Source organism: Arachis ipaensis, chromosome B10 (assembly GCF_059453495.1).
Source record: "Arachis ipaensis isolate K30076 ecotype BB chromosome B10, ASM5945349v1, whole genome shotgun sequence".
In the NCBI taxonomy this organism is placed as follows: Eukaryota; Viridiplantae; Streptophyta; class Magnoliopsida; order Fabales; family Fabaceae; genus Arachis; species Arachis ipaensis.
This window is the reverse complement of record NC_142435.1, coordinates 35,838,354-35,900,192: the sequence shown is the minus strand read 5'-3', so window position 1 is coordinate 35,900,192 and position 61,839 is coordinate 35,838,354. Positions and strand designations below refer to the sequence as shown.

At 37.5% G+C, this 61,839-nt stretch overlaps 1 protein-coding gene and 2 non-coding genes across 3 annotated transcripts; 1 reads left to right on the top strand and 2 right to left on the bottom strand.

Annotated features, from left to right (window-relative positions):
* Window positions 1–1,491: 1,491 nt before the first annotated feature.
* LOC107623932 (protein yippee-like) lies at window positions 1,492–4,564 on the bottom strand. Its single transcript, XM_016326338.3, has 6 exons — window positions 4,452–4,564; window positions 4,270–4,380; window positions 2,634–2,677; window positions 2,359–2,467; window positions 2,209–2,264; window positions 1,492–1,876 (listed from the first exon to the last, which is right to left on the bottom strand). Exons 1-6 carry the CDS (start codon window positions 4,533–4,535, stop codon window positions 1,792–1,794), a joined length of 489 nt encoding a protein of 162 aa, XP_016181824.1. The 5' UTR covers window positions 4,536–4,564; the 3' UTR covers window positions 1,492–1,791.
* A 15,924-nt stretch (window positions 4,565–20,488) lies between these two features.
* Window positions 20,489–20,596, bottom strand: LOC148579682 (small nucleolar RNA R71). Its single transcript, XR_015899628.1, has one exon. It is a non-coding gene; the product is annotated as a small nucleolar RNA R71 (small nucleolar RNA).
* Window positions 20,597–36,115: 15,519 nt separating this feature from the next.
* LOC148579681 (small nucleolar RNA R71) lies at window positions 36,116–36,223 on the top strand. Its single transcript, XR_015896304.1, has one exon. It is a non-coding gene; the product is annotated as a small nucleolar RNA R71 (small nucleolar RNA).
* Window positions 36,224–61,839: the final 25,616 nt, after the last annotated feature.

Below are 61,839 nucleotides of genomic sequence, written 5' to 3'. Positions count from 1 at the left end.
CTTTAGAGGAACAGGTATGTTATAAGATTTACCTATGGTCATTAATTATGATGATTAATTAATTCAATTCGACTACTGGAGCCTAGTATTCACGGATATTTGACAGATTCTTTGCTAAAAGCCTAAAAGGAATAATAATCTATTTTCTTTCTTGCACATAAAGAAATAAGAATCCATATTTGGTCTAAATCCTACGTATCCACCATCGAGCAATTTGAACTCAAATGAAGAAAATTAATAGCTCTACAATGAATGGAGAAAGTTACTTTCCAACCAATTGCAACCTACCTACTCATTCCTTGGTTAATATGAGAATTGTGTCAATGTATCCAAATTAAATAAGAGTAGTAAATTCCTTCATTTAAATTTTAAGTGATTTTGTCATGTGTGATCCTTCATCCATTCATTTAAGAGAAAATATCTTAAACGACTCTGATAATTATCATAAAAACCAATGAAGTTTTCAAAAAAAAAAAAAATAAAAATAAAAAACTCTTTTTGTTTCTTGATCTTTACTTCTGTGAGATATTGAGACTAGTTAGTCCCTCCGTCAATATTTTTCTCTGGGTAAACAGAACATTCTTACATGGCATATTAAATTACTGATTTGTCCATTAAATGCCAACTAGGATTGATATCTTTTTTGTTGGTAGTTTTGTTGTCTTTTGGAATAATTGTTAGGAGCATTTTAGAATTTTTATCTATTTTTTCATACCTTTTTCATATATAATTGGCTAAATTTACCGTGTAAAGATGGAGAAATACTAATAATTTTTAAAAATTTTTTATTTCTAGAAATTGAATGAAGGATATATTTTTTAATCTTTTCACTGATGTTTAAAAAAGTTATTAAGATATTATATTATTAAGATTATGTTAAATCTTAAGTATACTCAATTTAAATTAATCATCGTAATTCACATAAACTCATTATTAAAAGAAATGCATATTCTATTTTATAATAAATAATAAAAAAAGTGACACTATTTTATCTAAAATAAACATAACCACTCAGTGTATTTATGTCAACTAAGTAGATATAACATGACCGATTCAAAATTCAACATTTTAAAATAACTAGTAATAAATAGATAAGACTAGTAACAATAATCACAATGTCATTTTTATTAATACATGTATTCTTTATTCAATTTCTATAAATAAAAAAAATAAAATTACTAATATTTAGTAATTCTTAAATATTAAATTTAGTAAGTGTATATAAAAAAATAACAAAAAAAAAAAATCCTAAACAGCCCTAATAATTACCCCAAAAGATACCGAGAGCCTACCCAAAAAATCTGTCAATCTTAGCTGAAACTTAACGGACAGATCAAATTTAAAGAATTGATTTGGACAATTACTCGTGAGAACTCAAATGACAAAGTGTGAAAATCGCACAAGAGGAGTTACCCCATTAGACAAGACATTTTGAAGACTTTCATAGTTCATCCAACTATGGTATTAACTACTAAAACTGAAGAGCAGGAATTAGAAATTTCATCTTCCTTTTTTTCCTTTTTAAGATTAGAGTCAATAATAAGATAGATATACTTAAATTGCCAGTGTAAATCCACATTCGTTGAACACATGGTTAAGAGAAAATGAACCATATCATGCGAAAACTTCATATAACTTTATGATATGTGATCTTTCACTATCAGTTTAGAAAGTGAGACTCAGAAAACACGTTAAAAGATCTCATATAACCAAGTCATATGAAAATTTCAAATGAGATGATACGTGCCCAAGTTAAGTAATATACAAATGGAAATGGCAGGGTCAGGGTGATTAAGCATCATCAGCGTCACTTCCACCAGCATGAGCTTCATGAGTAATCCAATAATTACTTCCATCAGGACCTGATATCTTGTACCTGCCCAACAGGAAACAACTCGCGAGTATTGCTATGTCGAGTCGACAACCTAAAAGTTGTCGGACAACTTACATTGAGAGTAAAAAAAAAAGTACAAATACCAACTTTTGTTTCTCTTCTCTTTTTCAAAGAGTTTAATTTTGATGTACTAACAAAGTAAAATGTTTTACACAATTGTCCAATTATATCCGTTCTTTTGGATAACCATTTCCACGGTCAATGTAAAAAGTAATAATTTTTATAAACTATTTGCAAAAGTTGCCAATTTAAAGTTGTATGATGTAGAAACCCTGCCAGAGTTAACAATGCTTTCTAACAAAATTTCTACTCACCGCTCGAGCACCGATTTTCCTTCCTTGTACTTCTGGTTTTTCTCATGAGCAATCTCCTGTAAATAGTAACAATAATAAAAGAAAATGAATTAGAAGCAGCATAAGAACATGAAGAACCAATATGTTTGAAGCACTGCCTCGTAAGCTTACATATTTCCAACCAAGGATTGATCCGCAACCAACACAGAATATGTCAGCCACAGTATGCAATCCAGTTATCATCGTCCTCTCCTCTTTTTCTCCAACAGAAACATTCACACTGTCAAAGAATCAGAAAGTTTCAGCCTCATCCGCAAACAGACCTAATATGTGGCAACTTCAAGGATCCAAGAGGCAAGAAAGCAATGAATCACAAACTTCAAACTGTTTTGGGTTAAAAATTTGGTTACACAAGCTATACAGTGCCCAAATTAAGGATAACTTACACCTTGTTGAAAAGATAAGCTTTCCCATGTCTGGAATGGAAGGCCTGAATAATGACACAAGAAAAAAGAGAAGGCGAAAAAATATAGTAAGATTGTTTTAATGGAAAAAATCAATTTTAGAGATTGCAGCAATAGAAATTTCCATAAACATTGTAATTAAATGACTAAATTCAAGAAAATATTAACAGTATATTTCCTTTGAAAGATGAGAGTCCCCTCGCATGACGAGTGAAAACAGAACTCAAAGATAAGTCTATGGAGCTAAGGTGGATGCAACTTGAAGTTGACATGTAATGTAACTGATAGTTGATCAATTAAAATGCCCCTAAACACAATTGAAATTCACCAAATGTGATCATGAATATGCTAAAAATTCAAACTGAGAAACTGTGCCACTTTATCACAATTTATTTCCAGATCCTATATTCACAGAAAGTATCTAGATATCAGATTCAGAATAGCATGGATTTCCGCAGTTCGTCTGCATTTCAGTCCAATCCATTCTATTCACAACAAATGGTAAACATGATTCAAGGAATACAAACATACTCATTAAAAAATTAACTAAAAAACATCTTCATGATTTCTACATAAGAAGTTATACACAACATCTGAAACTCCAAAAAATACATCATACAGGAAAATAAAAATCAATCTCGAAATAAACATCCAAATGCATAGTTTTATATCTAATAGACTTTCCCGTGTGATAGTCTCTTTCGAACCAAAAGTATGGACTATGCAAAGATCCATCTTATCTGCTGCTTGAAAGTCAATGTTCTTTTATCCCCATAGAACCATTGCATCCAAATCCTATTATTAGGAACCGACTATCCTGACCCAATCCAACAAAAGTCTCATAAAGAGGGTAGAGGTCTCCAATTGAAGGGTTTTTTCCATGACTCAAATCCGACTAGTACATTGGATTTGTGTATATTTTGCATAGACCTTCTTTCTTTTTTTATTTGCATTATGTCAAAATTTTTTGGTTTTGGAACTAACAAAAATCGAATTCTAGACCTTTAGATCATAGAAATTCAACTATCATGTCATGAAACTACTTACCCCAAAAGCTTAAGCTTGCAGTAATAGGTACATAAATGGTTATCCTCTACGAATACCATGTTAAGAATAATCACTCCCAATTGAGGGTTCTTTTCAGGACTCAAATCTGACTACCACATTGGATTTATTTAAATTTTGCATAGATTTTCTTTTCTTTTCTTTTCTTTTTTATTTTCCTTATGCTAAAACTTCTTTTATTTTAGAGTCAACAAAGATCAAAGTCTAGATTTTTAACTCATAAAAATTCTGATATCATACCATAAAATTATTTCTCACAAAAGCTTAAACTTAAACTTAAACTGATAGAAAGAGAGAGATAAATTGTTATATCTCTAACAATACCATGTTAAAAAGCAACGCGTACATAGAACAAAACCAACATTGATCAAGTCAAGCCCCTCAAGTGATGACACTATAGCTACTCATTCACATTACATGGAACATAACAAAGCAATCAACATTCAACAACAGAAGAGCGAAACAACAAATGGGACTAAGAATCTGTTAAAAATGCCATCTACCCAGAAGAGTTTTTCACTGAAAAAAAGTGGGTAATCGATCAAAATGGAACCTTGGAGATGATGTCTTCAGATATGGCAAGGTGGGTGCGGCAGTGTTTGCAGCTATAGATCTTCCCTTCAAGATTGATCACAAACAACCTTCCCATGACTTTGCTCAATAACTGAAGATCATAGAAACGATGATTAAGAAGAAAATAATGGTTGAAACTTGAAGTTGAAGATGATGATTTACCTGTGCCTCTTGATATTGGTACAGTACACACAGTTGACAGTACACACAACAAGTTGCAACAGATGTGGACACAGAACAGAACATAAGCTGCTACCTGTGTTTGTCGGTTTCCTGGTTTTTCTTATTTTTTTTTGTCTAAATGTGTAATGATATATTTTAAAATTTGTTTGGTTGAATAAATTAGTACATGAAAAAAATTGGTAGAAGAGATTAAAATAAAAAAATGTAAGGGTGAAGTTGATGCACAATAAATAAAACATAAAATAAGAGATAACTGTTTGTTAATTGTTAGAAGAGGTAGATAGGAGTAGTGGAGAGAAAATTAAAACGGTTATCTCTCACGTTATCTCTTACTATCTACGTAGGAGATAACTGTTTCGATTCTCTTTCCACTATCCCTATCAACGTCTCCTAACAATTGACTTTTCAGTTATCACATCTTTTTGTATTTTATTTATTATATATCAACTTTACACTTTCCATCTTTTAATTTTTAGAAGTTTCTTCTCATCATGGAACTTTCCTTGAATATCGTACGAATTTTTTATTTTTCAAATTTAAATCAATTCAATTGGATCATAATTTAATCTAAAATTTTTTATATACTCTTTTTTAGTATTAATTGATTAAATATATCCATTTTAATCTCTTCTACTAATTTTTGTATACACTAATTACATGTTAAAAGTTTGAATTATTGATTTTATTATTATTTTTAAAATTTTCTTTTTAAAATACATGTATCTCGTTTTCACGAGATATGTATATATCTCGTTTACACTTTAAACGAGATATACACGATCGGGTCTACCTATCGTTTATAGTGTAAACGAGATAAAAAAAATATTTATTTTGATAAATATTTTTTAAATTATTTATTTCAATAATTATTATATTTATTTAATTTATAAAAATAAAAAATCCAAAAATATTTTGTACGTTGTTTGAAATTATCAGAAATGTCAAAAAAAAAAGAACAATATATCAATATAGGTGATTCTAGAAATATAAGGGTAAACAAAAAATTGAAATTATTTTTTATTTTAAAAAGATGAATTTGTTGAGACAAATTATACTTCTTTTTTACTTTTTTTATGTTTTAAAAATTAAATTAAGAATGAAAATCACCATGAAGCACCATAAGTAATTAAGTACTCAAAATCTCAGATCATGCATTGGTGGATTATATAAAAATAAAAAGATTTTTAAAGAAACCTTTATTTATTTATTTATTTTGTCTCTCAATTGGATATAATTTTCATTTTTTATATTTTAATCATATTTATAGTGCGTAGGTGTATCTTTTGCTTTATGTAAAGGGACACGTAAATAAACTAATAAAGTAAGCTTCCTCTAATTATAAATAAACTAGAGTGACTTGCGAAATATTAAATTAATAATAATATATAATAAATTTTAATAAGTATTATATTATTTAAAAATTAATTTAAATTTTTGTAAATTAATATTAAATTTGAAGGGTATTTTATTTAGAATATTTTGTAGAATACAAATTTTTTATATTAAAATTATACAAAAATTACATCTTTATTTAAAATAAGTATAATTATAAGATATTAAAATATAATTATATATAAAGTATTCGGTTGTTCGGAAAAATGGCGGATCGGGTGAGGCGGGGATAGGTGCAACCGGGTGAGGTAGGATCTAGATCTGGGCAGGAACTTTTAGGGTGAGTGGCTGTCCGAGTCGTTAGCAGGTTGGCGGGTGGGGCCACCTGCAAGGACATTTCGATGCTAAAGTTAGTGTCCGTATAAAGAGGCGGCTAATTAGGACAAGTAGCGTGACGTACTTCTGGGGAGGGGTAGGTCTCTCCCCATTTATACTCTGTACTCGGGTGAGTCCTCTACGGTTATGCTCACTCGTCTGGAAGCTTCTGCTAGCTGCTTAGATTTCTTCTGCGGTACGAGAGGTGACATGCAACTTTGAGTTTGGGTCGATTGACCCAGTGGGTCGGTGACTTGTAGTTGGACCCAGGGTCCGTAATGAGCTGGGCAGAATAGTGCCCCCAACGTGCCAACTGTGAAGCCAGAAGCTCGTGGTTGGCGCGTTCGAGCTACTTGTGCCCATTTTGGCCAAGCCTTCTTGAGCTTGGGAGTCAGTCAGTGGAGTCTGCACATCCAATGCGTGTGAGTTGCCCCCCAATATGGCCGGGGGTGTCGCTTTGGTTTTCGTGCTGAGCATTAAATGCTCTTTACGTTTGATTTGAAAGCAATGAAAAAGTCAAATTCACCCTTGTCTTTTCGTGTAAGAAACGGCTTAACCGCTTTAGTAAAATAATAAATTTTAAGTGTCCGGAGTAGATTCAAAATTTAGAAGTTTTAATTTGAAAATATAAAGGTGAAATTTGATTTCAATGAATTTTTCTGAGTTATAAAATGTATCTTGTCGAAAAGTTTTTGTAAAAATGCATACTGGCGCTTAAGCCGATAGTACTGGCTTTAGACTATCCAGTAGCGTGTTTTGAGAAAAATAAGATTTTGAAATTGATTTGTTGTTTTGAAAGGACAAAAATAATTTAGAATTGAAAACCGAACACTAATCTTAAAGGTTTTAGCCCAAAGTGGGCCAAATGAACCAAAAACACTTAGCGGATTGGATCGGGCCCAAGTGGACCCAAGTCCAACATATATATGCCCTGACTAATGAGCTTTGAGCTCATTTTCCATCACAAAGAGAGAGAGAGAGAGAGAGAGAGAGAGAGAGAGAGAGAGAGAGAGAGAGAGAGAGAGAGAGAGAGAGAGAGAGAGAGAGAGAGAGAGAGAGAGAGGTGATGTTACTATTCATCATCACCTTCCGGGAGCCATAACTTGAGCTACGGAGCTCCGATTGACGAGCTGTTTGTGGCTACACGAAACTCTTACTGAGATCTTCGATTCTAGCTAGGCATTGTTGGTAAGATTTCTCAACTCGTACTCCAGTTTCCAGCCCTATATTTCTGCATTTTTGGATTTGGTTTTGAGTAGATTTTGTGATTTTGCTTGTTTAGGTGTTCTCTAGTAGCGGGTAATTATTGGGCTTTGCCCCAATCACCGTTAGACAAGATAAGAAACCTCTATATCCTTGTAGTTTGGTGTAGTGTGAGCTTTAGTTGTTAATGCATGGTTATGTTGTATGTATGAAGCTTGTTTTTGGAGTTGGTTGTGGCTTTTGGTTTGGCTTTGGTGATTTGGAGCTTGAGGGAAGCTTGTTGGAGCCAAGATTTTGGTATTTGCATATATTGAGAATTGGCCAAGGTATGGTTTCGGTTTCTTTTATGTAATATGTAATGTTTCTGGACACTTAGGCTAGTTGACCTTAAGATAGGATTGAATGTTTGGGTGTATGTTTAATTGTATGTAAATTTGATGTTTGATGATAAGTTGTATGGAGGTGGATGATGAATGTTATGATTTATTATTGTTGATGAGGGTTTGATGATATTGATGATGAGTGGGAGGTTGATAAGGGGTATGAGGGTTATTGGTGTTAATGATATATTATGATGTTAGTTGATGTTGATAAGTATATATGTTGATTGTGGTAATATGAATGTTGATAATGATTGCTAATGTTGAGGTTAACTGATGAGGAGTATGAATATTGATTTTGATGACAATTGGTGAAGGATGTGAGTTTTATGAGGATAATGTGAGGAATAAACATTTAGATGGATTTGGTTAATGTTAGATATTATTTGGTGATGGTTATTGAAATTGATGAGGATTTGTAGTGGTTGTTGATGTTGTTGTTGGTTGATGATGATTATGAGTGTTTATGATGGTTTTGGATGTTGATGATTAAGGATTTTGACGGTGTTGAATGGTGTAATTGGGATATTATGGATGGTTGAGTTGGGAGAGGAAGGGTATGGCCTTTTATGTTGTTTTTGTATTGTTTGGGTTGTGATTATTTTGGTTTTGAATTAGAAGTTTTGGTAAAATTAAGGTTTAGAGATTTTTGGTGAACTTTGACAGATCATATCTTGAGCTACGGTTTTTGAAATTGAATGAATTTTATATCAAACTAAAGATAATTCAAAGAGCTTTAAAATGATATAGATTTTGTAGAAATTGAAATTTTTTAGAGAAAGATATGAACGTCGGAAGTTGGTGCCAGAAATCTGAAATTTTGTGATATTGCAGAATTGTGATTTCTGGTTTGTGTGCGCACGCACACACTGGTGCGCACGCGCACACTGGTGCGCACGCACACATTGGAAGGTGCATTTTGTTGAGGGTATTTGCACGCCTTGTGCGAGTGAATAGAATTGGAAAATTTTACTCCTGTGCGTACGCACACCTCTATGCGTACGCACACATCTTGAAAATCCTCCTGGGCGTGCGCACGCACACCCCTGTGCGTACGCACACTGCTCTGTTTTTCAATAACAACCTTGTTTTTAACTGTTTCACCTTTCTGACAAGCTTGTAAAATTTCATAACACTTACTTAAAACCTTTTTACCAGTTTTAGGGTCTTGAATCAAGGGAAAAATAATAAAGGAATAAATAGGGGTAGGGGTGTTCGCAGTGCGGTTTGGATCGGTTTTGAGTCAAAAATTCATCCGATCCGAACACTAATTTTACTTGCGGTGCGGTTTGGATTTGATGCATTTTTTAAAAAAATCCGATCCGATCCGATCCAATATGAAGCGGTTTGGATTGGATTGAATTTGCGGTTTTATAAATTAAAAAAATTATATACATATACCAAGCCTCAACATCAAATTTTAAATAATCAACAATGACATAATAAATCTCAACAATATCTTAAAAAATCAATAATAACATAACAATAGAAATAAAATTATAGGTTAGTTAAAATAAATAAATAAAAAATATTTTGAACATAAAATATTTATTAAATAATAATAATATATGAATAATATAAAAATATATAAAAAATTAAACATATTATAAGTATAATTGTAAATATAATAAAATAATAATATTATAGCACATTGTGCGGTTTGGATTGGATTGGATCGGTTATGAAAATTAGATCCGAAATCCGATCCGATCCAGCGGTTTGCAAAAAAGATCATCCAATCAAATCCGAATTAGTGCGGTTTTAATCGATTTTCGGTTTGAATTGGATTGGATGAGCGGTTTAATTTGGATCGGTTTGGATTTGAACACCCCTAAATAGGGGTATTGTTAGTTATGAGTTTAGAGCTGGTGACACGGGTTTGGAATGTTTGTGTAATTTCTAGCTTGAATTGGTGAATGTTGAGTTGTGAAGAGTATGGTTGAAGAGATTTATGAGGAATGGGAATGCTTATGATGAATTTGAAAAGTTGGAAACTGGTGATGTGATGGTTATGATGAGTTGAGAACTTGGAAAGGAATAATGAGGAAATTATTGGATTATATGGGAGTGTGCGGAGCCTATATCTCTAGCGTGGCAGATTTTTCTGCTGCATGAATAGTTGTTGTTGAGAGTGTGCGGAGCCTATATCTCCAGCGTGGCAGATTTTTCTGCTGCATGAGTAGTTGTTGTTGTTTCCTTCTCTGCTGCATGAAGTGTGCGGGGCCTATATCCCTGACGTAGTAGACTCTATACTGCATGAGTGTACAGGGCACTATATCTCTGGCGTGGTAGAAAAGGCTACATCCGGGAAGATGTGTCGGGTTGGCATTTACGGACCGACAAGTGATATCACGAGCCAATAGGACAGGCATTCATCATATGCATCTTTTAGGTGCTTGTTTGCTTTGATTACTTGAGTTTGCCTAATTGTATAATATGCCTACTTGCTTCTTGAATTAATTGTGATATATGAATACTACTTGTGTTTTACTTGCGTGCATTATTTGTGATTGTCTGGTGCTGAGGAGGTTAGGTAGGCGGTGGTGACGGGATCACACGAAGGTTAGGTTGGTGAAGGTTGTGGGATACAGCGGTGTGACTTGTTCTAGTTAGAGACCCCCTAAGTTTAGATAACCCTGCTTATGGTTTATGGTTTATTTTATTTATTTACGTTAAGCTTGAATATCTGTTGGTGTGAAGTTCTAGGATTGCCTTCGGTGTCCCGGAACCTTACATCTTACATTATTGGGCACTGTTACCATACTGAGAACCTCCGGTTGAGACAGGCGAAGCAAAGGAAAGAGAAAGACTAGCCTGCGTAGTATTACCAGGCACACCTCTGGCGATAAAGAAGAGAGGCCAGGCCACATTCTCGTCGGCGATACAAACATCGTCCTTGGGTGACCGAGGGGCTCTCGATAAGAGCACTACGCTAGCTACTCTAGTACATTCGCTGTCCTCTGGCAGCACAATGCCAATTCAGCCTTAAAGCCAGAATCTAGTGGTGGTTCCTTACCCTTACAGAAGAAAAGAGATCTGTTATTGTCAGCCCTCTATCCTCTATATTAGGCTAAGGCGCTCATTCCATACTTTGTTGTTATTTTTTTCAAATGCAGGTCGTAATTCACCTCGGTAAAATTGCAGAGATGGTGACAGAGCGGAGTATGATTCTTTCCTTGTTTATTTCTGTTTTACAGTTGTCATAGTATTCTCTCACCTTTTGTATATTTAACTTTGTTGCATTAGAGGCTTTATTTTCTAAAAACTTTGAGGGATAGGTTGTTGCTGTTTTAAACTTCAAACTCTGTTGTATTCAGTTTGACTAGCCGGCCTGAACTCCGCAGGTTGTGACTAGTGATCTTTTTGGTATTTTATATATATATATATATATATATATATATCTTGTTAACTTGATTATTTCCTTATGTATCCTGGAGCTATCTACAAGATTGATATGTATTATGTATTATGTTTTGTCCTGTTCGTGCTTACACGTTTAGTTATCGTGTGCGAACGCTTCGCGTTTTGTATTTCCGCTTTACGCGACTTTGAGCTTTACTCCTTCATCGATATATATTTGTGGACATATATTATATATTATAAGCTTTAGAATTGCCGTAACCTTTGATTAACTTTTGCTTTACGGCTAGAGGTAAGGCTTAAGGTAATTAGGGTGTTACATTTCGCGCTCCCCTAGACGGTTATCATTCCATACTCTTTGGCCCTCTCTTCCGTAACTTCTTCACTTTCCTCACACATTCTCTCCATCTCTCTTTGCTTTCTAAACATTGCTCCTTCGAAGTTCAACATCCCTCTGCGAATCCCACCATATTCTTTCTTCGTTCATACCTTCCATTCTGCACTCACTGGTGCGCAATCTTTTCTCTTCTTCTTGGGTACTGGTTATTATACTTGCTTTTGCCATTGTCTTGCCACATGTATCTTTTATTGCTTTTGGTGTATTTGGCTTCTTTCTAGCTTTCTGTGATTGTTGCTTGCCTAGGCTAGATTCACTTTCGTTAGCTAGTTTTTTTAGGGGGGGTACCATAGACGTCTTTTTCCAGGATTTAGACCTTGAACTAGTGCAAATAGTATAGAGTATTAACATAGCAGAGTATAGTTCCATCCTTTCGCTTTATTTCGAATTTTTGACCTCCCAAGTTGACTTAAGTGGTGCCCCCACTGTAGGTATGGTGCAGCAACTTGCAACATGCAATATTGTGGATCGCTACATTTGGATAACCTCTGATGTGAAGGACACGGCTTCCCGGGTAACTTGAGAGGAGCTACAGGAGCTTCGTGATTCTGGGGCCTCGTGTGGATGGGGCCCGGAGGAGGCGAACTATCAAGTCTTCGTTTTGGGTGATCGAGAGCGCATTTGTCACTTGAACATGTCGACTCCCCGGGTAGTTGATTGGATGTGAGTGTACAAACCAATGTTCACTACATTAGGTCTCCGTCTTCCCTTCTCTCCTTTCATCATCTCTCTGTTAAACCGTTATGATGTCGCCCCATCACAACTTTACCCAAACAGCTGGGCAGCCATCCGTACCTTTGAGATGGTTTGTGAATATCTAGAAATTTTGACCTCTGTGAATGTATTTTTATACCTTTTCTTACTCACTAACCACCCCCGAGAAGGAAAGCATAAGAAAGCTACCTTTCCTTCCAGGCTGTACAAAATAGGCATATCTTTGGCCTTTTTGAAGACTCTTTTCATGGTTTCAAGACCAAATACTTTAAATTCAGACCAACTTCGGGTTGCCACCTATTTGGTTGCTCGGGTGTTTAGTAGATCTGTAAGGTAGATAACGGAGCAAGAAAATGAGAGGATCTGGACCCGAAAGTGAGTTGCTGGAGTGGCGCGTTCGGCCTATTTGTCGGCGTGTCGATGGGTGGAGCCACCTGCAAGGACACTCCAATGCTAAAGTCAGAGTCCGTACGAATAGGCGGCTAATTAGGGTTAGAAGGGTGACATACCTTTGGGAGGGGTAGGTCCCTCCCCATTTATATCCTGTACTCGGGTGAGCCCCTTGTAATAAGGCCCACCTACCTAGAAGCTTCTGCTAGCTGTCCAGGTTTCTCGTGGAATGGGAGGTGACGTATGGGTCGCCTCTTAATCTGGGCCGGTGGACCTGTTAGGTCGGTGAATTGCGACCGGACCTGGGTCGTGATTGGGCTGGGTCGGAATAGTGCCCCAACGTGTCAACTCTGAAGCCAGGAGTTCGTGGTTGGCACGTTCGAGATACTCGCGCCTTCTTTGACCAAGTCCTCCTGGGTCCGGGAGTACGTCACGGGGGTCCGTGGTTCCAACGCGCGAGGTGCCCACATCCGCTGCTTGGGCGTTGCTTTGGTTTCTGATGAGCGGATAATTTATACCCTTTTTGGTATTTTCTTACATAGTTTTTAGTATGTTTTAGTTAATTTTTATTATATTTTTATTAGTTTTTATTCAAAAATCACATTTTTGGACTTTACTATGAGTTTGTGTACTTTTCTGTGATTTTAGGTATTTTCTGGTTGAAATTGAGAGACCTAAGCAAAAATCTAATTCAGAGGCTGAAAAAGGAGTGCAGATGCTGTTGCATTTTGACTCTCCTGCACTCGAAATAGATTTTCGGGAGCTACAGAAACCCAATTGGTGCGCTCTTAATTGCATTGGAAAGTAGACATCTTGGGCTTTCCAGCAACATATAATAGTCCATACTTTGTCCGAGATTTGATGGCCCAAACTGGCGTTCAAAGTCTGCCTAAAAATTTTGGCGTAAAACGCCCAAACTGGCACTAGAATTGGAGTTAAACGCCCAAACTGGCACCAAAACTGGCGTTTAACTCCAGAAAAAGCCTAAGCACGAAAAAGCTTCAATGCTCAGCCCAAGCACACACCAAGTGGGCCCCGGAAGTGGATTTCTGCACTATCTGCACTTAGTTACTCATTTTTCTGTAACCCTAGGTTACTAGTCTAGTATAAAAACTACTTTTAGAGATTCATTTAGTACCTCATGACATTTTTCACACTTCATATTGTATTTCTGACGGCATGAGTCTCTAAACCCCATGGTTGAGAGTTAGGAGCTCTGATGTGTTTCAATGGATTAATGCAATTACTACTGTTTTCCATTCAATCACGCTTGATTCTATTCCAAGATACTCATTCGTACTTCAATCCAGAAGTGCTAAGTGCGAGACACCCCATCATGGTGAGATCTATCATTTTACCCTTTTATGTATAGTTCTTGAATTCTTCATTGTTTTGTGATTGCTTAGCTATAGTATTGTTTGATTAGATTTGATTGTGGATACCTTAGATAACTTGTTCATGAAGATTTGCATTGATTTTTCAATGGATGGATTGATTGTGTGGTAGAAGAACACCCTATCTTTGGGTATTGCATTGATTTTTGGGTGTTTTTGACATCTTTGGCTTGTTTGGCCCCTAAATTCATGATAATTAGGCATTCTTTATGTCATTCAAAAAAGGGGGGCGTGTGCGCGCACTACGCGCGTACGCGCCCATAGGCCATTCACAGCTCCTGGGTCATTTTCCAGAGAGTTATGCCAATTCTGTGCCAATTTTGAGCTCCAGGCACAACGCCACTCACGCGTGCACGCAACTAGCACGTATGCGTCCATGGCCCCATTCGCGCAAAGCGCGCATGCGCGCACTAGCCGCGTACGCGCCGATTATGCCAGCTGCAATTCTGAGCCATTTTCCCGAGAGTTGTGCTACTTTTGGACTAATATTGTGCCTTTAGCCTGACTCCACTCGCGCATATGCGCACCTGGCGCACACGCGCATCTCGGACAAAATGCATATCGATGCGCAAGCACACCGTGCGCGTCCGCGTCGATCGTGCAAATTCAACTTCTAGTACTTTTCCCGAGAGTTGAGCCAAAATTGTGCCCACATTGTGCTGAGGGCACAACCCAAACGCACGCACAAGCGCACCTGGCGCTCGCGCACACACCTGCACACCACCACTTCACACGTACGCACTGTGCGTATCCGCGCCCCTGCTGATTTTTGCCCATGCACGCGCACGCGTGCATGGCGCGCGCGCGCCGGTCTCACGACCCAAGTACATTGAGAGCGCGCCCTTTTCTTTTCAATTCTCCTTCCCTCTTCTTGCCTTCATTTCTGTTCTTCACTTCTACCCCCTACCACTTCTACCACCTCTCCTCCGACCACCACCGGCGGCAACCACCACCTCCGGCGGTCCCACACCTCTCTTTCTCCTCTCCTCTCTCATACTCCTCACTATCTCCTCTCTCACTTACATCCCCCATTTCTCTTCTTCTTCTCAAGGTACTCTCACTTTTCTTTTTTTCTATTTTCTTGTTTAGTTCTCTCTTTTCCTTCTTTCTTTCATTAGTTGCATTCCCTTACTCTTCTTCTTAGTTAGTTTCCATTCATGTTTTGTTTATTGGATTTTCTTCCTTTTTTATTTTCTTATGGGTGTTAAAAGTGGAGATTACTCTTGCATTGATGAGTTGGATTGTCTTAATTGCATTCCCTTACAATGTGTGGTATGCTATGATAATTGATGTTGCTTTGTGGGATGTTACATTGTCTCCCTTCTCTAATTTTTGTCATAAAAAGGGATGCACACCAAGTGTTTGATGAAAGGCATACATGACTTTTTGGGTTAAATTTGACTTAATGTCTCTGGTGCGTGGCAGAAGTTAGGCCAATTAAGAGATTATAATATAATAGAACAGCGTTGCGAGTATAGCTCTTAACCGGCTAAAATCCGCCTCACCAATTTAGAAAGGTGTCACAAAAATTTAGAATAGAAAAATACTGGGAGTATGAGTCCCAGGTCGTCTCCCAACGAGTTGCAAGAAAGGGTGCTATTTTATTAATTAGGAATTTCCAAGAGAGTTTGAGTTTGGATAACGAGTAATTAAATAACTGTAAATTAAAGCAATAAAAACTAAGAATGATTATTAATATTCTAGATAAAAGGCCTTGACTGTGGGAATGATTAATTGGAAGTTCTATCCTTGTTGGGGTCTCTTAAGTGTAGTATTAAAAAGGTTGTTATTTTCACTTAGTTAACCCTTACTAAATAAAGGAAAGTCAAGTGATTGAGCTAACTCTTATTCGCAAATCCTAGTCCTCTCCTTTGGGAAGGTCTAGCGTTAGTAAATACAGAACTAGCCAACAACTTCCAGTTTAATCAGCACTTAAGCCTTCCAGTAAATACAGAACTAGCTTATCAATGCACGTGGATTTATAATTTTTCTAGTTTCACATGAGTAGGTACCCAAATTTCCAATTATTTTAGAATAACACATTCCCTTATTAACCCATGTTCCCGCACTTAATTGACACACAATTTCTATCTTAAGCTAACCAAAGATTCAATTTGGGATATTACTTATTTTTCTGCTTAAGGCTAGTAATGTGGTAAAATATAGAACAAATGGGATTAAAAGGCTCAAATTGGCTAACAAAGGTGATTGAAAGGGTAGGCTATTTGGGATAAGTGAGTTAATAAAATAATGGCCTCAATCATATGCATGCATATAACACATTAAATATTGGACATTGATGAGCGGATAATTTATACGCTTTTTGGCATTGTTTTTAGTATGTTTTTAGTAGGATCTAGTTACTTTTAGGGATGTTTTCATTAGTTTTTATGTTAAATTCACATTTTCTGGACTTTACTATGAGTTTGTATGTTTTTCTGTGATTTCAGGTATTTTCTGGCTGAAATTGAGGGACTTGAGCAAAAATCAGATTCAGAGGTTGAAGAAGGACTGCTGATGCTGTTGGATTCTGACCTCCCTGCACTCAAAGTGGATTTTCTGGAGCTACAGAACTCGAAATGGCGTGCTTTTAATTGCGTTGGAAAGTAGACATCCAGGGCTTTCCAGCAATATATAATAGTCCATACTTTGGCCAAGAATAGATGACATAAACTGGCATTCAACGCCAGCTTTCTACCCCAATCTGGCGTCCAGCGCCAGAAAAGGAGCCAAAACCAGAGTTGAACGCCCAAACCGGCACAAAAACTGGCGTTCAACTCCAAGAAGGACCTCTACACGTGCAACACTCAAGCCCAGCCCAAGCACACACCAAGTGGGCCCCGGAAGTGGATTTATGCATCAATTACTTACTCATGTAAACCCTAGTGACTAGTTTATTATAAATAGGACCTTTTACTATTGTATTAGGCATCTTTGATCAGCTTTTGATCTTTGATCAGTTGTATGCTATCTTAGATCACGTTTGGGGGCTGGCCATCTCGGCCATGCCTGGACTTTCACTTATGTATTTTTAACGGTAGAGTTTCTACACTCCATAGATTAAGGTGTGGAGCTCTGCTGTTCCTCAAAGATTAATGCAAAGTACTACTGTTTTCTATTCAATTCATCTTATTTCACTTCTAAGATATCCATTCGCACCCAAGAACGTGACGAAGGTGATGATTATGTGTGACACTCATCATCCTTCTCCTTTATGAACGCGTGCCTGACAAACACTTCTGTTCTACATGAAATAAGCTAGAATGAATATCTCTTAGATCTCCTAATAAGAATCTTCGTGGCGTAAGCTAGAATGATGGCGGCATTCAAGAGAATCCGGAAAGTCTAAACCTTGTCTGTGGTATTACGAGTAGGATTCAATGATTGGATGACTGTGACGAGCTCCTAACTCGCGATTGCAGGGCGTTAGTGACAGACGCAAAAGGATAGTAAATCCTATTCCAGCATGATCGAGAACCGACAGATGAATAGCCGTACCGTGACAGGGTGCGTGAGCATATTATTCACTGAGAGGATAAGATGAAGCCATTGGCAAGGGTGATGCCTCCAGACGATTAGCCGTGCCGTGACAGGGCATTGGATCATTTTCCCGAGAGATGACCGAAAGTAGCCATTGACAGTGGTGATGTATCACATAAAGCCAGCCATGGAAAGGAGTAAGACTGATTGGATGAAGATAGCAGGAAAGCAGAGGTTCAGAGGAACGAAAAGCATCTCCATTCGCTTATCTGAAATTCCTACCAATGATTTACATAAGTACCTCTATCCCTATTCTATTATTTATTATTCGAAAACTCCATAATTATTTTATATCCGCCTGACTGAGATTTACAAGGTGACCATAGCTTGCTTCATACCAACAATCTCCGTAGGATTCGACCCTTACTCACGTAAGGTATTACTTGGACGACCCAGTGCACTTGCTGGTCAGTTGTATCGAAGTTGTGACAAATTATGAATGTGTAATCACGATTACGCGTACCAAGTTGCTCACGTGCCAGGAATAGTTTGAGCCTGGACATCACAATTTCGAGCACCAAGTTTTTGGCGCCGTTGCCGGGGATTGTTCGAGTTTGGACAACTGACGGTTCATCTTGTTGCTCAGATTAGGTAATTTTCTTTTTGTTTTGTTTTCAAAAATTTTTCAAAAATATTTCTAAAATTTTATCATCTGTTTTCGAAAATAATAAAAATGTTTTCAAAAAAAATTTTTTTATTCAAAATTTTTAAGAATGAATTCTAGTGTTTCATGAAGCATGTTGGAGCCTGGCTGGCTGTAAAGCCATGTCCTATTCCTTTGGGAATGAGTATGTCAGGCGTGTCATGTCTGAATTACATGCTGAAGCTTGGCTGGCCATTGGCCATGTCTAGTGTTTTGGACCGGAGCTTTCATTGAAAGCTTGGCTGGCTAGTGAGCCATGTCTAATTCTTGGACTGAAGCTTCGGACTAAGAATGCAAGATTCCTGGAATTCATATTAAAAATTTTGGAATCCTTATTTTTCTTTTTCATATAATTTTCGAAAAAAATCCAAAAAAATTTTGAAAATCATAAAAATCAAAAATATTTTTTGTTTCTTGTTTGAGTCTTGAGTCATATCATAAGTTTGGTGTCACTTGCATATGCATCTAGCATTTTTCGAAAATTTCATGCATTCATTGTGTTCTTCATGATCTTCAAGTTGTTCTTGGTAAGTCTTCTTGTTTGATCTTGATGATTTTTTGTTTTGTGTCTTTTCTTGTTTTTCATATGCATTCTTGAATTCTTAGTGCGTAAGCATTAAAGAATTCTAAGTTTGGTGTCTTGCATATTTTCTTTGCATTAAAAATTTTTCAAAATTGTGTCTATGATATTCATCTCGACATTTATAGTGTTCTTGGTGTTCATCTTGACATTCATAGCATTCTTGCATGCATCACATGTTTTGATCTAAAAATTTCATGCATTGCATCTTTTTAGTGTTTTTCTCTCTCATCACAAAAAAAAAATCAAAAAATATCTTTTCCTTTTTCTCTCATCAAATTCGAAAATTGAGTTGACTTTTTCAAAAATTAAAAAAAAAAAAATCAAAGTTGTTTCTTATGAGTCAAATCAAATTTTCAATTTGAAAATCTTATATTTTTCAAAATCTTTTTCAAAAATCAAATCTTTTTCAAAATTCTTAGTTATTTTCGAAAATTCCAAAAATATTTTTCAAAAAAATCTTTTTCTTATTTTTGTATTAAATTTTCGAAAATAACATAAACAATTAATATTTTGATTCAAAAATTTCAAGTTTGTTACTTACTTGTTAAGAAAGATTCAAACTTTAAGTTCTAGAATCATATCTTGTGATTTCTTGTGAATCAAGTCATTAATTGTGATTTTAAAAATCAAATCTTTTTCAAAAACAATTTCAATCATATCTTTTCAAAAATATCTTCTTATCTTTTTCAAAAAGTTGGTTTCAAAATATCTTTTCTAACCTCCTAACTTCTTATCTTTTCAAAATTTGTTTCAACTAACTAACTAACTTTTTGTTTGTTTCTTAACTTTTTCAAAACTACCTAACTAACTCTCTCTCTCTAATTTTCGAAAATATCTTCCTTCTTTTTCAAAATTTCTTAACTAATTATTTTTATTTTTTATTTTAAAAAATTTTCGAAAAATACTAACATTTTTTTTCAAAAACCATTTTCGAAAATCACTAACTCTTTTTCAAAAATATTTTCGAAAATTCTCCCTCTCCCATCTCATTCTATTTATTCATTCATATCCTAACATCTCATCTCACATATCTAGCCTCCTCACAGTTGTGTTTCTTCCATTATATTACATTCTGTCTCCCCCTCTTCTTCTACTCACACAGGGATCCCTATACTGTGGTATAAAGGATCTCTATTATTATTATTATTTTTCTGTGCCTTCTTCTTTGTCATATGAGCAGGAGCAAGGATAAGAACATTCTTGTGGAAGCAGATCCAGAACCTGAAAGGACTCTGAAGAAAAAATTAAGAGAAGCTAAATTACAACAATCCAGAAATAACCTTTCAGAAATTTTCGAACAGGAAGAGGAGATGGCAGCCGAAAATAATAATAATGTAAGGAAGATACTTGGTGACTTTACTGCACCTAATTCCAATTTACATGGAAGAAGTATCTCCATTCCTGCCATTGGAGCAAACAACTTTGAGCTGGAACCTCAATTAGTTTCTCTGATGCAGCAGAACTGTAGTTTCATGGACTTCCATCTGAAGATCCTTTTCAGTTCTTAACTGAATTCTTGCAGATATGTGATACTGTTAAGACTAATGGAGTAGATCCTGAAGTCTACAGGCTCATGCTTTTCCCTTTTGCTGTAAGAGACAGAGCTAGATTATGGTTGGATTCTCAACCCAAAGACAGCCTAAACTCTTGGGATAAGCTGGTCACGGCCTTCTTAGCCAAGTACTTTCCTCCTCAAAAGCTGAGCAAGCTTAGAGCTGATGTTCAAACTTTCAGACAGAAAGAAGGTGAATCCCTCTATGAAGCTTGGGAAAGATACAAATAGTTGACCAAAAAGTGTCCTTTTGACATGCTTTCAGAATGGACCATCCTGGATATATTCTATGATGGTTTATCTGAGCTATCAAAGATGTCACTGGACACTTCTGCAGGTGGATCCATTCACCTAAAGAAAACACCTGCAGAAGCTCAAGAACTCATTGACATGGTTGCTAATAACCAGTTCATGTACACTTCTGAAAGGAATCCTGTGAACAATGGGACGCCTATAAAGAAGGGAGTTCTTGAAGTTGATACTCTGAATGCCATATTGGCTCAGAATAAAATATTGACTCAGCAAGTCAATATGATCTCTCAGAGTCTGCATGGAATGCAAGCTGCATCCAACAGTACTCAAGAGGCTTCTTATGAAGAAGAAGCTTATGATCCTGAGAACCCTGCAATAGCATAGGTGAATTACTTAGGTGAACCTTATGGAAACACCTATAACTCATCATGGAGAAATCATCCAAATTTCTCATGGAAGGATCAAAAGCCTCAACAAGGCTTTAATAATGGTGGAAGAAACAGGTTTAACAATAATAAACCTTTTCCATCATCCACTCAGCAACAGACAGAGAACTCTGAACAAAATGCTTCTAATTTAGCAAATCTAGTCTCTGATCTATCTAAAGCCACTGTGAGCTTCATGAATGAAACAAGGTCTTCCATTAGAAATTTGGAAGCACAAGTGGGCCAGCTGAGTAAAAGGATCACTGAAATCCCTCCCAGTACTCTCCCAAGCAATACAGAAGAGAATCCAAAAGGAGAGTGCAAGGCCATTAACATAAGCAAAATGGCCGAACCCAATGAGGGAGAGGAGGACGTGAATCCCAAGAAGGAAGACCTCCTGGGACGTCCAGTGATTAATAAGGAGCTTCCCTCTGAGGAACCAAAGGACTCTGAGGCTCATCTAGAGACCATAGAGATTCTATTGAACCTCCTTATGCCCTTCATGAGCTATGATGAGTATTCCTCTTCTGAAGAGAATGAGGATGTTACTGAAGAGAAAACTGCCAAGTTTCTTGGTGCAATCATGAAGCTGAATGCCAAATTATTTGGCATTGATACTTGGGAAGTTGAACCTCCCTTGTTCATCAATGAACTAAGTGATCTGGATCAACTGACATTGCCCCAGAAGAGACAGGATCCTGGAAAGTTCATAATACCCTGTACCATAGGCACCATGATCTTTAAGGCCCTGTGTGACCTTGGTTCAGGGATAAACTTCATGCCCCTCTCTGTAATAGAGAAACTGGGAATCTATAGGGTGCAAGCTGCTAAAATCTCATTAGAGATGGCAGACAATTCAAGAAAATAGGCTTATGGACAAATAGAGGACGTGTTAGTAAAGGTTGAAGGCCTTTACATCCCTGCTGATTTCATAGTCCTGGATACTGGAAAGGAAGAGGATGAATCCATCATCCTAGGAAGACCTTTCCTGGCCACAGCAAGAGCTGTGATTGATATTGACAGAGGTGAAAAAGTCCTTCAATGGAATGAGGACTCCATTGTGTTTAAAACTCAAGGATCTCCCTCTGCAACCATGGAGAGGAAGCAGAAAAAGCTTCTCTCAAAGCAGAGTCAACCAGAGCCCCCACAGTCAAACTCTAAGTTTGGTGTTGGGAGGCCACAACCAAACTCTAAGTTTGGTGTTGGAGAGTCTCAACAAAGCTCTGCACATCTGTGAGGCTCCATGAGAGCCCACTGTCAAGCTATTAACATTAAAGAAGCGCTTGTTGGGAGGCAACCCAATTTTTATTTATTTAACTATATTTTTCTTAGTTATATTTCTTTGTAGGTTCATGATCATGTGGAGTCACAAAATAAATATAAAAATTGAAAACGGAATCAAAAACAGCAGAAGAAAAATCACACCCTGGAGGAGCATCTGTCTGGCATTCAGCGCCAGAACAGAGCATGGTTCTGGCGCTGAACGCCCAAAATGGGCAGCTTCTGGGCGCTAAACGCCAGAACAGGCATGGTTCTGGCGTTCAACGCCAGAAATGGCACACAAATGGGCGTTGAACGCCCAAAATGGCCACCAACCTGGCGCTGAACGCCCAGAGTTGGGTACAAAGGCATTTTTACATGCCTAATGGGTGCAGGGATGTAAATCCTTGAACACCTCAGGATCTGTGGACCCCACAAGATCCACTCAGGATCTGTGGACCCCACAGGATCCACTCAGGATCTGTGGACCCCACAGGATCCCCACCTACCTCCACTCACTTCTTCTCACCACTCTCTTTCACACAACCCCATAAACACTCTTCCCCATCACCTCTTCACCACTCACATCCATCCATTCTTCCTCATAAACCTACCTCATAAACTCCACCTACCTTCAAAATTCAAAACCAATTTCCCACCCAAACCCACCCATATGGCCGAACCTTAACCCCTCTCCCTTCCCTATATAAAGCCCTCTATTCTTCATCAAATTCACACAACACACCCCTCTACACCCCTCTTGGCCGAAACCACATCTCCCTCTCCCTCTCCATATTTCTTCTTCTTCTTCTTCTATTCTTTTGTTTATTGCTCGAGGGCGAGCAATATTCTAAGTTTGGTGTGGTAAAAGCATAAGATTTTTGTTTTTCCATTACCATTGATGGCACCTAAGACCGGAGAATCCTCTAGAAAGGGGAAAGGGAAGATAAAAGCTTCCACATCCGAGTCATGGGAGATGGAAGGGTTCATCTCCAAAGCCCATCAAGACCACTTCTATGATGTTGTGGCCAAGAAGAAGGTGATCCCTGAGGTCCCTTTCAAACTCAAAAGAAATGAGTATCCGGAGATCCGACATGAAATTCAAAGAAGAGGTTGGGAAGTTCTAACAAATCCCATCCAACAAGTCGGCATCCTAATGGTTCAAGAGTTCTATGCTAATGCATGGATCACCAAGAACCATGATCAAAGTAAGAACCCGGATCCAAAGAACTATGTTACAATGGTTCGGGGGAAATACTTAGATTTTAGTCCGGAAAATGTGAGGTTGGCGTTTAACTTGCCCATGATGCAAGGAGATGAACGCCCCTACACTAGAAGGGTCAACTTTAATCAAAGGTTGGACCAAGTCCTTATGGACATATGTGTAGAAGGAGCTCAATGGAAGGTTGACTCCAAAGGCAAGCCGGTTCAACTAAGAAGATTGGACCTCAAGCCTGTAGCTAGAGGATGGTTAGAGTTCATTCAATGCTCAATCATTCCCACTAGCAACCGGTCTGAAGTTACTATAGATCGGGCCATCATGATCCATAGCATCATGATTGGAGAAGAGGTGGAAGTTCATGAGATTATACCTCAAGAACTCTACAAGGTGGCTGACAAGTCCTCCACTATGGCAAGGTTAGCCTTTCCTCACCTCATTTGCCACCTATGCAATTCGGCTGGGATTGACATAGAGGGAGATATCCTCATTAAAGAGGACAAGCCCATCACTAAGAAAAAGATGGAGCAAGCAAGAGAGCCCAATCATGGAGCTCAAGAGGCGTAAGAAGCTCATTTCCATGAGATCCCGGAGATGCCTCAAATGCACTTTCCTCCACAAAATTATTGGAAGCAACTAAGGGTGGAACATCAAGAGCACTCCATCATCCTTCATGAAATCAGAGAAGATCTAAAAGCAATGAAGGAGGAGCAACAAAGACAAGGAAGAGACATAGAAGAGCTCAAGGACATCATTGGTTCCTCAAGAAGGAAACGCCACCATTACTAAGGTGGATTCATTCCTTGTTCTTATTTCTTCTGTTTTTCGTTTTCTATGTTATGTGCTTATCTGTGTTTTTGTCTTCATTACATGATCATTAGTAGTTAGTAACTATGTCTTAAAGTTATGAATGTCCTATGAATCCATCACCTCTCTTAAATGAAAAATGTTTTAATTCAAAAGAACAAGAAGTACATGAGTTTCGAATTTATCCTTGAACTTAGCTTAATTATATTGATGTGGTGACAATGTTTCTTGTTTTCTGAATGTATGCTTGAACAGTGCATATGTCTTTTGAAGTTGTTGTTCAAGAATGTTAAATATGTTGGCTTTTGAAAGAATGATGACTAGGAGACATGTTATTTGATAATCTGAAAAATCATAAAAATGATTCTTGAAGCAAGAAAAAGCAGCAAAGAACAAAGCTTGCAGAGAAAAAAAAAATATATATATAGGCGAAAAAAAAATAAAAGAAAGAAAAGCAAGCAGAAAAAGCCAAAAGCTCTTAAAACCAAGAGGCAAGAGCAAAAAGCCAATAACCCTTAAAACCAAAAGGCAAGGGCAATAAAAAGGATCCCAAGGCTTTGAGCATCAGTGGATAGGAGGGCCTAAAGGAATAAAATCCTGGTCTAAGCGGCTAAACCAAGCTGTCCCTAACCATGTGCTTGTGGCGTGAAGGTGTCAAGTGAAAACTTGAGACTGAGCGGTTAAAGTCAAGGTCCAAAGCAAAAAAAGAGTGTGCTTAAGAACCCTGGACACCTCTAATTGGGGACTTTAGCAAAGCTGAGTCATAATCTGAAAAGGTTCACCCAATTATGTGTCTGTGGCATTTATGTATCCGGTGGTAATACTGGAAAACAAAGTGCTTAGGGCCACAGCCAAGACTCATAAAAAAGCTGTGTTCAAGAATCATCATACTGAACTAGGAGAGTCAATAACACTATTCGAAATCTGAAGTTCCTATAGATGCCAATCATTCTGAACCTCAATGGATAAAGTGAGATGCCAAAACTATTCAAGAGGCAAAAAGCTATAAGTCCCGCTCATATGATTGAAGCTCTGTTTCATTGATAGTTTGGAATTTGTAGTATATTCTCTTCTTTTTATCCTATTTGATTTTCAGTTGCTTGGGGACAAGCAACAATTTAAGTTTGGTGTTGTGATGAGCGGATAATTTATACGCTTTTTGGCATTGTTTTTAGTATGTTTTTAGTAGGATCTAGTTACTTTTAGGGATGTTTTCATTAGTTTTTATGTTAAATTCACATTTCAGGACTTTACTATGAGTTTGTGTATTTTTTTGTGATTTCAGGTATTTTCTGGCTGAAATTGAGGGACTTGAGCAAAAATCAGATTCAGAGGTTGAAGAAGGACTGTTGATGCTGTTGGATTCTGACCTCCCTGCACTCAAAGTGGATTTTATGGAGCTACAGAACTTGAAATGGCGTGCTTCCAATTGCATTGGTAAGTAGACATCTAGGGCTTTCTAGCAATATATAATAGTCCATACTTTGGCCAAGAATAGATGACGTAAACTGGCGTTCAACGCCAGCTTTCTACCCAAATTTGGCGTCCAGCGCCAGAAAAGGAGCCAAAACCAGAGTTGAACGCCCAAACTGGCACAAAAACTGGCGTTCAACTCCAAGAAGGACCTCTACATGTGCAACACTCAAGCCCAGCCCAAGCACACACCAAGTGGGCCCCGGAAGTGAATTTATGCATCAATTACTTACTCATGTAAACCCTAGTGACTAGTTTATTATAAATAGGACCTTTTACTATTGTATTAGGCATCTTTGATCAGCTTTTGATCTTTGATCAGTTGTATGCTATCTTAGATCACGTTTGGGGGCTGGCCATCTCGGCCATGCCTGGACTTTCACTTATGTATTTTTAACGGTAGAGTTTCTACACTCCATAGATTAAGGTGTGGAGCTCTGCTGTTCCTCAAAGATTAATGCAAAGTACTACTGTTTTCTATTCAATTCATCTTATTTCACTTCTAAGATATCCATTCGCACCCAAGAACGTGACGAAGGTGATGATTATGTGTGACGCTCATCATCATTCTCCTTTATGAACGCGTGCCTGACAAACACTTCTGTTCTACATGAAATAAGCTAGAATGAATATCTCTTAGATCTCCTAATCAGAATCTTCGTGGCGTAAGCTAGAATGATGGCGGCATTCAAGAGAATCCGGAAAGTCTAAACCTTGTCTGTGGTATTCCGAGTAGGATTCAATGATTGGATGACTGTGACGATCTCCTAACTCGCGATTGCAGGGCGTTAGTGACAGACGCAAAAGAATAGTAAATCCTATTCCAGCATGATCGAGAACCGACAGATGAATAGCCGTACCGTGACAGGGTGCGTGAGCATATTATTCACTGAGAGGATAAGATGAAGCCATTGGCAAGGGTGATGCCTCCAGACGATTAGCTGTGCCGTGACAGGGCATTGGATCATTTTCCCGAGAGATGACCGAAAGTAGCCATTGACAGTGGTGATGTATCACATAAAGCCAGCCATGGAAAGGAGTAAGACTGATTGGATGAAGATAGCAGGAAAGCAGAGGTTCAGAGGAACGAAAAGCATCTCCATTCGCTTATCTAAAATTCCTACCAATGATTTACATAAGTACCTCTATCCCTATTCTATTATTTATTATTCGAAAACTCCATAATTATTTTATATCCGCCTGACTGAGATTTACAAGGTGACCATAGCTTGCTTCATACCAACAATCTCCGTGGGATTCGACCCTTACTCACGTAAGGTATTACTTGGACGACCCAGTGCACTTGCTGGTCAGTTGTATCGAAGTTGTGACAAATTATGAATGTGTAATCACGATTACGCGTACCAAGTTGCTCACGTGCCAGGAATAGTTTGAGCCTGGACATCACAATTTCGAGCACCAGACATATAGGATGGAATAAAATATAAATCACAATCATAGAGAAGCAAACACAAAAGAATAAAATTTTATGGTTAAATAATGTAACCATGTCATTAGGCTCAAGTCTCATAGTTTGTGTGTTCTAGCTTTTAACTATGTTCCAAATATAACTTCCAAACAAGTTTAACACAAAAGTTTTGGTTTAAATTAGTGAAAATTTTCAAAAAATAGGGTCTTATAAAGAAACTTATTATTTTCTAACCAAATAGAACATGCATGCAAATAACCTATTACTCTGCAGTTTATCCTATCCTAAACAAAAGAAAAATTAAATAAATATCATATTCTATTGGTGTTAAGAAAAGAGAAATTACCTCCGGAAGTCAGGTACTGACGGACCTCTCCACACTTAAAGCTTGGCACCGCCCTCGGTGCCCTCAGTTAGGAACAAAGGGGGCTGGTAGCAGCATCTCCACAATCGGGACCGTCATGGCTCCCTGTGCTTGTAAATGAAGTGGAGTCCAGAGTGTCTGAGTCTTCTTTAGGTGGGTGGTGACCAACAAGCAGCTCCTTGAGGTATGTAAATCGGTGCTTGTTACGGAGCTCCCTTTGCTTTCCTTTTCGGTCAAGCCGGTCTAATCTCTCAAGTATTTGATGGAGCAGTTGGTTTGTTGAAGGTGCTTGTGATGTAGAGGGAGAAGGAATATCTTCGGCCAGTTTGGCAGGCCGACTAGTAGTGGCTGCTGGAGGTCTGATATATTTCTCGTTAGGGACTATCTGATCATCTCGTGGAATCATGGCCTTGGTGTCCCCAGCTCTGTAGGAGACTCCGGCTGCTGAGACTAGATCTGAAACCAAGGCGAGAAAAGGTAGGTTGCCCGTAATCTGTACGTGTCCCATAGCATGCCGAATGTGTCTTGGTAAATTGAGGTGCTGGTCTGTAAGGATACACCAGAGTAGAACAGCCATGTCTGCAGTGAAGGAGGACTCGTGAGAGCTTAGAAAGATGTAATGGGACATAATCTGTGCCCATACTCGAGCTTCCAAGGTGAGTGCTAAAGCCAATATGCTCTTAGGTCGAAAACGATGGTATCCATAGATCCATCTGCTTCCAGGTTGTGCTATAACTCTGAGAACGACGTCCCAGTCAAATTGGTATGTCTGGCATTTGAATCAGGCTTCTTGGAATGTGTCCAATCCTTCTGGAGCAGGGGGAAGATCTAAAGCTCGTTGAATGGCCTCTTCTGTTATGGGAACTTGCTTCTGACAGACATAGACAGACTGCATCATGTGAAAATTAGAGTAGAATTCAACTACCCATGATAGATTAACCTGCCGTGGCTGTCTCCGTAGGAATTCCCATTGTCTTCGCTCAATGCGGGGATCAACAAATTCAACAATGTTGGTCGGGAGGACGAGAAGGTATTCGTTGTTCTAATTTCTCTCTGCCAGGATAGGGAACATCTGCTCACAGTAGCGGTTAGTGAACCGTGCAGTGTCTTTTGCTGGAAAAGTTTTCTCTTTTTCATCGACCTTGCTGATCCTCTTGATTCGTTTTGTTGAAGGCTTTACTGCTGTTGAAGATGGCTCTGCCACTAGTGTTCTTTTTGTTCCTTTCCTTGCTGGTGGTTTGGGAGTAGCTTTTTCTTTACCCTTCTTGGTGGCTATCCTGAAAAAGGAAAAAGAAAGTAATATGTAAAGCTAAGGGTTTGAGCAAGGAAGATGATGGTATAGGTGATAATCAATGCACGGTAAAGAAGGATGTCGTTAACACATGGTCATGACTACATGTGAAAAGTTCATCAATGAAAATATAGCAAGTGCATGTGATGGCTATTAAATGCATGTTTATTGGCATGCCGGTAAAGGCATGAGTAGCATAGATCAAGCATTAAATGTCCAAGTTAGATTATCAACTCTTTCAAACTAACAATCTGTTTGTATTGACAATTATATTTAATCAATAAAATGTGAAAAGGGGTTTTGTGAAAAATAGGCATTAGAGTAGTAGAATAGAGTAATATAAAAATAATGCACAATGCCATACGGACTTTTTCACAAACACATAGCATGCATGGTGAATATGTTATTGAAAGTAATAAATTGAACATGCAAGCAACACTTTAAGATGTAATATTAATTGTCAAACAATTCCACAATAACTCATAAGCAAAATGTAAAAGAAAATAATTACCCAATTAAATTTCTAACACCAATTAAAGGAATAAAAAGAAAAGAAAAATAAAGAAAAAGAAAATATAGATAATGAAAGTGAAAAGAAAAAGAAGAAGAAATCATTAATAAAACATAATAAAGGAAAAGTAAAAAGTAAGGAAAGAAAGAAAAGAACTTTGATAATGGATGTGAAAAATAAGGGATGAGAAAGTAAAAAGTGAGAAAGAATAAAGAAGGAAGAAGAGAGAAGAAAGAAGTAAGAAGGGAAAGAAAATATTTGGATTTGGGGAAGAAAAGATAAGATATCAGGCACTGATCTGGATAAGCTGTGCGTCGCATGTGACGCGGACGCATGGAGCATGCGATCGCGTGGTGTGTGATAAGTTTAGGCGACGCGGACGCGTGGGTCACGCGATCGCGTGGCCTGATTTCTGCTATTGGCGCGAGTGCAGCCTCGCGTACGCACAACTCTCTATTTTATACGTATTTTGCCAAAAATCTGGGTGACACGTGCGCGTGGGTAACGCGATCGCGTGAATGGCCATATTTTAAAAAACAATGCGGACGCATGGGGCAAGTGTTCGCGTGATAAGGCTTGTGCTTCCAGCATCATTCCAGTCCCACTCCATCATAACTTACTGCTATATATCCATTTACGTCGATTTCACAGGATCACGCGTGCGCATGGGCGATGCGCACGCGTGGGAGGCTATTTTTCAAAATAACGCGGACGCGTCAGCGACGCGTTTGCATGGGCATGGTTGTGCCTAAGGCACGCCTCCAGCCATGGTTCTGCATGACTTTCTATTTCTTTTCTTCCTGTTTCGAAAGCACCTATGACGCGGACGCGTCAGTGACGCTTGCGCGTTGCGTGCATTTTTTTTATATTTTTTTATACAGTATGCAAATGCAAATGCAGGCTATATACAGAGGTTATGAGAAGAGCCATTAACAAAAATAAAAATAGAATAAAATAAAATAAAACTAAGATTGAAACGGAACAATCATACCATGGTGGGTTGTCTCCCACCTAGCACTTTGCTTTTACGTCCTTAAGTTGGACGGTCTTCAGGCTCATTCTGCTTCTGTTGGTGGGTCTTCCAAGAGGAAAACCTCTAGCTCTTTGTGATCCTTCATCTTCTCTCCATGATAAAGCTTCAGTCGATGTCTATTGACCTTTAGGAATTTGGAGCTAGAAGGATGACGCAGGTAAAAAACTCCGTATGGCTCTGCCTTTTCTACTCTATAGGGACCTTCCCATCTTGATCTTAGTTTGCCTGGCATAAGCCTTAGTCTAGAGTTATAAAGAAGAACTAACTCCCCTGGTCTGAATTCTCTCCTTTTTATGTGCTTGTCATGGACAGCCTTCATCTTCTCTTTGTATCGCCTGGAATTGTCATATGCTTCTAGGCGAAGATTCTCTAATTCTGTTAGTTGCAGCTTTCTTTCAGCACCAGATTCTTCAAAGTTCATATTGCATTCCCTTACAGCTCAGAAAGCCTTGTGTTCCACCTCTACTGGAAGGTGGCAAGCCTTTCCGTATACTAAGCGGAAGGGGCTCATCCCAATGGGTGTCTTATACGCTGTTCTATATGCCCAGAGTGCATCTTGTAGCCGGGCACTCCAGTCTTTCCTATGAGGCTTTACTATCTTCTCCAGAATGTGTTTAATTTCTCTGTTAGACACTTCTACTTGTCCATTGGTCTGAGGATGATAAGCTGTTGCTACTTTGTGAACTATCCCATGCTTCTTCAGTAATCCTGTTAGTCTCCTGTTACAAAAGTGAGTGCCTTGATCGCTCATGATTGCTCGTGGTGATCCAAAGTGACAGATAATATGGTTTATAAGAAAGGAAACAATAGTGTTAGCATCATCAATATGGGTAGGAATTGCTTCCACCCATTTAGAAATGTAATCTACAGCTAACAGTATATAAAGGTAACCATTAGAGTTTGGAAATGGACCCATGAAGTTAATGCCCCAAACATCAAAAATTTCACAGAAAAGCATAATCTGTTGAGGCATCTCATCCCTCTTGGATATATTACCAAATCTTTGGCATGAGAACAAGATTTACAAAATTCAGCAGCATCTTTAAAAAGAGTAGGCCACCAGAATCCACAGTCTAAAATTTTTCTAGCTATTCTTTGAGGGCCAAAGTGTCCTCCACTCTCAGAAGAGTGGCAGGTCTCTAAAATAGACTAGAATTCTGATTGGGGCACACACTTTCTAATTACCTGGTCAACACCTCACCTCCATAAATATGGGTCATCCCATGTATAATATTTAGACTCGATTCTCATCTTGTCCCTTTGATGTTTAGTAAATTTGGGAGGGAAAGTATGGCTAACTGGATAATTAGCTACAGGTGCATACCAAGGAACTACTTCAGATACTGCATGCAAGCTATCAAATGGGAAAGCATCATTTATAGGAGTAGAGTCTTCCTTAATGTGCTCAAGGCGACTCAAGTGGTCTGCCACTAAATTCCGGTTACCACTCATATCCTTAATTTCTAAATCAAATTCTTGCAGCAGCAATATCCAACGTATCAACCTTGGTTTGGACTCTTTTTTAGCTAATAAATATTGTAGAGCTGCATGGTCTGAGTACATTACTACCTTAGTACCAAGTAAATAGGCTCGAAATTTATCCAGAGCAAAAAAAATTAGCAAGAAGCTCTTTCTCAGTAGTAGTGTAATTAGACTGAGCAGCATCTAAGGTTTTAGATGCATAAGCAATTACGGATCTTTACCTTCACGCTGGGCCAGCGCCGCTCCTACTGCATGATTGGAGGAATCACACATAATTTCAAATTGCTGGCTCCAGTCTGGTCCTCTCACAATCGGAGCTTGAGTCAGGGTGATCTTCAGCTTATCAAACGCTTTTATGCAGTCCTCACTGAACTCGAACTCAATATCTTTCTGTAGCAGTCTGGATAAAGGTAATGCTACCTTACTGAAGTCCTTAATGAATCTCCTGTAAAAACCTGCATGGCCTAGGAACGAACGGACTTCCCTCACGGAGGAGGGGTAAGGTAAACTAGAAATGACATCTACCTTTGCTGGATCTACTGAAATACCAGTTTTAAAGACAACATGTCCTAGAACAATCCCTTGTTTTACCATAAAGTGACATTTTTCAAAATTCAATACAAGGTTTGAACTAACACACCTGTCTAATACTCTAGCTAAACTATCTAAGCAGAGGTCAAATGAATCACCATATACGCTAAAATCATCCATAAATACTTCCATAGAGTTCTCAATAAGATCTGAAAAGATACTCATCATGCATCTTTGAAAAGTAGCAGGTGCATTACATAAGCCAAAAGGCATCCTTTTGTATGCATACATTCAGTGACGGATCCAGAAAATTTTGGTAGTGGGGCAAAATTTATATAACATGATAATAATTTTTATAATAAAAATAATATGTATATAAAAAATTAAATATTAAATTATCTATTAACCACTATATATCTATGTATAAATACTAAAATACATGTATTATTTAATTTATTTTCAAGGTATATTTTATATTTTAATATATATTTTATATAGATAATTATTTTTTATGTACATATAGTATGATTATTGTTATGATTATATTTTGTTATTGTAAAATATGATTAGCCTTCAAAATATCTAATATACAAATTAAAACACTAAAATAGTAATTTAAATAATAATATATAATTTAAAATTCTATTCTTTTAGGTTTTATATTTTAAAAAAATTAAGTAATTTTTCTCTTAACACTACCATCAAAATTTCTCTCTTTCCATATATATTACTAAACAATTATTTAAAAATTCACTTCCCAATATAATTAGAAGCCGACTCTTATTGATATTCATAGTTAAAAAAGTTCTTTCAATTAATATAGTTGCTATGCAAAAATTAAAGCTAATTTGAAAAGAGAATAAATAATATTCTTTTGAGTTGATTTTTAAAAAAGAATACTAATTTCGTTTAAATTTGAGAATTGATCATTCTAACGAATATCTAATATAAAATTTTTAAATTGATGATTAAGTACCAAAAGTTGAGTAAAAAATTATTGTGGGTCAAATTTAATAATCTAATGGGGGCAAATAAATATTATTATCATATACTACTCAAAAAAATTTCAAATTGTAGTGGGGCGCTTGCCCCCACACCACTGCACTTAGATCCGTCCCTGCATACATTCCAAAGGGACATGTAAAAGTTGTCTTCTCCTGATCTTCAGGAGCTATATGAATTTGAAAATATCCTGTATAACCATCTAAAAAGCAATAATGGGATTTACCTGACAGACGATCGAGCATCTGATCAATAAATGGCAAGGGGTAATGATCCTTGCGAGTAGCTTGGTTGAGACGCCTATAGTCAATGCAAACCCTCCATGAATTCTGCACTCTTGTTGTCAGGAGTTCTCCATGCTCATTCTTTACTGTTGTGACTCCAGACTTCTTGGGCACCACTTGTACTGGACTGACCCATTCACTGTCTGAGATGGGGGTAAATGATATCTGCTTCAAGTAGCCTGGTCACTTCTTTCTTGATAACTTCTAAGATGGTGGGATTTAATCTTCTTTGGGGTTGACGGACAGGTTTTGATTCCTCTTCTAAATATATTCTGTGCTCACAAACTTGAGGACTGATGCCTACTATATCCGCTAAGCTCCACCCAATTGCTTTCTTGTGCTTTCTCAGCACACTGAGCAGTTGCTCCTCCTGGTGAGAAGTGAGTTCCCTTGCAATGATAACTGGGAACTTCTGATTATCCTCAAGGTAAGCATACTTGAAGTGTGGAGGAAGGGGCTTCAATTCCAATTTCTGCTCATGGCTAGACTCTGGATTATCCGGGGTTAGTGGTAATGGTAAAGTGTCGTCATTATGTTCGGATGGTGTCCCCATACTTGGACTTTGCTCCATGTGCTTCTCTTCTATTTCTTCTTGGTGAACTTCAGCTATAGTTTCATCAATGATGTCGCACTGGAAGATAGAATGATCTTCCAGAGGGTGCTTCATAGCTTAATTTAAACTGAAACTTACTGTTCTGCCATCTATCTCAAAGGAGTAAGTTCCTGAGAATGCATCCAGCTTGAACTTTGAGGTTTTCAAAAATGGTCTTCCAAGCAGGATTGATGATGGTCTTCCTGAGTCATTAGGGGGCATTTACAGGATATAGAAGTCAATGGGAAATGTGAGCCCCTTAATGCTCACTAATACATCTTCAGCAATTCCAACTACTGTAATAATACTTTTATCTGCTAACACAAAACGAGCTACTGACCTTTTTAAGGGAAGGAGCCTTAAGGTATCATATATAGACAACGGCATTATACTAACACACGCTCCTAAGTCACACATGCAATCAGAAAATATTACACCTCCAATGGTACAGTTAACCATGCATGGACCTGAATCACTACATTTTTCAGGTATACCTCCCATTAAAGCAGATATAGAACTACCTAAAGGGATAGTTTCTAATTCATTAATTTTATCTTTGTGTATGCATAAATCCTTCAGAAACTTTGCATATTTAGGTACTTGCTGAATAACATCAAAAAGGGGAACAGTTACCTCAACCTTTTTGAAAATTTCTACCATTTTAAGATCAAGTTCCATCTGCTTTCTGGACTTTCTTGCAAGATGTGGAAATGGGATAGGGATGGCACCACTTGCAGCTTCTGTATCCTTTGGTGGTCCATTCCTTTGCTGTGCTACTTCTTCTTCAACACTGTCTTGCACTTCCTCTTCCTCTTCAGCATCTTCTACTTCTATCACATCCTCAGCTAGGACGTGTATTTGTGGGCTTGGCTCCTCTTGGTTTTTTTGCTGGCAGTGTGGTTCTGGACCTCAAAGTGATGGCATTGATGCCACCCTTGGGATTAGGTAAGGGTTGAGAAGGAATTCCATTGGAGCTTAAAGGTTGGTTAGTGGAAGTAGGTAATGAATCTATCCGGGCGACGAGAGCTTGTAAAGTGGCATTCAGACCATTTAAAGTAGAGTTCAGTGTAGTCTTCATGTCTTGTTGTCCTTGTGCAAGAGAACGAAGCATCTCGTCATTTGATGAGGAAGTGGGATAAGTGATCTGAGGTATTTGTTGTTGGTTTTGCTAGGGTCCTTGTGATTGTCTTAAGTGAGGAGCTCTGTAAGGTTGGTTCTGATTCTACTGTCTGTTGTTGTTATTCCACCTCTGGGTTCCTTGGTTGTCTCTGCTTTTTCTGTTATAGTTGTCCCTCCAGCCATGGTTGGAATTATCTCTCCAACTTTGGTTGGAGTTGTCCTGCCATCCTTGGTTATAGTTACCGCCTTGTTGATTGTATCCTTGATTTAGGCGGTCATAGAAGTTATGAGTTGCTGCCACAGTATTGTCTTCTTGTTGGAGCTATGGCCATTCATCAGTATAATGACAATAATCAGCACATATGCCGCATACTCTTTAGGGAACTAACTGTTGGCTTTGTTGTGGTGGGGAAGGTTGGGCTTGTTGTTGTTGATTCAACTGTAATTGCTTTAGTAGGTTGGTCATTTCACATATACTTTGTGTAAGAGCAATAGTCTCAGTACTAGAGAAAACTTCTGCAACAGCTTTCGAGTGGCTATTCCTATGCCTGTGATTCCTGGTGGACTTAGCTAAGTCGCTGATTAGTTGCCATGCTTCATCTGCGGTCTTGTACTTTTTCAGAGAACCATTACTAGCACCGTCCAGTGTAGTCTTATCTTGAGACTTCATGCCTTGAGTGAAATATCTGATCAACACTAGCCTATCAATCATGTGATGGGGGCATGCGTCTAGAAGGTTCTTAAAATGCTCCCAGTACTCATAGAGAGTTTCTGATTCACCTTGAACAATGCATGAGATCTCTTTCCTTAGTCTGTCTGAAACTTCAGCTGGAAAGTATTTTCCAAAAATTCTCTTCTGAGCGTATCCCAGTTGGTAACAGTCGCTTCAGGTTGGGAGTAGTACCACTCTCTTGCCTTTCCCTCAAGAGAAAACAGGAAGGCAGTTAACAGAATAGAAGTTTCATTCGCACCCTGACGCCTAAAAGTAGAACAGGCTGTCTAAAAATCCCTGAGGTGCTTGATGGGCTCCTAAGTAGGTAAGCCATGAAACTTGGGCATCAAGTTGATTAGTGCAGTCTTCAATTCAAAATCTGCAGCCAGAGTTGGATAATGCACTTGATACGGCTGCATTGTAAAATCTGGGGCTCCAGCTTCCTGGAGAGTAATCCTCCTAGGTGCTACCATTCTATCTGCACGTGAATTAACTGAATCAGTAGTAAAGGAGCTTGTTTCGCTCTCAGATGGCGGTTCAGATTCGCCCTCAGATGAGACTGGTGAATCGATAACAATCACCTTACCACCCTCAGAGGATAACCGACGTCGAGCCCGCCTAATACGTGAAATAGTTCTTTCAATTTCAGTATCAAATGCGGTTAAGCTCGGATCAGGCAGTGAACGTGTCATTCAATGAAAGAAACATATAGCTCATGGTAATAAAATAAAAATAAAAATAAAATAAAAAAATATGTACACTAATTAATAATTTAGCACACAATTGCAACTTCCCGGCAACGGCGCCAAAAACTGGTACATAGCAGAAGTTAGGCCAATTAAGATATTATAGTATAATAGAACAGCATTGCGTGTATAGCTCTTAACCGGCTAAAATCCACCTCACCAATTTAGAAAGGTGTCACAAAAATTTAGAATAGAAAAATACTGGGAGTATGAGTCCCAGGTCGTCTCCCAACGAGTTGCAAGAAAGGGTGCTATTTTATTAATTAGGAATTTCCAAAAGAGTTTGAGTTTGGATAACGAGTAATTAAATAATTGAAATTAAAGCAATAAAAACTAAGAATGATTATTAATATTCTAGATAAAAGGCCTTGATTGGGAGAATGATTAATTGGAAGTTCTATCCTTGTTGAGGTCTCTTAAGTGTAGTATTAAAAAGGTTGTTGTTTTCACTTAGTTAACCCTTACTAAATAAAGAAAAGTCAAGTGATTGAGCTAACTCTTATTCGCGAATCCTAGTCCTCTCCCTTGGGAAGGTCTAGCGTTAGTAAATACAGAACTAGCCAACAACTTCCAGTTTAATCAGCACTTAAGCCTTCCAACTCAAGTGTCTCCTTTTAATCAACCCCCATGTCAAGTATGAAGTCTACTCCATTGACATGAATATAACGCTCATAAAAATATAAGAAGAAGACATGATAATTTAAATAAAATAGGGATTCAAAATTAATTAAAAACAAAAGTAATCATTTGCATTAACAATTCATGAAAATAATCCAATTACTACTTTAAACAAGAATTAAGAATATGGAATAAATAAAAGAGTAAGTAAAGAAACAAACTAGAATAGTATCTTCAAAGGAGGTAATGACTCTTCAATATCCAAAAGCAAAAGCAATAAACTGGGAATGTAAAGAGAACCTAGAGGAAGAGCAATCCTCTCTAAATTCAGATCTAAAAACCTAAAACTATCCTAATGAGAATGTATCAATGTGTCTAAAGTTGTGTAAAAAAAGGTGTGTTGAGTCTCTGCATGTTCCCTGGTTTTATTCTGTGTTTCTGGGCCGAAAACTGGGTTAAAACGCGGCCTGAAATCGCCCCAGCATTTTCTGTTAATTGTGCAGATCGCGCAGGTCACGCGTACGTGTCAGTCACGCGTGCGCATCATTCAGTGATTTTCCTTGTCACACGTACGCGTCAGGCACGCGCACGCGTCGCTGCGATTTTCTCCATTCCGCGTGCTCACATGAGCCATGCGCGCGCGTCGGTGTTCGTTGATCATCTCCTTAGTTTCTTGTGTTCCTTCCATTTTTGCAAGCTTCCTCTTCATTCTCTAAGCCATTCCTGCCCTATAAAGCCTGAAACACTTAACACACAAATCACGGCATTGAATGGTATAAAGGAGAATTAAAATATACTAATTAAAGATCTCTAGGAAGCAAGTTTTCAACCATAAAACAACATTAGGAAGGAAAATGTAAAATCATGCAATTAGTATGAATAAGTGGGTGAAGACTTGATGAAACCACTCAATTAAACACAAGATAAACCATAAAATAGTGGTTTATCAGTCTCCCATTTAGTGTTCTTTCTCATTCACTTGCTTGTTCATATGTGCATTGAGCTTACTACTTTTCTTGCTTCATTTCTACATACTCATCCCTTAACTCTTGCCTCTTGTTATTGATGTTGAGAGTGTATGCTTCTCATGCTTGTTGTTTGCATGCCTATACCACTCATACATCCCATGCTAGTGATTGGCCATGACTTTCATTGTTGCCTTAGTTACATGTTGCAGCTGTTATGTATCTAAGTCACTTATTCTCTTATGCTTTATCACTTGCATGATTATTATTTCTTGGTTCTTCTTTGAGTTTAATTTTTCTACCTTTCCCTCTTTTCCAGGATGGTTATCAAGAAAGACAAAGGAAAGGCGTCCAAGAAGGCACCCCCACGGTCCACTAGCAAAGCACACCAAGCGCCTAGCACCAAGTCCCTCCTCAATAAGACAAGGAGCGTTGGTAACATTGATGTTTTAGAAAAGGACAACCCAGCAAGGGACCCGAACAAGTTTCCCAACTGCTATTGTGAACTTGTCTACCCCTTGATCAAAGAAAGGAACTATCATGCGGAGCCTCTTCTAGCCCTTCCGGCCTATGTCATTCCGCTTGTCATGCCCTGCATCGAGCGGCGGCAATGGGAGTTCCTACCCTTTCCCGCTCTAGTGACCGACTTAGTTGCCGCAGCCGGTGTCTCCCGAGAGACCAAGGATCGGAGGGCCATGATCCCTATAGATGGTGATGTTGTTCCAAACGGGAGATATCTCTACCCTCCGGCGGACACCGAGGATCCGAACTTAGCCATCCCCATGAGCATTCCCACCACCTCAACCGCACCACCAAAATCATCCATGCAATGCATAGAGGACCTCCACAAGAAGCTCGATCGTTATGAGCGGCACAACCAACGCCGATACACTTTTGTCAAGAAGCTTCTAAGTTGCCTAGCACCACCTATGGAAGAACTGGAAATTTCCACGTCCATCGGCACCGATAATGAAGATAGCGATAATGGAGAAGATGATGGACGCTCGGCAGCCGATCAACCACTACGTCTCACCCAAGGCACGGAGGACCGTGCCAACTTCTAAGTGTGGGGAGGTCGGTCGGCCGACCGATCTTCATAGGTAACACCCAAATAAATTTTGAATCTATTTTGTTAATTAGGATCGATTGCATGATTAGGTTTTTCACTTTTAACCCCCTTTGCATGATAGTTATCTCTTAATAAGTCCACTTGGTTAGAGTAATGACTTCTTTCCTAGGAAGCTAGAATTTTAGGGCAACCCTACCAATTTTGAAAATTTTTTATGCTAAGCTTGCTTGAAGAATGTAATTTGGAACATGGATTTTGAGCCTAGAACACAAGCAAGTGAGTTTTGAGCCTAATTGCGTGGCTACATCTTCTAGCTACCAGGGACGGACCGAGGAACAACCATGAGGGGGCACTTGCCCCATTGTATTTTTTTATTTTTTTTTAAATATATATATATATATATAATATGGTTCACTTTAAATTTTAAATGATCCTATTACAAATAAACTAAATTTAATTGGCCAAAGTCTTAAATTTATTTTTTTATTTCTTTATTATTTTGACTATTATTTAACCTAATCAAATTTAATTTTTGTACCGTCACTCTTTTATTCCTTTAAACCCTCTTCTTATTTTTATATTTTCAGCTTTCTTTTTCTATTTCTTATTTAGTGATCATCTTCTCTTCATCAAAAAGTAAATTTTAAATTCTCCATGTTTTTTTATATAGCTCTCCATAATTCTATGTATCTTTCAATTTCATTATTTCTCTTTTTGATATTTTCAATTACAAATTTTAATTCAAACAATTATAGTTTAGGTATTAATCTAATATTTTATTCTCTTCATGACTTTATATATTTTATTTTATTCTCAATTTATTCATCTTTATTACTTATTTTTTATTTTTTATTCTATTATATATACCTATGTTGCATATAAAATTTTAAAATAAATTAATTAATTTACTAATTTAGAATATATTTTTATTTTTAAAAATAATAATGAAAAAATATTTTAATTACAATACATAATTAAACAGATATATAAAATCTTTCTTCTAACATTATATCAAAATTAAATTAAAAAATATATAACAAATTTAATTACTTTAAAAAGAAAGAAAGAAAAAAAATTGTAAATTAAGTTTTTATTATTTTATATAAACATACTTTTTATATACAGATTTAATTTTTTTAGTATTTATATATAATTTTAGTTTCAAATTATAAATATTAGTGTATCATTAGGCGCTAATGTGCCAATTGATTCAATCTTTTATTATTAAGTGTGTATAAAAAAATTAGTTAAGATAATAAGTTATGTATAATTTAATTAAAATATTTTAAGTTTAAGTTTAAGTTTTAGAAATAAAAAATTATGTTTTTATAAATTATATATAAAGAATAGTATTTTAAGAAAGAAAGTGTTCATTAACTATTTTTAATTTTTATATCTCTATATAACTAATAATATTCAATAAAATTTATTTTAGTATATATATTTTTGCCCCCACTCCTAAAATTTTCTGGATCCGTCACTGCTAGCTACTTACTTTCCTTCTTGTGTGCATTGTTCTCTCTCTATGATTGTGATCCTTAATTTGTTTGATTCTATATGTCTATTGTTATATGTATGAATGCATGTACATGATTGAGGTCATCACTTCACTTAACTACTTACCCAAATGACCTTACCTTATAACAACCTTTGCAACCAATTTTGAGCCTACGCTTAACCCACTTATTCTTAACTTTAGCACATCACAAGCCAAAAGCGAAAAACCATGAATGTCCCTATTTGAATCCTTGAATAGCTTAGGCTAGAGTGTGTGTGCCATTCAAGTGTGGGAAAACGGGGGGGAGCATCGGTTGAGGTAAAAGCATGTTATTGTTTTTAAATATTGGGAAGTGGATACATACTCATGTGTTGATTAAATGTATAAAGACTCAGAAACAAATCAATGCATATGTATAACGATCAAAAGTAAATGCATGAGTATGTGAGAGAGTGAGGAATGGGTAGTTAGGCTAGTACATAATTGTATAGGATGTTATATAGGTTAGGAGGGGAGCTTAAGTTAATCAAAGGATTCAATTTTTAGCCCACTTAGCCAAATATATTACCCTATCTTAACCCTAACCCCATTACAACCTAAGGAAAGATCTCATGATATATGTATGCATACATAGAACAATTATTGATTGTTAGAGGAAGAACAAATTTTGGAAGAGCATGAAGTAGGGGAGGATTGAGTGATCAACCCTATGCACCAAGCGAATAGAGTGCAAACACTTCCGGTGAGAGGTTCGAAGCTCAATTCCTTGTTTCCGGCTCTCGCGAGCATTCTTCATGCAAGCTATGCATGTTTCACTTTAATGACTAAAATTGGTAGAGTTCATGTATTACCCATCATCTTGGCCTATATATATATATATATATGTTATAGGAAGATTGAATTGCTCTTGACCAAGTAGATAGTAGCATACACCCTAGTTGCATTCATGTAAATAGATTGCATCCCATGAGTCTCACTCTCTTGTGACCCTTTGATCTTTTGCTTTCCATTAGCATGAGGACATGCTATACTTTAAGTGTAGAGAAGTTGATAAACCCTGTTTTTAGGGTTTATCATGCATAGATTTTAAGGATTTTATCAATGATCTTCCACACTTATTCATATAAAACTGCATGATTTTGTGTTTCTTTCCCCATTTTGCTTCATAGATAAAAACATGCTTCTTTTGTAGCAAAATTGATATATTGTAACCCTCCTCTATTACCTTTCGATGCCGTGATCCATTTGTTAAGTGGTTTCAGAAGTTATAGGGTAAAAATGGCTAAGAGGGATGAAGGAAGCATGCATGAATGGAAGGAGCATAGAATAAATCAAGTTTTGAAACTTGGGCATGGGCGCGCACGCGCACTGTATGCACACGCGCGGATGTGCACCCTCAGAGCCAGCGCGATGGAGCTGAGACGAGAAGCCGGTGCACTTATATGGCTAGGCCATAATTCCTTAGACACGCGCGCGTACTGTACGGCTGCGCGTAGGTCGCGAAAAACCCCATGGACGCGTACGCGTACTGTGCGCGTACGCGCCGATGGGCGCACGTGATTTTTTAAGAAGAAAACGTGACCAGCGATTTCAGGCAGTTGCAAGCCCTATTTTGGGGCAGAATTCTGGAGGGAAAAGCTTAAGAAGACCAAGGATTAGGAGGGTTGGGACAATTAGTCATAATTCTAGATATTTTGGATAGTTAGGTACATTTTGTTTTTAGAGAGAGAAATTCCAACTTCTCTCTAGGATTTTACTCTCTCCATTGCAATTCTCTTTGGAATTCTTGGTGAGATCCATTGCTAATTCACTTTTACTTTGATGCAAGTTGTAGATCTACTCTTCTTCTACTCTCAATTAAGTGCTATTTTGATTCATTCATTTGGATCTAGATTTGTGGCTTTGTTACTTTGAATTTTGGTTAATGAATTGAGGAATTTCATTCAATTGCTCGATTGTTGATGATTGCTTGGATTAGATAGCTTTAATTCAATTCTTTGCTCTCAATTTCATCATGTCTTCTATAATTTCCTACCAATTGTTTGTAAAAATGACAACCCTAGCTATGGAGTAGATTTCTCTTACTTGGCTTAGCGGTTGAGTTATTGAAGACACTTGAGTAGTGGATATCAATTGTTGATTAGGAATTGAGAATTGCTAATTGACTTGGAGTGCACTAAAGCTAGACTTCCCTAGGGTGAGACTAGGACTTGTGACTCAAGTTAGTTACTCTCATTTGACTTTCCTCCATTATTAGGGGGTTAACTAAGTGAAGCAATAATCAACTCTTATCACAATTGAAGGAAACTATAATGATGGAACTTCCAATACTTACCCTTAGCCAAGGCTCTTATCTCAATTAATTGTTGTTTACTTTTGTTAGCTTGAATTCTTGCACTAACTCTCAAAACCACAAAAGACTTCCTAATCAATGATGTGCATTCTAAGGCAATTCCTAGGGAGAACGACCCGGGACTAATACTCTCGGTCATAGATTTTAGAATTGTTTGATGCGATATTTGCGTGTCGGTTAGACTATACTCATGATTGGATTCATTGCTAATTTCTAATCCGGCATAAGAATATTACGCTCATCAGACATCTTTAGCTCTCTCGGCACCTAATTTACTTTTATTTGTCCTTTTCCCCATTTATGCACTCAATGTAGACTTCAAAGTCTGCCAAATTTAGCGTTCCAAAAATTTCATCCGACACGAGCCTCTGAATTCTCTATTTAGAGATGTGGCCTAGGCGTTTGTGCCATAATGATACCGAATTCTCATTTAGTTTTCGTTTTGTACCTGTTTGTAGTATTTCATTATTACAGGAATTCAAATCAAGCCTATATAGATTATCTACCAAACGACCAGAGCAAATATTATTCGAATTATAAAAGAGACTGACTTTATTATTTTCGAACGAACAAAAATAACCTGATTTGTCCAAATGAGAAACATAAACTAAGTTTTGTCTAAATGACGGTACATAAAATGTCTCAAATATATCTAAGTAAAATCCACTCGTGGAACATAATCTAAAGGTTCCTATAGCTTCGACTACAACTATATTACTGTCTGCCACATAAATGTATCTTTCAGCATTACTTGGCACTCGGCTTCACAGGCAACCCTGCATAGTAACACTTACATGAGTAGTAGCAGCAAAATCTACCCACCAAGTATCAACAGGTGTATAACTTAAACTATTCTCAGAACAAACGAAAGTAAGAATCATACCCTTCTTTACATGCCAAGTGGCATATTTGGTACAATCCTTCTTGTGTCCCACCTTTTTATAGAAAAAACAGATTGAAGCTTGATCCTGTTTCTTAGCCTTTTTCTGCTTAGAAGGTGCATCTGCAGTAGTATCATGCTTCTTCTTATACTGAGAAGATGAAACCATGTGAGCACTTTCAGTCTTATCTTATTGCAACCTCTCTTCTTCTTGCACATAGTGACATATAAACTCATTTAGGGACCAAGTGTCCTTCAGAGTGTTTTATAACTCACTTTGAATTGCCCAAAGTGTGAAGGAAAGGATATCAAAATAAAATGCACGAGTAAATCTTCAGACAACTCTAACTTTAGTGCTTTCAATTTAGAAGCAAGATGAGAGATTTCCATAATGTACTCCCTTATGTTCCCTTTACCTTTATACCTCATGGAGATAAGTTTGCTCAAAAGGCTACTTGCCTCCGCATTTTCATTCTTAGCAAAGAATTTTTCAACATCTTTTAGGAACTGTTTGGCATCTTTATCCTCAGTAATTGAGCCTGAAACGCCTCAGGAATTGAGCGCTTCACGATCATAATGCTCATTCGAGTGGATCTCCCACTTCTTTATTTTAACCTCATTGGGATTTTTTGGAGTGGAAGTGGGTTTCTCCTCTCGAAGAGCTATATCAAGATCCATACAACCGAGGACAATCTCCACGGTATCCTTTCAAACCTTAAAGTTTAAACCATTTAGCATAGGAATACTACTAATTTGTGTAGAAACATTGGTAGCTAAAACCATAGTTTCTGGATTAGAACAAAAAAATATGCAGTAAATATTAGTTAAATAATAGAAAAAAATTATATTGAGATATCTAGAATAACATTAATTTTTAATTTTTGGATAGAAAAATTAACTGCAACTGATACTCTCATTGCAGTAATCAAATATTGTCAAAATTCATGTCACACATTAAGCCTTTCTTTGGACCGACTGAATGTACACATAGAAACTTAAATTCTGCAACCTATTTATTACCGCATATATTTTCTATTAATTGGTCAAATAATAACCTTCCTTTGGACCGATTATTGATCGCATAACTAATAGAAATAAACAAAAATGTGTAATGCTCATTATTTGGTCAAACAATAAACTTCCTTTGGGCCGATTACTGTTTGCATAAATAATGAACATTCTATTACTCAAATATTATCAATGTGTACACATAACTTGGCCAAATAATATAAATCTTCTTTTAGGTAGATTAATATTCGCATAAGTGACGTATACATAATAATTTTTATATCCCAAAAGATTAATCAATTAATTTTATACTAAATTAATAGCATACAGAATTAGATCCGAGAAGATCAAAGTTTAGCAATACTTTAATATTTTAAAATAAATCAATTTATTACTTATTATATTAAAAAAAAATTTTTTGCCAAACTAAATAAAAGAAAGACCGTCTCATATAAAATATATACATGCGTTAATGTATAACCAAATAATATATGTATACCAAAGGCAACCCAAACGACGATATATTATATACGTGGAACAATAACACACACACACGTGGAACAATACTTAGAAACACACACACACATATCTTAATGAAATAAGGAACGTATATATATCTTGATTCAGTAAAAGAAAAATAAAACTAAATATTTTTTATGACTAAATTATGGATTGCTCTTATACTATTTATTAGAATAAATTATTTCATTAATTCAGATCATCTATATTGAATCACCAAAAATATATCATAATGGAGAAACGTACTTTTACTTGTAGAAATCAGAAATTGATGGAAGGATTATCTCAGTCTTGTGGTTCTTTCGATCTTCCTCAATTAAAGCCTTTTGTATCCCTAATAGGACTGAATTATGACTCTTCTGATGGAGAAAGAGCGACAGAGCGGCTTTTGGTGTATTAGGGATCGAAACCCTAAAGGCACTATTTATATTTGAGCATGACACCCATTAAATCCTAAAGTCCAAATAAAAATAGTATCTAAAGTCTAAAAGATATATATTTAAAATTCAAAAGATAATATATCTAAAGTTCAAAAGATAATATCTGGTATTATTCTCATTTAATTTCAAATCAAAAGTAATTATGACTTATTCAATTTAGCATTTATAACAATAAATGAAATCACTATTTATGTAAGTCATTTAATTTGAAATAGCATAATTTGTGATTATAATTAATATATGTATTGTCCCCAAACAAATTAAGAAATTAAAATAATTTCCTAACATCCAGGTTCATGTTGATAAAGGTGGAACAACCCAAACCTGTGGAGGCATTTATTGCTTCATCTTGCCAGCTGGATGTCTCTTTCTTTCACTCTCTCTCTTTTCTTTTTTTTTTTTTTTGTTAATTATTGAATTTTAATTTAGTGAGAATGGAATTCATTCATATCTTAGTTCATCATTTTGGGAGATGATCTTAATATTTGAGTCAACAAAACTTCTAATCGCTAGAAATAGTGATGAACGAATTTTTGTATGGTTTAGAATTTCACAAATGAAATCTCGTTGTAAGTATAGTTTCTAAACCAACAAATTAGGGGTGTGCATGGTTCGGGTAAAACCGGGTTTGATGTGACCCAGACCCGACCCGAAATATACACCGGACCTATTTATTAGACCCGAACCCGACCCTAGACCCGATGAAACCTATACACTTTCGGGCCATGATTATACCGGGTAAAAACCGAGCCGTTAACATTACATTACCTTGATACCTTCTTATAAGCTAGCATATGAAAATATCCAAATTTCCAAGACTCCAACTATTATTTGACATGGTAAAATTCACTTAGAAAAATATAACAAGAACCAACTCTTCTCTGAAATTAAAGCATAACCATAATTAATACTAAAATTGTCTAATAACACCAAATATTTAAATCAATACAAATAACACAATATTATGCATTAGTCTAAAATCTTATGCATTTTAAACATAAAACATTAACTTATAGTCTTATAATAACTAATAATACAAAATATTAAGGTTTACAATACTTAAATTCCACATAAGAATAGCCATCATCCATCACTAATAACACAAAATATTAATTGTGTATAATGACTGGGCCACTGGGCCGAGTTCGGGTGACCCGAGCTATAGCCCGGACCCGACCCGAAATAGTGACCGGGTCTATTTTTTAGATCCTTACCCGACCCTAGACCCGGTGAAATCACACCAAATTAGCCCCTAAAGTGTTCAGGACCGGGTCGGGCCGGGTCATGCACACCCCTACAACAAACAATCCTCTCATGCAAAAAAAATTGTTGTCACAAGTACAAACCCCAATAAAAATAACCGAAGTATTCAAATCTCGGGTCATCTCTCAAAGGAATTGCAAGAAAGTATTCTTGTTATTGGTTATGAGACAAGTATATTTTTGGGGTTTTGTGAAAAGAGACATGAAAGATAAATGACAAGAAAGTAAAGGAAACTCAAATAATAAAACGTCTTGGTAAGGGTTGATGGTTAAAGATCTTTATCCTTGTTACTAACCACAACATGATAATTGTAAGGATCAATCTCATTAAGTCATCCTCTAACAAGTGAAGGAAAGTCAAATGAGCTACACCAATTCTAATCCATAAGTCCTAGCCACTCACTAATTAACTTAGTGGAAGCTAGTGTCAATAGACACCAATTATTAAGACTTGGACATTAGCAACTCAATTTCACCTAAGTTACCATCCCAAGCCAAGAACACAAAAAATCTACTCTAACATCCTTCCAATCATTTTGTCAAACACTTGGAAGGCATAAAAGGAAAGCAAAATAAAATTGCAAGAAATATAGATCTACACTACCAATTGCAAGGAAATTGACAACAACAACTCAAATCAACAATAAAGGAACATGAAACATAAATTGCATTAAAGAAAAATGGAAGAAACAAGAGTGCATTAACAACAAAGTAAACAAATACAAGAAGTAAACTACTAAACTAAGAAAGCAAAGGTAGAGGAACAAGAATTTGTAAAGGAAAGTGAATCAAAGCATGAATTAAACCTAGATCTAAGAAATCCTAATCTACATCTAACCTGATTCTAGAGAGAAGAGAGAGCTTCTCTCCCTGGAAACTAACTAAAGCATCATGAAAACTCTACTATGTGATCCCCCCCCCCCTTTGACTCCTCTTGATCTCTGCATGTAATAGGCTCAGAAAATGAGTTGGATTTGGGTCTGGGAAGCTCAGAAATCACCCCAGCATTTTCACTTTAATGAGGTCACGGGCGAGCTGCGACGCATACGCGTCGCCATGTGACTTCAAATTCACGCGTGCGCGTCGATGAATGCATCCTAAATCCTTGATTTTCTATCATTTCTCCACTTTGCATGCCTTTCTCTTCATTCCTTTGATCCATTCCTAACTTTTTCAACCTGAATTCACTAACAAACACATCAAGGCATCTAGTGGAATCAAAGGTGAATTAAATTAATCAATTAAGGGCCTAAAAAGTATGTTTCCACTCTTAAGCATAAATTAGGAGAAAATCATGAAACTATACTATTTCATTGAATAAGTGTGAAAAAAGGTGATAAAATTCCCTCAATTCAGCATAAAATACACCACGAAATAGTGGTGCATCAAATAGTTGCTACTTGTTTTATTGCTGCTCTACTTATTATCCTCTCTGTAGCAAAAAATGTATGTCAATGCAATTCATTTTATTATTATTCTTGATATGATATGATATGACAAATTAAACCAAACCTTTTTTTGTTCTTTATGTTTCTTCCTTTATTCTATTTATGGTATGTGCTTGGGAAAGGAACTCTGGAGAAGGGAGAAAAAAAAGGGAACAAAAAGAGCCTCAGATTAAGGAAGGAGAAGGGGAAAGGAAAGGGAATTGAGGATGGGTTGGGGAAGGAAAAGGGGAGCGTGGAAGGGAAAGGAAAAAGGGAATTGGGAAAGGGGTTGGGGAAGGGGAGCGTGTTTTTTTTTTAATAAATACAAAATGACATCGTTTCAGTCGTCTCCAATGGCAAGGATGGACATAAATTATTTTAGGGATTACTATGTGTCCCAGAGGACAATTTCGAAGACGAATTTGAGTAATTATTAATTTTAGGGATCACTTTGAGACTCGAGTGTAAGTTTAGGGACTACTTTAAAATTTAACTCCACATAATTTATCTTAGATTTCATTCTTCTCACATATTAATCATAGTATATCCCTAATTATTAAGATGTAACGTATCACATATTAATAATACCTAATATAATTTAATTTTATATATATTATTGCAATAAAGATTAATCATAGCTAATAAATTATAACTCAAATGGCATAGTCTCTCTATACTTATTTAAGAGGTCGCAGATTCGAGTCTTCCTATCTTTGGTAAAAAAAAATAAAGACTAATCATAATAATACTCTTTAATTGACATTAATTTTAATTTATTTTCTTTTGTAACTACTCACCCTTTCATTGATTCATCTCACTCCACCTCATTCACAAGAAAGAAACTCAACTTTAAATTTTTATCATTGACATAACAAAGCATGGATGAAACAATCGGAAGCTTGATGATTAATTAGTTGGAGAGGCTGAGATATAGAATTTGCAATTCAGGGCATTTTATAAATTGAACCAATACATGTATGTTACACTCTTGAAACATTTTTAGTCTTATTTCAGGTGGATTAGTGGTGTGTGGCAGAAGTTAGACTAATTAAGAGATTGTAATATAAGAACAGCGTTACGAGTATAGCTCTTAACCAGCAAAAATCTGCCGCATCAATTTAGAAAGGTTGTCACAAAAGTTTAAAATAAAAATACTAGGAGTATGAGTCCCAGGTCGTCTCCCAACGAGTTGCTAGAAAGGGTGCTAATTTATTAATCAGGAGTTTTCCGAGAATTTTGAGAGTTGATTAACAGAAAATAAACAATTGTAATTTAGTGCAATGAAAATTAAAAGAAATTTATATTATTCCAATTAAAAAGCCTTGACTGGGGAATGATTAATTGGAAGTTCTGTCCTTGTTGGAATTCTCTCAAGTGTAGTATAAAGAGATTGTTATTTTCACTTAGTTAACCCTTACTAAATAAAGGAAAGTCAAGTGATTGAGCTAACTCTTATTCGCAAATCCTAGTCCTCTCCCTTGGGAAGGTCTAGCGTTAGTAAATACAGAATTAGCCAACAACTGCTAATTTAACTAACCACTTGAGCATTCCAACTCAAGTGTCTCCTCTTAATCAACCCCCATGTCAAGTAGGTATGACGTTCATAGAAATATAAGAAGAAGACATAATAATTTAAATAAAATAGGGATTCAAAATTAATTAAAAGTAAAAGTAATCCTTTGCATTAACAATCCATGAAAATAATCCAATTACCACTTTAAACAAAAATTAAGAATATGGAATAAATAAAAGAGCAAGTAAGGAAACAAACTAGAATAGTATCTTCAACGGAGGTGATGACTCTTCAATATCCAAAAGCAAAGCAAAAAACTAATAAACTATGAATGTAAAGAGAACCTAGAGGAAGAGTAAATTCTCTCTAGATTCAGATCTAATAACTAAAAACTACCCTAATGAGAATGTGTGTATGTGTGTGTTGAGTCTCTGCATGTTCCCTGGCTTTATTCTGTGTTTCTGGGCCGAAAATTGGGTCAAAACGCGGCCCGAAATCACCCCCAGCATTTTCTATTATTTTTACAGATCACGCAGGTCACGCGTACGCGTCATCCACGCGTGCGCGTCATTTGGCGAATTTCCTTATCACGCGTACGCGTTGTCCACGCGTGCGCGTCTTTTGTGCAGACTCCAATCCACGCGTACGCGTCAGGCACGCGCACGCATCGCTGTAATTTTCTCCATGTCGCGTGCACGCGTGAGCCATGCGTGCGCGTCGATGCTCGCTGGTCATCTCCTTAGTTTCTTGTGTTCCTTCCATTTTTGCAAGCTTTCTCTCCAATTTCTAAGCCATTCCTGTCCTATAAAGCCTGAAACACTTAACATACGGATCATGGCATCGAATGGTATAAAGGGGATTTAAAATATACAAATTAAATATCTCTGGGAAGCAAGTTTTCAACCATAGAACGAAACTAGAAAGGAATTGTAAAAATCATGCAATTCATATGAATAAGTGGGTAAAGACTTGATGAAACCACTCAATTAAACACAAGATAAACCATAAAATAGTGGTTTATCAACCTCCCCACACTTAAACATTAGCATGTCCTCATGCTTAGCTTAAGGAGATAAAATAAATGAGTAGGGAAAAGTAAGACTCATGCAATGCAATGCAACCTATGTATATGGATGTAACTATATGCTAAGATGGTTTTGCCTACTTGGTTAAAAACAATTAAGTTCTTCAAGACAAAAATAACTCAAATTCCACTAATTCAAACTATACAGTAAAAATAAGTAAACTTGTAGGAAGACAGCTCATGAAAGCAGGGAACACAGAATTAAGCATTGAACCCTCACTGATGGTGTATGTTCACTCGAATCACTCAAGTGTATAGGGTAATCACTCTACTCTTCTCTAATCATGCTTTCTAAATCTTGTTCTTCACCAAACCAATCAACAAGTATTTAATGTACCAATGCAAACATCATGAGGTCTTTTCAAGGTTGTAATGGGGCCAAGGTAAAGGTGAGGGGGTATATATGTGGCTAAGTGAGCTATAAATTGAATCTTTGATTAACCTAAGCTCTTACCTATACATACACTCTTTATACTTTTAAAATCATGCCTAGCTACCCAAATTTTTTCCACTTTTGTATTACATACTCATGCATCAACTTTTCTCTTTAACTTGTATCACATATGCATTGATTTTTCATTAAACTTAACATTGGGGTAATTTTTTCCCCTTATTCATTAATTTAATTACTTAATTACTTGAATATTTTGGATTTTTTTTTAAAAGTAAGAGTAACTTTATCAATGCACCTGAATTTTTAATTTTTCTAGTTTCACATGAGTAGGTACCCAAATTCTCAATATTATATCAATTGAAAAAACATAACACATTCCCTTGTTAACCCATGTTCCCACAGTTTTCCCACACTTAATTGACACACAATCTCTATCTTAAGCTAACCAAAGATTTAAATTGGGGTATTACTTGTTTTTCTGCTTAAGGCTAGTGATATGGTAAAATATAGAACAAATGGGATAAAAAGGCTTAAAGTGGCTAACAAAGGTAAATGGAAGGGTAGGCTTATTTGGGATAAGTGAGTTAATAAAATAATAGCCTCAATCATATGTATGCATATAACACATTAAATATTGGACATATAGGATGGAACAAAATATAGATTACAATCATAGAGAAGCAAACACACAAGAATAAAAAATTTTATGGTTAAATAGTGTAACCATGTAATTAGGCTCAAATCTCACAGGTTGTGTGTTCTTTAGCTTTTAAACTATATTCCAAATACAACTTCCAAACAAATTTAACACAAAAGTTTTGATTTAAATTAGTGAAATTTTTCAAAAATAGGGTCTTAAAAAGAAACTTATTATTTTTCAACCAATTAGAACATGCATACAAATAACCTATTACTATGCAATTTTATCCTATCCTAACAAAAGAAAAATAAATAAATATCCTATTCTATTGGTGTTAAGAAAGAGAAATTACCTCCGGAAGTCAGGTACTGACCGACCTCCCACACTTAAAGCTTGGCACCGTCCTCGGTGCCATCAGTCAGGAACAAAGGGGGGCTGGTAGCAGATTCTCCACAATCGGGACCGTCATGGCTCCCTGTGCTGGTAAATAAAGTGGAGTCCGGGGTGTCTGGTTCTTCTTCAGGTGGGTGTTTACTAACAAGTAGCTCTTTGAGGTATGTAAATCGGCGCTTGTTACGGCGCTCCCTTTGCTTTCCTTTCCGGTCAAGCCAGTCCAACTTCGCAAGTATCTAATGGAGCAATTGGTTTGTTGAAGGTGCTTGTGATGTGAAAGGAGAAGGAATATCTTCAGCCGGTTCTGCAGTCCGGCTAGTACTGGCTGCTGGAGGTCTGATATACTTTCCGTTAGGGATGATTTGATCATCCTGCGGAATCATGGCCTTGGTGTTCCCAGCTCTATAGGAGACTCCAGTTGCTGAGACTAGATCTGAAACTAAGGCGGGAAAAAGTTAGTTGCCCGCAATCTGTATGTGTCCCATAGCATGCCGAATGTGTCTTGGTAAATTGAGGTGCTGGTCTGTAAGGATACACCAGAGTAGAACAACCGTGTCTGCAGTGAAGGAGGACTCGTGAGTGCTCGAAAAGACGTAATGGGACATGATCTGTGCCCATACTCGAGCCTCCAAGGTGAGTGCTAAAGCCAATATGCTCTTAGGTCAAGATCGATGGTATCCATAGATCCATCTGCTGCCAGGTTGTGCTATAACTCTGAGAACGGCATCCCAGTCAATTTGGTATCTCTGGCACTTGAATGAGGCTTCTTGGAATGCATCCAATCCTTCTGGAGCAGGGGGAAGATCTAAAGCTCGCTGAATAGCCTCTTTACTTATGGGGACTTGCTTCTGACGGACATAGACAGACTGCATGGTTGGCATGTGAAAATTGGAGTAGAATTCAACTACCCATGAAAGATTAACCTGCCGTGGCTGTCTTCGTAGGAATCCCCATTGTCTTTGCTCAATGCGGGGCTCAACAAATTCAACAATGTGGGTCGGGAGGATTAGTAGATACTCATTGTTATAGTTTCTCTCAGCCAAGATGGGGAACATCTGCTCACAGTAGCGGTTGGTGAACCGCGCAGTGTCCTTTGCTGGAAAAGCTTTCTCTTTTTCATTGACCTTGATGATCCTCTTAATTCGCTTTGTTGGGGGCTTTACTGCTGTTGAAGATGGCTCTGCCACTAGTGCTCTTTTTATTCCTTTCCTTGCTGGTAGTTTGGGAGTAGCTTTCTCTTTACCCTTCTTGGTGACCATCCTGAAAAGGGAAGAAGAAAGTAATATGTAAAGCTAAGGGTTCGAGTAAGGAAGAGGATGGTACAAGTGATAATCAATGCACGGTAAAGAAGGATGTCGTTAACACATGGTCGCGAATCCATGTGAAAAGTTCATCAATGGAAATACAGCAAGTGCATGTTATGGCAATAAGATGCAAGATATTTATTGGCATGCTGGCAAAGGTATGAGTAGCATAGATCAAGCATTAATTGTCCAATTTGATTATCAAGTCTTTCAAACTAACAACCTGTTTGTATTGACAATTATATTTAATAAATAAAATATAAAAAGGGGTTTTGTGAAAAACAGAAATTTAGAGTAGTAGAATAGAATAATTAAAAAATTGATGCACAATGCTAAACGGACTTTTTCACAAACACATAGTGTGCATGATAAAGATGTTGAAAGTAGTAAATTGAACATGCAAGCAACCCTTAAGAAGTAATATTAATTGTCAAACAATTCTAAATAATCCACAAGCAATTATAGAAGAAAATAATCACCCAATTAAATTTCTAACACCAATCAAAAGAATAAAAAAAAGAAAGAAAAAGAAAACATAGATAATGAAGGTAAAAAGAAAAAGAAAAAGAAGAAGAAAACATAAATAAAAATAATAATAGAAAAGTAAAAAGTGAAGAAAGAAAGAAAAGAACCTTTGATAATGGATGTGAAAAATAAGGAGGGAAGGTAAAAAAAAATAAGAAGGAATAAAGAAGAAAGAATGTAGAAGAAAGAAATAAGAAGGGGGGGGAGAAAATATTAGGATTGGAGAAGAAAAGATAAGATATCTGGCGCTGATCTGGATAAGCTGTGCGGCGCAGGCGACGCGGACGCGTGGTTAGCGCTATTTTCAGGTGACACGGACGCGTGGATCACGCGTTCGCGTGAAATGAACTATGCCATTGGCGCGAGAGCAGCCTCGCGTACGCACAACTTTCTGTTTCGTTCACACATTGACAAATTTTTGGGTGACACGTGCGCGTGGGTCTCGCGCACGCGTGAATGGCCTATTTTTGAAAAATGACGCGGACGCGTGGGGCACGCATTCGCGTGATAGGGATTGTGCCTCCAGCATCATTCCAGCCCTACTCCATCATAACTCTCTGCCATATACCTCTTTACGTCGATTTTGCAGGGTCACGCGTGCGCATGGGTGACGCGCACGCGTGGGAGGCTGATTTTTCAAATGACGCAGACGCGTCAGGGACGCGTTTGTGTGGGCATGTTTGTGCCTTAGGCATGCCTCCAGCCATGCTCCCACGTAACTCTTTGCTTCTTTTCTTCTTGTTTCGAAAGCACCTATGACGCGGACGCATTAGTGACGCTTGCGCGTCGCGTGCATTTTTTTTTATGCAGTGTGCAAATGCAAATGCAGACTATATGCAGAGATTATGAGAAGAGTCATTATCAAAATGAAATAGAATAAAGTAAAATAAAACTAAGACTGAAACAGAACGATCATACCATGGTGGGTTGTCTTCCACCTAGCACTTTACTTTTACGTCCTTAAGTTGGACGATCTTCAGGCTCATTCTGCTTCTGTTGGTGGGTCTTCCAAGAGGAAAACCTCTAGCTCTTTGTGATCCTTCATCTTTTCTCCATAATAAAGCTTTAGGCGATGTCCATTGACCTTCATGTATTTGGAGCTAGAAGGATGACGCAGGTGAAAAACTCCGTATGGCTCTGCCTTCTCTACTCTGTAGGGACCTTCCCATATTGATCTCAATTTACCTGGCATGAGCCTCAGTCTGGAGTTATAAAGAAGAACTAACTCCCCTGGTCTGAATTCTCTCCTTTTTATGTGCTTATCATGGACAGCCTTCATCTTCTCTTTGTATCGCCTGGAGTTGTCATATGCTTCTAGGCGAAGATTCTCCAATTCTGCTAATTGCAGCTTCCTTTCAGCACCAACTTCTTTAAAATTCATATTGCATTCCCTTATAGCCTAGAAAGCCTTGTGTTCCACCTCTACTGGAAGGTGGCAAGCCTTTCCATATACTAAGCGGAAGGGGTTCATCCCAATGGGTGTCTTGTACACTGTTCTATATGCTCAGAGTGCATCTTGTAGCCTGGCACTCCAGTCTTTCCTATGAGGCTTTACGATCTTCTCCAGAATGCATTTGATCTCTCTGTTAGACACTTCTGCTTGTCCATTGGTCTGGGAATGATAAGCTGTTGCTACTTTATGAACAATCCCATTCTTTTTCAGTAATCCTGTTACTCTCCTGTTACAAAAGTGAGTGCCTTGATCACTCACGATTGCTCGTGGTGATCCAAAGCGACAAAATAATATGGTTTCTAACAAAGGAAACAACATTGTTAGTATCATCAGTACGGGTAGGAATTGCTTCCACCCATTTAGAAACATAATCTACAGCTAACAGTATATAAAAATAACCATTAGAGTTTGGAAATGGATCCATGAAGTCAATGCCCCAAACATCAAAAATTTCACAGAAAAGCATAATGTGTTGAGGCATCTCATCCCTTCTGGATATGTTACCAAACCTTTGGCATGGGGAACAAGATTTATAAATTTCAGCAGCATCTTTAAAAAGAGTATGCCACCAGAATCCACAGTCTAAAATTTTTCTAGCTGTTCTTTGAGGGCCAAAGTGTCCTCCACTCTCAGAAGAGTGGCAGGCCTCTAAAATGGACTGGAATTCTGTTTGGGACACACACTTTCTAATTATCTGGTCAGCACCATACCTCCATAAGTATGGATCATCCCATATATAATATTTAGACTCGCTTTTCAGCTTGTCCCTTTGATGCTTAGTAAAATTGGGAGGAAAAGTATGGCTACCTAGATAATTAGCTACAGGTGCATACCAAGGAACTACTTCAGATACTGCATGCAAGCTATCAAATGGAAAAGCATCATTTATAGGAGTGGAGTCATCCTTAATGTGCTCAAGGCGACTCAAGTGGTCTGCCACTAAATTCTGGTTACCACTCCTATCTTCAATTTCTAAATCAAATTCTTACAGCAGCAGTATCCAACGTATCAACCTTGGTTTTGACTCTTTTTTAGCAAATAAATATTTTTGAGCTGCGTGGTCTGAGTACACTACTACCTTAGTACCAAGTAAATAGGCTCGGAATTTATCCAAAGCAAAAACAATAGCAAGAAGCTATTTTTCAGTAGTAGTGTAATTAGACTGAGCAGCGTCTAAGGTCTTAGACGCATAAGCAATTACGAAGGGGTCCTTACCTTCGCACTGAGCCAGCGCCGCTCCTACTGCGTGGTTGGAGGCATCGCACATAATCTCAAATGGCTGGCTCCAGTCTGGTCTTCTTACAATCGGAGCTTGAGTCAGGGCGATCTTCAACCGATCAAATGCTTGCATGCAATCCTCACTGAACTCAAACTCAATATCTTTCTGCAGCAGTCTGAATAAAGGTAATACAACCTTACTGAAGTCCTTAATGAATCTCCTGTAGAAACCTGCATGGCCTAGGAATGAACAGACTTCCCTCATGGAGGAGGGGTAAGGTAAACTAGAAATGACATCTACCTTTGCTGGATCGACAGCAATACCCATATTAGACACAACATGTCCTAGTACAATACCTTGTTTTACCATAAAGTGACATTTTTCAAAATTCAATACAAGGTTTGAACTAACACACCTGTCTAATACTCTAGCTAAACTATTCAAGCAAAGGTTAAATGAATCACCATAAACGCTAAAATCATCCATAAATACTTCCATACAGTTCTCAAAAAGATCTGAGAAGATACTCATCATGCATCTTTGGAAAGTAGCAGGTGCATTACATAAGCAAAAAGGCATTCTCTTATATGCATACGTTCCAAAGGGACATGTAAAAGTAGTCTTCTCCTGATCTTCAGGAGCTATATGAATTTGAAAATATCCTGTATAACCATCCAATAAGCAATAATGGGATTTACCTGATAGGCGATCAAGCATCTGATCAATAAATGGCAAGGGATAGTGATCCTTGCGAGTAGCTTGGTTGAGACGCCTATAGTCAATGCAAACCCTCCATGAATTCTGCACTCTAGTTATCAGGAGCTCTCCATGCTCATTCTTTATTGTTGTGACTCCAGACTTCTTGGGCACCACTTGTACTGGACTAACGCATTCATTGTCTGAGATGGGGTAAATGATATCTGCTTCAAGTAGCCTGGTCACTTCTTTCTTGACAACTTCTAAGATGGTGGGATTCAATCTTCTTTGGGGTTGACGGATGGGCTTTGATTCCTCTTCTAGGTATATTCTGTGCTCACAGACTTGAAGGCTGATGCCTACTATATCCGCCAAGCTCCACCCAATTGCTTTCTTATGTTTTCTCAGCACACTGAGCAGTTGCTCTTCCTGTTGTGGAGTGAGTTCCCTTGCAATGATAACTGGGAACTTCTGATTATCCTCAAGGTAAGCATACTTGAGGTGTGGAGGAAGGGGCTTCAATTCTAATTTCTACTCATGGCTAGGCTCTGGATCATCCGGGGCTAGTGATAATGGTAAGGTGTCTTCATTACGTTCAGAGGGTGTCCCCACACTTGGACCTTGCTCCATGTGCTTCTCTTCTATTTCTTCTTGGTGAACTTCAGCTACAGTTTCATCAATGATGTCGCATTGGAAGATAGAATGATCTTCCGGAGGGTGCTTTATAGCTTCATTTAAACTGAAACTCATATTTCTGCCATCTATCTCAAAGGAGTAAGTTTCTGAGAATGCATCCAGCTTGAACTTCGAAGTCTTCAGGAATGATCTTCCAAGCAGGATTGATGATGGTCTTCCTGAGTCATTAGGGGGGGCATTTCCAAGATATAGAAGTCAATGGGAAATGTGAGCCCCTTAATGCTCACTAATACATCTTCAGCAATTCCGACTACTGTAATAATGCTTTTATCTGCTAACACAAAACGAGCTGTCGACCTTTTTAAAGGAGGGAGCCTTAAGGTATCATATATAGACAATGGCATTATACTAACACACGCTCCTAAGTCACACATGCAATCAGAAAATATTACACCTCCAATGGTACAGTTAACCATGCATGGACCTGGATCACTATATTTTTCAGGTATACCTCCCATTAAAGCAGATATAGAACTACCTAAAGGAATAGTTTCTAATTCATTAATTTTATCTTTATGCATGCATAAATCTTTCAGAAACTTTGCATATTTAGGTACTTGCTGAATAACATCAAAAAGGGGAACAATTACCTCAACCTTTTTGAAAATTTCTACCATTTTGGGATCAAGTTCATCTACTTTCTGGTCTTCCTTGCAAGATGCGAAAATGGGATAGGAATGGTGCCATTTACAGCTTCTGCATCCTTTGGTGGTCCATTCCCTTGCTGAGCTAGTTCTTCTTCAACCTTGTCTTGTACTTCGTCTTCCTCTTCAGCATCTTCCACTTTTACAATGTCTTCATCTTGGGTGTGTACTTGTGGGCTTGGCTCCTCTTGGTTCCTCTCTTGCAGTGTGGTTCCGGATCTCAAAGTGATGGAATTGATGCCACCCTTGGGATTAGGTAAGGGTTGAGAAGGAATCCACTGGAGCTTAAAGGTTGGTTGGTGGAAGTAGGTAATGAATCTATCCGGGCGGCGAGAGCTTGTAAAGTGGCATTTAGACTATTTAGAGTAGAGTTCAATGTAGTCTGCATGTCTTGTTGTCCTTGTGCAAGAGAATGAAGCATCTCGTCATTTGATGAGGAAGTAGGATAAGTGATCTGAGGGACTTGTTGTTGGTTGTGCTGGGGTCCTTGTGACTGTCTCAGGTGAGGTGCCCTGTAGGGCTTGTTCTGATTCTGCTATCTGTTGTTGTTATTCTACCTCTGATTTCTATTGTTGTCTCTGCCTCCTCTTTTGTAGTTGTCCCTCCAGCCATGGTTGGAATTATCTCTCCAACCTTGGTTGGAGTTTTCCTGCCATCCTTGATTACAGTTCCCACCTTGGTTGTAGTTGCCGCTTTGTTAATTGTATCCTTGATTCGGGTGGTCATAGAAATTATGAGTAGCTGCCACAGTGTTGTCTTCTTGTTGGAGCTGTGGGCATTCATCAGTATAATAACTATAATCAACACAGATTCCGCATACTCTTTGGAAAACTAACTGTTGGCTTTGTTGTGGTGGGGAAGGCTGAGCTTGTTGTTGCTGGTTCAACTGCATTTGCTTCAATAGGTTGGTCATTTCACATATACTCTGTGTAAGAGCAGACGTCTCAGTGCTAGAGAAAACTTCTACAATAGCTTTTGAGTGGCTGCTTCTGTGCCTGTGATTCCTGGTGGACCCAGCTAAGTCACTGATCAGTTGCCATGCTTCATCTACGGTCTTGTACTTCTTCAGAGAACCATTACTGGCACCATCTAATGTAGTTTTATCCTGAGGCTTCATGCCTTGAGTGAAATAGCTAATCAATACTAGCCTGTCAATCATGTGATGGGGGCATGCATCTAGAAGGTTCTTAAAATGCTCCCAATACTCATAGAGAGTTTCTGATTCACATTGGACAATGCAGGAGATCTCTTTCTTCAGTCTGTCTGTAACTTCAGCTGGAAAGTATTTTTCCAAAAATTCTCTCCTAAGAGTATCCTAGTTGGTAACAGTTGCTTCAGGTTGGGAGTAGTACCACTCCCTTGTCTTTCTCTCAAGAGAAAACGGGAAGGCGGTTAACAGAATAGAAGTTTCATTTGCACCATGACGCCTAACAGTAGAACAGGCAGTCTGAAAATTCCTGAGGTCCTTGATGGGCTCCTGAGCAGGTAAGCCATGAAACTTGGGCATCAAGTTGATTAGTGCAGTCTTCAGTTCAAAATCTGCAGTCAAAGTTGGATGATGCACTTGATATGGCTGCAGTGTAAAATCAGGGGCTCCAGCTTCCTGGAGAGTAATCCTCCTAGGTGCTGCCATGTTATCTGTACATGAATCAAATGAATTAGTAGTAAAGGAGCTTGTTTCACTCTCAGATGGCGGATCAGATTTGCCCTCAGATGAGACTGGTGAATCGATAACAATCACTTCACCACCCTCAGAGGCTAACCGACGTTGAGCTCGCCTAATACGTGAAATAGTTCTTTCAATTTCAGGATCAAATGCGGCTAAGCTCGAATCAGACAATGAACGAGTCATTCAATGAGAGAAACATATAGCTCATGGTAACAAAAATAAAATAAAATATGCAAATAAAATAAAAATATGTACACTAATTAATAATTTAGCATACAATTGCAACTCCCCAGTAACAGCGCCAAAAATTGGTGCGTGGCAGAAGTTAGACCAATTAAGAGATTGTAATATAAGAACAGCATTGCGAATATAGCTCTTAACCAGCAAAAATCCGCCGCATCAATTTAGAAAGGTTGTCATAAAAGTTTAAAATAAAAATACTGGGAGTATGAGTCCCAAGTCGTCTCCCAACGAGTTGCTAGAAAGGGTGCTAATTTATTAATCAGGAGTTTTCCGAGAATTTTGTGAGTTGATTAACAGAAAATAAACAATTGTAATTTAGTGCAATGAAAATTAAACAAAATTTATATTATTCAAATTAAAAAGTCTTGACTGGGGGAATGATTATTTGGAAGTTCTGTCCTTGTTAGAATTCTCTCAAGTGTAGTATAAAGAGATTGTTATTTTCACTTAGTTAACCCTT

Excerpts from the sequence above, each read along its gene's own strand:
- LOC107623932 (XM_016326338.3), bottom strand. The coding sequence starts at position 4,535 with ATGTTCTGTTCTGTGTCCACATCTGTTGCAACTTGTTGTGTGTACTGT. Across the intron at positions 4,381-4,451 it reads ACCAATATCAAGAGGCACAG|TTATTGAGCAAAGTCATGGG; the intron begins GTAAATCATCAT and ends TATGATCTTCAG. Across the intron at positions 2,678-4,269 it reads CTGAAGACATCATCTCCAAG|GCCTTCCATTCCAGACATGG; the intron begins GTTCCATTTTGA and ends GTCATTATTCAG.